The sequence below is a fragment of the Felis catus genome, chromosome C2, assembly GCF_018350175.1.
Source record: "Felis catus isolate Fca126 chromosome C2, F.catus_Fca126_mat1.0, whole genome shotgun sequence".
NCBI lineage: Eukaryota > Metazoa > Chordata > Mammalia > Carnivora > Felidae > Felis > Felis catus.
In genome coordinates, this window is record NC_058376.1 from 42,697,649 (window position 1) to 42,769,737 (window position 72,089).

A 72,089-nucleotide genomic window follows, 5' to 3' on the forward strand; every position below is an offset into this window, starting at 1 on the left:
CAGGATGATGGTGGTATGCTTCCAAGGAAGGTGTTACTGACTGAATTTAGATCACTGGTGATTAGTAACTTTACCTCCAGAAATGCATCCAGTGTAAACAGTGATTATGGTCAACTAAAGAATTTCAAGGATTTCAAAACGGTCACATTTCCTGGAGTAGGAAAACATTCACACATCATTGGAGGATCAGATCTAATAGCTCATCATGCTTGGAAGAATATAGAATTGGAAGAATTGTTAAGGCAGGAAATAAGGTGCGGAATCAACATGCAAGAGAAGAGTCTCTTGGTGATGATCTCTTTAGATACAATCCTAATGTAAAGAGGAGAAGATAGCTGAGGATTTTATAAAGAAGCCACAGACAAACATTTCCCATCAAGCATTTGTGTCCATTTCCTCTGGGATACATGAATAAAGTATATAGAAGAGATTTAAATTACAAATTTTTTCTGGCCTAAATTTGTTGAATAACATGCACAAAACTCTAAAAAAAAAAAAAAAAAAAAAAGTCCCCAAACAAGAGACTAGAGTGCTGTTCTCTCTCCTTGCTCTCACTCTTTATATCTAGCCTTCAGTCCTTGTCAGTTCTCCCGCTGACACTCCTCCATTCCACCCAGCTGTCTGGCCACCACCTCTTCTCTGGCTCTTTTAATTACTTTGACCCTCCTCCAGTTCGGCCTCACACTTCTATCTAAACACAGATTGATTGTCTCTCTTTCTTTGTAAACTCTTTGGTAGCTCCCGTCACCTCCCTGGAAAGTCCTGGTTCCTCTAACTTGTGCTAGTTCCTGCTGCTCTCCACAACCTGGTTTGTGCTTTCCACTTCCATCCACAAATTGCCAAAGTCAGAATTTTACTTCTTTACTCTTTACTCCCTCATGTTTTCTTTCCAAAGTTTCAAATGTATCTATTGACATGTATCTCCAGTACTCCTACATTGGTTCAGACACCCAACATTTCCCATTGGGACCAGTGCTCTCCTTGACATCATTCTCGCTTCTCTCCATTCAGCTGCCACAGTACATTCAAGAGGATCTTTCTTTTTCTTTTAATTTTTTAAATGTTTATTTATTTTTGAGAGAGAGAGGCAGAGTGAGAGCAGGGGAGGGGCAGAGAGAGAGGGAGACACAGAATCTAAAGCAGGCTCAGGCTGTATAAGCTGTCAGCACAGAGCCCGACGTGGGGCCTGAACTCATGAACCATGAGATCATGACCTGAACCAAAGTCGGACGCTCCACCAACTGAGCCACCCAGGTGGCCCTAAAGAAGATCTTTCTAAACTCTAAATCTCATTATGTCATTGCTTTGCTTAGGACCCCTCCTCAGAGGTTCCTAACAGCTCACCTACCAAAAGACCTGAAAATCTATCAAGGTCTATTTTTTTTTTTTTTTTACTAGACTGATTCCTGATTACATCTTCTCTTGCCTCACTTCCTCTCTGAAACTTTATTCCAACCACACTGAGTTATTTTCAATACCTAAGATTTGCTATGCTGTTTCTTGCGTCATTTTTGTATGTTTGCTGAATTTCCTCCCTGACACATCTTTCACTTCATCCTTTATTTGTGTACTTCTTGTGGCCTCAACATTGGATCAGGGTTTTTGTTTGTTTGTTTGTTTTGTTTTTGTTTTTTTTTCCAGGAAAACTTCCATGCTGCATCCCCAGTCCCTGTCGGTGTCTGCCTTTATGGTATAGCACTGTCAAATTTGGCTGTAATACAGAAAGGAAATGGCTGGAATATTTTCCATCATTAGACTGTGAATACTTGAATTTAGAAATTCCATCACATTTTCACTGACATTTTGAAATGGATATATGAAAGTATTCTAGAGAACGGGTTTTTACGCACGTTTTGGGGGCAAGCTCAGCTCCCTTTAATGAGGTCAAATTGATCTATCCTTCTTCTCCAGTTCTTGCTGTCACCACCCTGGTTCAAGATCTCATCATGGCATATCTGGAGTGTCACTATAGCCTTCTCCTCACTTTTTGGGAATCCATTTAAATGCCCTTTCAGAGTCTTTAACTATGCATTCAGTGATAATAAATATTTGGTTAAAGGCATTTCGTTTTTTAACCAAAAAAAATTTTTGAGTACCTACTCTGTACCAGTCACTCTTCTTGACGCTTGGGCTACATCAGTCGGAAACAAAATAGAAACGAAACAAAACGTAGTCTTGGGAACTTGCATTTATTTTATTACATTTTTGGTGATGACATTTGTTTTAACCACTGAAATGTATCTACAGCTCGAATTATATAGATGTAGTTGCATATTACAAGTGAAGAAAGCCATGACTCCTTATGCATTTGCAAATGTTGCATCCACTACCCTATATCGGTTATATATCACACAACAGTGTATTTATTACTGTGCAGTAAACCATCTCAGTCTCAGTGCCTCAAAAGAATACACTTGTGTTATTTCTCATGAGTCTGTGAGTCAGCTTGACAGTTCTGCTGATCTGGACCAGGCTAAGCTGCTCTCAGCTGGGTTAGCTCACACATCTGTGGAAATCTGGCGGATCAGCTAGAGGCTGCTTCATCTAAAATAGTCTTACTCATGTCTGGCTGTGTGCTGGTTGCTGGTTGGGGAGATGGAAATGACCAGGCCAGATATGTCTCACCATCTAGCTTGGGCTTGTTCACATTCTGGTTACAAGGTCCCAGGAGAGAGAACAGAATAGATCGGGCCTCTTGGAACCTTAGGTCAGAACTGGCACATGGACTCATCTGTTGGCCAGAACAAGTTATAAGACCAGTCCAGATTCAAGGGGTAGAGGAATGGGTTCTACCTTTGGAAGGATGAAACGGTCACATTGCAAAGTGGGTGAAGGATTGAGGACATTTTGGCAATCAATCTACAACAGTTTCCTTCTTTGCAGATTCAGTACGTGATAGAATGCTTAGAGAGGTTTTTGCTTGTCGGTCATTGTACACAATTAGCTTATTTCTGTATATGGTTCAGAACTTCCTGTGATACATAAAACTAAAATGTTAAACCCTTAAGTTTTTGTGAGCTTCTTGAGGACAAGGAACATACCTAATTCATCTCATCTTCTGTGGGACATAGCACAGCACATTGCACAGAATAGACTCTCAAAATATTTGCTGAATCAGTTATTCACGAAATCAGTCATATGAACCTGCAATAAAGAGTAGGAGAGTGCCATAGTGAGATGTCCCTTCACATATACTTGACTTAAATGGAACATGAAAACACTAATTCAAAGTACTTTCCCAATATTATTTGGCTAGCTAAAATACTTTCCTATTTGATGGGGGGAAAGAGCTGAAATCCATTATTTTTGACTCACCAACAGTCATGTGATACTTCTGAGAAGAGATAAGGATTGATTTCTTCAGATAGTTAAAGTGCTGGCAAACAACAACAACAACAACAACAAACAACAACAACAACAGCAACAACAACGGCAACAACAACAACCAGGAAGGGAAGCAGAGAGATCGGAGGTCCTGCCATATGCCACAGTGAAGTTAAACTGGGTAGAGCTAAAGCCCTACCATCCTGTGTTTGGGGGAAGTAGGAAGGTGTGGTTAAAAAAAAAAAAAAAAAGTCTATCAAACTCTTGCCTTAGTTGAGCCAAGCTAATGAGGTTAATAAAGAGTGAAATAAACCTTCCAGGGAAAGCATCTAAATTACTCCCAGGAGACCCTGTCTGGAGATAAGGTCCATGTAAAAGATAAAATACAGGTATATTATAAAGGCAAACTATCCTCATTCATAGTGTTTGAGAGAGATGTTACTGCTAGAAAGCTCTGATATTAATAACAGAGTTTTAATTTTTGTTTTTGTTTTTTTCATTTTCCCTCCAGGATGTCTTATATAACTATATGATGCTGAGAGAAGATGGGGACAAAAATAAAAGAAGAAGAAGAAAGTTCCTTAGCTTTAAGAATTTGCATTTTGGGGGTGCCCAGGTGACTAAGAGTTGGTTAAGCATCTAACTCTTGATTTTGGCTCAGGTTGTAATCTTACAGTCTGTGAGACTGAGCCCTGCATTGGGCTCTGTGCTGACAGCGTGGAGCCTGCTTGGGGTTTTCTGTCTCCTCTTTCTCTGCCCCTCTTCTCTTGTTCTCTCTCTCTCTCTCTCTCTCTCTCTCTCTCTCTCTCTCTCTCAAAATAAATAAACGTTAAAAAACCACAAAAAACCTTATTTAAAAAATTTGCTTTTTGCATTTGTAAATGTAATTCTGACAACTTTTAAGAGTTGGAAGGAAATGAGATAGATACATGTTTTTAAAAATGACTTTAGAAAAATTGGAAAGAGGAGTAATTTTTAGTTAGATTTTCATTTATTAAAGAATATTCTGTTTTCTTTAGGATAGACTATATTATTTCATATGATATTTACTTTTGAAAGGAAGTTTGGAATTGTTTAAGTGAAATTTGAATTTTAAGACTTTGTTTTAAATAAAACTAACACCAAAGTATACTCAAAAAGGAGAATAGAATCTCTGTTAAGGGTCATGTAGTGTAATTACTACAGAGTACTAATTTAATCACAATAGCCTGTAACATATATGGAATAAAGTAATAATATTGATGTAAACTATTATATTAAGAGAAAGTTCATCTTTTTTGAATAACATGGGCAGTCAGGTTTAAGTCTTACAACCCCAAATTTGTATTTTGCTCAAGCAATCCGGATCTTATTACATTAGGCAAACACTATTCAGGAGAACAGTGGATCATGTAAATACCTTTAATATTATTCATGAATTTTACTTCCACAGTAGGTTGGAAATATGCTACAGATATTCTCTTATGAATGACCTTATTTAACTTCTGATATTGCATTTCTGACTTTTCTCATAACAATTTAAAGAGGCTCTGATTTACCTTCCTGCTACAGATTTAGTGTTCTTTTGTCTCTACATTTTGCTTCAGTTTTCTGAACAGTTTCGCCTCTTTGTTTACCTTCCTTTTTTTTTCTTCATCCTTACAGGTCTCTTGGCACTAGTTCATATCAACAGTCAGGATTATAGGCCTATGTTAATAAGTTTGGCTTTAGACAACACACATGTTTTGTGTGTGTGTGTGTGTGTATGTGTGTGTGTGTGTGTGTGTGTGTGTGTGTGTGTGAATCAGCCTGTAATTTATGACTACTTCATAGAAATGAGACCAATGAATTCTTGTGCTACAGGACAGCTTTGATAAGCACACTGCTCCTGTCATGTGGCATCTTTTGGGTGTATTGTAATCTCAGAAGAATGAAAAGAAATATACAACATCAAAAACTAGACAAAACACCTTTGGTACTTCCATATAAACATATTTCTTAATCTCCATAAATAATTTTTCCACTTTAATAAAATAAGTTTGAGTTAAGCTGAGCATCCTTAGGAAATGGGGTCAGGAACGGGGTAAAGACCAAAAACAATTAATGAAATTTATTTCCCTTTATTGTTCAGTTACCTCCAATTACATTAACTCATGCTCTTTATTCATTCAGTTATTCAATAAATATTTATTGGGTACTGATAGAACAGCGAACAAAACAAAAGTGTTGATCTCTTGGAGTTTCTATTTTTAGTTGAGACAGGAAAGAATTAGAAAGTTGACTAGACTAGGTGCTAATAAATGCTAGAACAAAAAGTAAACCAGGAGAAAGGCACCCAATGACAGGTAGAATTTTAGGTATTTCGTTCGGTTGCATCATCACTGGCAGGTGATTTTTGACCCAAGCCCTATGTGAAATAAACAAGTGAATAGTGTGAATCTCTGAAGGAAAGAGTTTACCTCACAAAGATGCTTGCTGGGTGTGTTAAAGACAAGAGGAGAGGGCCAGTTCAACTGCAGGGAATGAGTGATGGGAAAGTGGGAGATGAGGTCAGGCAGGTGGGTGTGGGGGTTGGCGTAGACACTGTAGAGAGTGGTGGTGGGGGCAATCACGCTTAGCCCTCTGGGCCAAGGAAAAAGTTCAGGATTTTGCTGAATAACATGTGAAGTTATGGGAGGATTTTGAGTTGAGGAAAAATAAGCTCTACCGTGATTAAAAAAAAAAAAAAATCAAGTACCAGTTCTCTATATATTGTTCGGTAACATTAACTATATTTATATCGCTGTGCAACAGATCTCTAGCTCTTTTTCATCTTGCGCAATTGAAACCTTATACCCATTGAACGAAAACCCTCCATTTCCCCCTCCCCCCAGCCCTTGTCACCCACTGTTCTACTTTCTGTTTCTATGAGTTTGAATATTTTAGATACCTCATCTAAATGGAATCATACAGTATTTGTCATTTTGTGATTGATTTATTTCACTTTGACATGACTTTTATATTTTTGACTTGTTATGTTTTCTTTATATTATAGCTTCTATGTGGAGGGGATATATACACGAAGAGAGGGGCAAAGGTGGATGCAGAGGTTCAAGTTTTGAAGCCATTGCAGTAACTATAGGTAAGAGATGATGGTACCTTGAACATGACTGTACCAGTAGAGGTAGAGAGACTCTGGATAGATTTTTAAGGTAATGCTAATGAGATTTACTGATGTTTTGGACATGTGATGTGACAGAAAGAGGAAAGGCTATGAATTATTATATAGTGAATTGTTTGAATCATTTAATCACCAATCCTTTATTCATCATTGAGGATAATCTTTGTAAAATCTCTATAAATGCTGCATGGCTTCTATAAAAGTGTGCCGATGCCAAATCAGCTTAGTTGATGGCTTAGTGTTATTATTTGAACTTCAGTTGTTATATAGGTGTCCTAAATAGAGATGTGGATGGTATAAAACCTAAGGTGTGAGTATGTCAGGAGAAAGGATATGGGAAATCTGGCTGGGCCAGGCAATGATGGACATTTTCTGGTAGAGGAAAAGAATGTCTGATTTTGACAGTAAGTTGGCTCCACACCACCAAATATTTTAGAACATTATCGAGATGTTATATTGCAAACTGTCATCCTTTATAAGGACTACTCAGTGCTCTATGAGTGTGGGATGAGCTGTAGAAATTTGAAACTTAGCGAAACTTAAGACCTAGAGAAAACAGGAGGGGCAGAAGGGGAAGAATCATACTTTCCTTTCCATTTTTAGGTTAACATTGGAGACAAAAGAAAAAAACAATTCTATAAACAGATTTTTCTAAAGCTAAATGTGTAGAATACTAAAACATAGCCAATGAGGAATATCTCTACGTGTTCGAAAGTTACTGGTTATTGGCTTAAACTGTACAATGAAAATCCATTTATGGGCAGCCTGAGATTTATAAAAAATCTGGTTATGTGTGGCATGCCACATTTCTTATGAGACAATGAGAGGTGTAATGAAAGGACACATGGTCTCCTAGGCTGTGCTTCTCTGACTAAGATTGTGTTCTGTATTTTCTTGATTGACAAGAGGAGATGCCGTGGGTGTTGGGGAGCTGTGTGTTGGCCATGTGTACTTTTTTTTGACCGTTCTTAAAGCATGTCAGGCAGAATTTTGTAATTAGTTGAAAAGGCACCCAATTCAGTTTCACTTTGCTGAACCCAATCTTTAGGATTGACAGCATGCCCTTAATAGATTCCTTCAGTAGATAATTAGACCAGTTTAACGCAAGCACTGCATGAATTAACATTTGCACTTGGGTATGAATATTCAGGGCTACAGTGCTTTCTATGGTGTGAGTTGTTTTGCCAGGATTTGCGGGAGTGACTATTAGGTGCTTGTAATGTATTGATTAGTACAGAATGGCACCAATTAGAGGGTATGGAAACATCCCTGGAGTCAGAGATGATATGCTTATTGGTGGTACTTATGCTTTTTCCTGTAAACTCTAACCCAGACAACAGATTGCCTGCTTTAACTAGGCATGCGCTTCAGTTTTGATGTGAATTTTAAATTGCTATGCAGAAACCTATGAAGTTTCCTGGCCTTTCCTGGAATTATGCCATCTGTTCATTTCTCCACTCTCTATGAGATTTTTCAACTGTGAGATTAACCCAAAAGATCATATGCTCTAGATGTTATAAATAAATAATTGAATAAATAAATAAAAGAATCATTGGGCCACTGGAATTTGCTTTTTATAGTGATAAAAATTGCTTTGGCACAGATTGCTAGTGCATCAAATATTGGCTCAGAACTTTGTTTGCATTTATTTGGGAATTTCAAAGAACTTTACACTCTTTACAAAATCATCTGAGAAAATAAAAGCTTAAAGGTGCGTTCCTTTAGGGTAAACCTAGTCAGGGAACATGGAGGTGGAGGGGGGGAATTGGATAGCTGAGAATAATCAGGTTAATATCTCTGTATGATGATTTAAAAGGGAAATAAGATTTTAAAAACTTCAAAAATGAATTTTTTGAAAACCGAATGTGGTGATAAACATTGCATTCTGGAGCCAGAATGCCTGGCTATGAACCTAGCTCTACCAGTAGTTTACTAGCTGTGTGACCTTGGGTAAACTACCTAAACTTTCAGTTCCCTCATCTGTAAACAGCATGATAACAATAGTACCTACCTTAGGTTTGCTCTTCCTATTTTCTCATTAATATAGGTGCAGCACAGACACTTTGAAATGGTCTTTCCTAAAGTATATAAAACATTGAATGTAAACCTTAAAATATTTCAAACACTTCTTACAAGACGCAACAACTGTTCACAAAGTGAGGTCTGCATTTGACTGCCTTCCCTTCCCTAATCTACAAGTCCCCGGCCTCCTCCTCTGCTCTTCCCCACCATCCGACACTGAACATGCATTTTGAAGGTTAATGCCTGGTCTAGCTCACAGGTAATTTTCACGGCCTGGAAAGCAACCAGATGATTCTTAAGTGTACCGTCTCCATGATTTTCAGTACTCCAATCCTACATCTTTGGAGTGCTGCAAAGAAGCTTATATAAATCGTATGTGAACACCAGCTTCCAACCCGTGCCTTGTCCCACACTGGATTTTAGGACATTTGGATCATGATATGGAAAGAATGTTAAGAAGCGTCTGTTTGCCATAATTGAAAATGCCTCTGGGACTGAATCACAGTAGGAGTAGACCCATGCTGCTGTCAATAAAAGTGAAAGGGAAAATAAAGCCCCTCTTTAGAAAACTAAGTGGATTCCCTACCCAGCAGAAATTAGGAGTTGTATCACCCTGGGGTCATTTAGGAATAGCCTGAAGGCCACCTATTCTTTCTTTATGGATTTTCTAAGTGTTACATAAATAAAAGTTGCTTAAATCGAGTTGGTGAGAGGCCTCAGCTCTCAGAGTTCTAATGAACGCTAAATGCCAATGAGAGCACAGGTGTCCTTGCTCTTACATATTCCTCTAATGGCAGACTTCTTACACTTGGAAACACTGCTTCTGCAGAGGCAGAGACATGGGAGCTGGATGAGGCTATATTCCCAGTATGTCTAAGAAAACTGAGGGATGCTTTCAGACCCATACAAATGATGTTAAACCGAGCTTATCTGTGGCTTTTTAAAATTGAGATTAATCAAATACTGTATAATCATAACCTTTTACATTTTAATCGTATGGACAATGAATGCCAATGTCTTATATCTGCAAGGAAGTCATTCATTTTACTCACCATTCCGCACATTGATGAATCTAAAACTCCTGATTCCTCAGTAAAAATAATGTCATACTCTCCAAGTTATTTGTTGATTTAGAGAGATTTCTTTTTGAGGATTGAAGCAATTGATTTTATATAGGAAGTGCTTCCGTTGAGAGGAGTATTGTGAGAACACAGGGTGAATGCTTTGGAGCCCCCCCCCCCAGGGGTTTTCGGTGAGGAAAGCGGGTACTGTGTGTATGTGTGTTGCGGGGGGGGGGGCGGGGGCAGAGGGGCACTCTGAACTTGGTCTCAGATTGAGGATAGCCGTCCTGTGTGCATCCATGTCAGCATCCTGGAGGATGCCTTTTGTCAAAGCATGGGGAAAAACGATTTCCCGCAGCCAGATAAATAAGAATGAAGATTTGCTTTTCAAATATCAGATTAGATGAGAATGCCAGCATCATTCTGCTCCTAATTTTTTTTTTCTCTTTAGGCTTATATGTGCAAACAGAAAAAGAACAAACATTCCTCTTTCCCAAGGGTAAATCAGCTAGGATTTTCCTAGTTTCCTTCCTTTCTGACTTTAATTTTGCCACTTTACAAATTGAAGTTGTGAGAAAAAAAAAAAAAGCAAGATTAGCATTTTATGAATTTCCAGAATTTCCCATAATAATTAGGGTACTGCATATATTTCAATATATACAATATATTAGGATGTTGCAACATTGGAGGAGAAGGAAATATATTATTGAAATAAAGAGAAATATAAGATTCCATAATCAGCTGATTTAAAATTTAGGATTGGTAACTGCCTTACTTTTGGGGTCTAGGAAAAACTTACAGAATCTTGGTTGCTCTGCCTCCTTCATGAAAATGCCAAGTTAAGGAGTAATTATTTTTGTAGGAAACTTTAAAGTTATACATTTTGCCATGATACTGCACTATTTTCAGGGGATAATTTTCTTTGAAGAAATGACGGCCTTATGGTTAAATTCCGATGTCAAAAAAAATCTGAAAGTGTAGTCAACAAAAGGAATTTTACAAGTTGGAACAAATGAAGTCACCCATTTGTTTCTAACGAAAATTATGTGCATTCTCCTCCTGCAGCTCCAGTTTCATTCACACTAAATGTGAGAACAGATAGTGTAATTGACAGTTAAGTCTATTACTTAAGATGTCGCCTTTCATATGGGCGTGTGGGATGTGAGTTATGCATTAGAAGTTGTCATTATTGTTCTTAAGTGCCTTAAGTCAGATTCCCCAGCATCTGACATCGCTCTCATTTGGGCTTTTTATTTTTCTCTGCCATTTATTTCTCAAGGTGTGTACTCATTAGTAAGTTAAAGTTGTTTTTTTGTTTTGTTGTGTTTTGTTTTAATTTAAGGCAAATGTGTGTAGCTGAAAATAACTTTTCCAAAACTTATTTCTCAAAGTTTTTATGTCTGAAACTTTGACAAGTTTTATAAAGTATGAATGACCCGAGCTGAAGATTCTGTGAAAATGTTACAAAATAATATACTTATCTCCCCTCAAATTGCTTTATGTGTTTTCCTATAAAAGATGTAAATGTTGAAGCAGGTAATCCTTCCAGACTTGAGACCAGGAGTACTTTATTTATTTATTTATTTATTTATTTATTTATTTATTTATATATTTAGTAAGTAAGTATCCAAGTTAGTTCAATAATGATTTCAAGAGTAGAATCCAGTTATTCATCCCCTACATGTAACACCTAGTGCTCATCCCGAGACCAGGACTACCTTACATTACATGGAACTCAGCAGGGTCATGTGTCACAAACATGTTAAAGAGTGGGAAACCTGGTGGAGAACGTCGAATCTGAATGGCAAAAGAACATGATGTCAGACAAATATGCTTGTATATCAGGGCTGAAACTTACTGTCTAGGTAACCTTGGTCAATATACTTAGCCTTCATGAACCTCAGTTGCCTTCTCTGTAACATGGAGATAATAATACATGTGTACCTGTTTCCTAGGGTCGTTATGAAAGACTGGATGGAATGGCTTATGTCAACGTTTTGCATAGTGACTAGTTCATCGTGGGTTCTCAAAACATTGTAGTTAGTTCTTTCCTTCCTCCTAAGGAAAGGAATTTGTATAAGGCTACTGCTGGTGTTAGTACCCTCGATTCTCTAGCTTCTGTTTTCATTAATTTAAAACTAGTTATTTTTCTTTTCTTTTATGGTGAAATAGGAGAACCACTATAAATGGATGGTAACTTTGCTCTATGGTGGGTAGGAATACAAATGGGTTCAACCTTTTACATGATACTCCTGTAATATAAATGCATATTATATGTAATATAAATGTTATAAATGTTTATGTAGTATTGTTTATAATGCTGAGGAATTGGAAGCAAACTAAATGTATCTAATTAGGGGACTGGGTAAAGAATATTTAAGATATGCCCATAATGGAATATGTTGAAGCTATTAAAAATAATGTCACAGGGGCACCTGGGTGGTTTGGTTGGTTAATAAGTGTCCGACTTTGGTTCAGGTCATGATCTCACAGTTTGTGGGTTTGAGCCTCGCATCGGGCTCTGTGCCAACAGCTCAGAGCTTGGAGCCTACTTCAGATTCTGTGTCTCCCTCTCTCTTTGCCCCTACCCTGCTCATGCTCTGTCTTTCTCTGTCTCAAAAATAAATAAAACATTAAAAAATTAAAAAAAATGATGTTGCAGAAACTTATACATTCATATGGAAAGATGATCATTCTATATTATTAAGAGAAAGAAATATGTAACAAAACTGTATTAACCAAGTTAAAAGTATTTTCACAATTTAATATAAATAAATATCTAATTGGGGCACCTGGATGGCTCAGTCGGTTAAACATCTGACTTCGGCTCAGGTCATGATCTCACAGTTCGTGGGTTCGAGCCCTGCGTCGGGCTCTGTGCTGACAACTCAGAACCTGGAGCCTGCCTCAGATTCTGTGTCTCCCTTTATCTCTGCCCCTCTCCTATTTGCACTCTCTCTCTCTCAAAAATAAATAAACATTAGGAAAATTAAAAATAAATAAGTAAATAAATAAATATGTAATATATCAGTTGATATCTGTAGACGATGGTTGCTTTCTATTTTGTATATTTTCTTATTGTCTGTATATTGAAAAACAAGCAAGTATTGCTTGTGTTTGCCTACTTGGGAAAATGTCCATTATTTTAAAAATCATTTCATTAATATATAAAATTATTCAGGTAGCACATGCTATTTAAAAGTTCAAACAATGCAAAATATATAAAGTAAGAAATGCAAATTAATTCTACCACCCCTATGTGTTTCATTTATATGCCGTAAAAAACAATAAAATTTTTTCCTGTTAATAAAAATAATCAGACCCTTACTAATATAAGACGTCATCATGAGAGCAAGAAGTAGAAATAGAGCATAGTAGAGGCAGTTTACTGTCTAAATGGTTTGGTTGACAAAGCCAAGGTGTTCTGAGAACCGTGACTGTCATTGTTAACTTCTCCCTCTCTGATGCTGCCATTGGAACCTCATTTGAAGCCTTAAATGAATTCAGAATAAAAAACTTGTTGCATTGGCAAAGAGCTTTCCTAATATGCAGAACACACATGCCCACCCATTGTGTGAAATTGCACTGACAAGATTCTATTGGAAGCTTGCTGAGCCACAGTTAACTGTAATGTATGCCAGTCTACCTAGGTTGAACCGAGAGGTGCTGTATGGAAAGGGTGTGCAGGAGATTTGGCTAAATGCAGCCAGGAAATCACACCTGGTTTAAATATTCGTAATCACAATTAAGGTTGCTCTCTCTTAATTGACACAGAATCTCCTGAAAGGTGTCTGTTACATAATCCTCCTGAAGGGCAAATGCATCAAAGTACATGTGGTCGGGAGAAATGTTCATTTTTGGTCTTAGACTGCATTAAGCATAAATGGATCTCAAGGGATTTTAATCATGTAGGAACAGAAAATTATCCTTTTTAGCAGTTTTGGGAAGTAAGGCATCAGTCAGATATGTCATCATTAGTTTACCTCATCAGGATGTTATCACTATCAGTAAATGGTATTTTGCCGCATTGTATCCTATAAATTAAGTTTCCCTCTCTCTGAGCCATCTTTGTTTTGAGGAACATGAGATATCTGCAGTCTTCATAGGAAGCTGCCTACTAGAAGAGTCTTGTGTTAGGGGCTCTCCACACCTCAACGCGGGCCAGGGTGAGGGCCAGGGCACTGCTACAGTCACCAGGCTTGGGATTTGCTTTTCTACCTTGTGCACACTCCTTTGAATCTTACTTTTTGCATTTGTGAAATGTGGAGAATTTATTTGTAGGCACCAGGCACTTCACTAAGAACAGAAAACTAATGCAATGATATGGCCTGTATTCTTTTTTTTTTTTAAGTTTGTATATTTATTTTGAGAGAGAGAGAGAGCGAGAGAGCAAGAGAGTGAGAGAGAGAGAGAGAGAGAGAGAGAGAGCAGGCAGGAGGGGCAGAGGGAGAATCCCAAACAGACTCCACGCCATCAGCACAGAGCCTGATGCAGGGCTTGATCTCACAAACTGTGACATCATGGCCTAAGCCGAAATCAAGCGTCCAACACTTAACTGGCTGGGCCACCCAGGTGCCCCTGGTCTGTCTTCTTATGATCTATAACAATCAGAAGGTAGTATGAGACAGGGAATATAGGGATCATAAGTATATTTCCTTAGTTCATTCTTCAGGGTTGTGAATGAGAAGGGCTCAAGTAGTTCAAACATCAGTATTACAGACTCTATGCTTTTCCTGTGGAAGCTGTAAAGTAACCAACAATATAAGACAGCATGCTGTAAGGTTTCCATTGTTTCGGATATAAAGGCTTCTCGTGAATTTCATGATGCACCCAACATGCTTTCAGCTTGTAGCAGACATCTCAAGAAATGAGCTGTTGGGAAAATTAACTGCCTATAATCTTTTTTTTTTAAAGTTCATTTCTTCTCATTTTTTATCTTGGTAAATCACTAGAAAGTATTTAAGGTAAAATTGTTGAGTAAATGAACTCACACGTATAAAACCTCTCCTTTAAAAAAATCAAACACGGAAAATTGTTTCCTGTGACTTTATGTAAATCAAATCCTTTGAATCATAATCACTAATATGAAAAAAACTGGCTAATTGAATATGAGTAAGTTTTATGTTTCAATTCCTTAATATACTCTTTCCCACACCTTTGTAAACTTTTTCTTTAACATCTGAAATTCTGGGAAACTGCCCAAAATCTTGTAAGTATTTAGTAACTCACTCTCTGCCATGCTATCCATTTTCTCATTGCAAAACTGTATCTGTTGTATAGGTTAAGGTAAAACCAACCAACCAACAAACAAACAAACATGGAATGAAAAAAAAACCAAATTGCTTATCTAAATTTTTTTTTCCAACATTTTATTTGTTTTTGGAACAGAGAGAGACAGAGCATGAACGGGGAGGGGCAGAGAGAGGGAGACACAGAATCGGAAACAGGCTCCAGGCTCTGAGCCATCAGCCCAGAGCCCGACGCGGGGCTCGAACTACCGGACCGCGAGATCGTGACCTGGCTGAAGTCGGACGCTTAACCGACTGCGCCCCCCAGGCGCCCCCCAAATTGCTTATCTAGAAGCCCTCCCTAACATATAATATTTTCTATGATTAAAGCATATAATATCTGGATTTTTCATGAATCTTTACATTTTTAATCTGGATGTCTGGAGACGGCATTAGCTGCTCCCTAAGAGGGATTATACCACCAATGCAGGAGCCCAGATAAGTGAGAGCCCAGGTTTTAAAGCAGGGAATAGTTAAGTAGTTTAGAATTTTTTTCTTTAGCCCTAGAATTGAAAGCTGATAAAATGAGAGTGACTTTTTAGGACCTGATGAAACATAAAGATAAAACCTAAAATATAATTTAAATGAAATTATGCAAAACCTCAAGGATGTAGAACACCATGTATCTTTCCTTCTTGGGCCTCACTCTGCAGGGAGTAGGGGGTCTGCGCAGTTTGCAACGATAGCATTTGAAGTCATTGTGGCTTTTCCACCTTTTTATTCCAGCACCAGGATGCGCGAAGCTTTTTCAGCCTCGGAATATCTATAAACCAATCTGCGGGGAATGAACAAAAGCATAAAAGTGGAAGGAATAGGGAAGCTAATCAAAGGGTTTTTGAGTTTTTCTCAAACGCGTTTCTCTTTGGAATATACGTGGCTCTTTCTTTTCCCTGGTGGCGATCCCATTCTGGGATGATGGTGTGGTGACGCTGTTCATCCTGCCACTGCCACTTCTGCGGACTTCCGCCATCAGCCACAAGGCACAAAATTACTGCATGCTAATTCAGGCTCACACTTAGGTATGCTTCCTGTTAACTTCTCCTTTCAGGATGAAAGGCTAGCCTTTTGTTTACTAAAATGACATCTCTGTAATTTTGCCTTTCACTTCCTGAGGGAAGTTTCCTCTACTGACTAGTTTGAGGAAGAGAACCAAATAAACTATAGTGCTGGCATACTCGTGCTCTGTCAGGTGTCATCTCTTACTGAACAGTGGAAGATTCTTTCAATTTCATGGTGGTTTTGGGGGATTCCTGGCCCTTGACTTTTCTGAACAATTTTTTGTCCTGGTTTTAGTTCCTAGTCCATTTCCTTTGGTCAAAATCAGATTATTACAAAATTTCCCCTATTCCAACTGTGAAATTCAGGAACGATGTCCCACTAATGCTGGGATAGGTAATAATGAGCAGAGAGAAAATAGACTTTCAAATTATTTGATTTTTATCACATTTCTCCATAATTCAGACCTATTTCAAACATACAAAACATTTCTCTCTTTTTTAAAACTTTGGTATTTATTTTTAAGAGAGAGACAGAGTGCCAGTGGGGGAGGGGCAGAGAGAGAGGGAGACACAGAATCTGAAACAGGCTCCAGGCTCTGAGCTGTCAGCACAGAGCCCAACGCAAGGGTTGAACCCACGAACCGTGAGATCATGAGCCTAAGTCTGATGCTTAACTGAATAAGCCACCCAGGCACCCCAAACACCCAGAACATTTCAAAGAATGTTATATAAAATGTAGCCCTTTTGTTTTACTTGCTTTAAATTTAAAAAATGAAATAAAAGTTTATAGATAAAGTTGATACTACCTTGGGTACATTTCTCCTATCCATTTACTCTCCCTTCCTTTCTTGAGATAAATAAGCCCAAGTTAGTATTTATCATTCCGGATTTCTACACAGCAACTAAAACTGCATGTATTCGTAAACAATACATAGCACTATTCTGTGTATCTTCTAGATTTAAACAAATACATTATTTTATACATCATACAATAACTCACTCTTTTCATTCAATTCTGGTTCTGAAATCAGTCCATGATGGGGCGCCTGGGTGGTGCAGTAGGTTAAGCGTCCGACTTCAGCCAGGTCAGGATCTCGCGGTCCGGGAGTTCGAGCCCCGCGTCAGGCTCTGGGCTGATGGCTCAGAGCCTAGAGCCTGTTTCCGATTCTGTGTCTCCCTCTCTCTCTGCCCCTCCCCCGTTCATGCTCTGTATCTCTCTGTCCCAAAAATAAATAAACGTTGAAAAAAAAAAAAATGAAATCAGTCCATGATGATACACGTGATTCTAGTTCAATCTTTTTAACAGTTGTATAGCGCTTCATTGAATAAATATATCATGATTTACTTTATCATTTCTTTCTGGGAGACATTTAGGTTAAACAAAGTTGTAATCAGCATTTCAAGTACATACTTTTTCAGTCCCCTGGGAAAAAGTATCTCTAGGAACGGCTGAGCATTTTCATTTTAACTTTATAAGATATTGCTCAATTGTTCTCTAAAGTGGATATGCCAATTTATCCTCCCATCACTGGATGTAAGTTTTGTATGTCTCCACTTCCACAACAGATATTAGGCTTTTGAAATTTTTTTACCGAATTGGCAATTGTGAAATGACATCTCACTGACGTTTTTAGCTTGTGTTTTCCTGATTACTAGTGAGGTTATGCACCCATTTTATTTCTGTTGGCCATTTGGGTTCCTTCCTTTGTGAATTCTTATTCATTTTCTTTACTGCTTTTCTACCGAATAATTTGTATTTTTCTCTACATATGGTCTGGACCTGCATGAGTTACAAATATCTTTTCGCAGATTGAAGCTTTAAAGTAATTTTTTGTTTATGGTGTCTTTTGTTGACAGAAGTTTCTATTTTAATGAGTCAGATGTATCAGTCTTTTCATTTGTGGCTGGCACTTTTTGTATTTTCCTTAAGAAGAATTTCTATAAAATGTCATCTATGCCCATTTTTATTTTTTAAAAATTGAAATTAATAGACTTTATTTTTTTAATAGCAGTTTTAAGGTTCACAGCAAAATTGAGTGGGAAGTGCCCCAAGTTCCCCATAGGTACCCCTTGTCCTCACACACGTACAACCTCCCCGACTATTGACATCCTGCCCTAGGGTGGTCCATTTATTACAATCAATAAGTGGTGCAAACATTACAATTACGCAGGGTCCTTAGTTTACATTAGGGTTTGCTCTTCTTCTTTTCATTAGGGTTCACTTGGTGTTGTACATTTTATGGGTGACAAATATATAATAACATGTATCAATCAGTGTACTATCTGCAGAATAGTTTTCACCGCCTTAAAAATCCTCTGCACTCAGCCTATTCATACCTCCCTCCACTCTAATCCTGGCAACCACTGATCTTTTTACTGTCTCCATTGTTTTATCTTTTCCAGAAGGTTACCTAGTTAGAATCATTCAGTATGTCGCCTTTTCAGATTGGTTTCTTTCACTTAGTTACATGTGTCTTTTCATGGCTGGATAGCTCATGCCTTTTTAGCATGGATTAATATTCTGTTGTCTGGTTGTACTACAGTTTATTCATCCACTTACTGAAGGACATCTTAGTTGCTTTCAAGTTTTGGCAGTTATGAATAAATATGGATAGAGTTGCTACAAAAATCTATGTGCACATTTTCATGTGCATATAAGTTTTCAATTCATTTAGGTAAATACTGAGGAGTGTGTTTGCAGGATTATATGGTAAGAGGATGTTTACTTTTATCAGAAACCACAAAAATGTCTTCCAAAGGGGCTGTACCATTTTGCATTCCCACCAGTAGTGAATGTTGCTGCATGACCTCACAAGCATTCGGTGTTGTTAATGTTTTGGATTCTGGCCATTCGAACAGGTGTGTAATGGTATGTTGTTGTTTTCGTATGTAATTGCCTAATAACATATGCCATTGAACATCTTTTCATATGGTTACTTTTCATCTGTGTCTCTTCTTTTTTTTTTAATATATGAAATTTATTGTCAAATTGGTTTCCATACAACACCCAGTGCTCATCCCAAAAGGTGCCCTCCTCAATACCCATCACCCACCCTCTCCTCCCTCCCACCCCCCATGTGTCTCTTCTTTAGTGAGATGTCTGTTCAGGACTGTTGACCTTTTTTTAAAAAAAAATTTTTTTTTAAATATTTAGTTTTGAGAGAGAGAGAGAGAGAGAGAGAGAGAGAGAGAGAGACAGAGTGTGAGCAGGGGAAGGGCAGAGAGAGAGGGAGACACAGAATCTGAAGCAGGCTCTAGGCTCTGAGCCCTCAGCACAGAGCCCAATGGGGGGCTCAAACCCACGAACCGTGAGATCGTGACTTGAGCTGAAGTTGGAAACTTAACCGACTGAGCCACCCAGGCACCCCTGTTGACCATTTTTTAATTGGGTTGTTTTCTTGTTGTTGAGTTTTAAGAGTTCTTTGTATATTTTGTGTAGCAGTCTTTTATTAAATGTGTCTCTTGCAAATATTTTATAAATCCTCAAGAGTGTGTCACTATTAGAGAGAGAATAATGATTACCGCAAGAGAATATAAGCGATCAAGAATGCTCATGTTGGAGGGAGCTCAGGTAGATCAATGTTTCCCAGTATGCAAAGTATGGTAATTGCAGTCTTCAGATGACTCTACCAGTGTCACTTTGCCTGATCTTAGCCACATGAAGGACTCTGAGTGACAACCAACCAGTTCAGTCCAATCAGCCACTAGAACCATGACACCTAAGAACAATAGTATTATTGTATCACTGTTCGTTTTTAGCTCATTAATTATATTATGTTATATAACAAATTAACATTAAGAGAAGTTTGGTGAATGATATATAAAAGCTCTCTGTGCCATTTTTGCAACTTTAGCAAGTATCAGGTGATTTCAGATTAAAACCCCTGAAAATGAGACGCAATGTTGTTTTATGTCACTAAGATTGGAGTAGTTTATTTCACAGCAGTAGACAATCACATCACAACACTGAGGTAAAATATTGTCCCCTGAAGCTCATAGAGATGGGGGTGGAGATTGCACTTTTTTTTTTTTTTTTTTATTACTTTTTTTTTTTTTTTTCAACGTTTATTTATTTTTGGGACAGAGAGAGACAGAGCATGAACAGGGGAGGGGCAGAGAGAGAGGGAGACACAGATTCGGGAAACAGGCTCCAGGCTCTGAGCCATCAGCCCAGAGCCCGACGCGGGGCTCGAACTCACAGACCGCGAGATCGTGACCTGGCTGAAGTCGGACGCTTAACCGACTGCGCCACCCAGGCGCCCCGAGATTGCACTTTTTTAAATTAACTTTTAATTTGAAATCATCTTGCACTTACTAAAAGTTGCAAAAAGAGACAGCTTTTATATACTATTAACCCAACGTCCCCTGATGTTAATATCTTGCCTACTCATGACAAAATTAATGACTGCAAAAAATAAACATTTACAGAATAATATCATTAACTAACCTAGAGATTTCGAATTTTCCCAGGTGTACCACTAATGCCACTTTTCTAGTCCAAGATTTAATCCAGAATCCCACTTTACCTTAAGTTGTTACATTTTATTAGCCTTCTCAAATCTATTATAATTTTTCTGTCTTAGTTTGTCTTTTATGACCTTGACATTTTGAAGAGCAGGGACCCATTATTTTGTAGAATGTCACTTGATTTGGGTTTATCTGATGTTTCCTCATGATTAAATTCAACTTATGCATTTTTTGCCAAGAATATCACAGAAGTAATGTTATAACCTTCTCAGTGTATCATATCAGGAGGTATGGTATTAAGAATTCATGGTACCTAATGCAATTCCAATTTTTTTCACTTGCTTAAGGTAGGATCTGCCATGTTTCTCCACTGTATGATTATTTTTTCATTTGTAATTAGTAAATGTCTTGTGAGGAGGTATTTTGAATGTGCAAATATCCTGTTTCTTATCATATTTTTACCTACTAATTTTAACATCCATCTGCGACTCTTGCCTGTAATAACCATTACTGTGGTATTTGCCTAATAGTGATTTTCTATTCTCATCATTCCATCTGCATTTATAATTAGAATTTGACTATAATAAAAGCCATCCCTTCTCATTATATATTTACTCAATTACTTATTTATGTCACGATGGCATATGGATTAAAATCAAATATATCAGTTAGTTCATTGTTCAGATTTACTCAAATTTGGCCATTGAAATCCTTCAAGTTGTTCTTTAATGTGTTCTCATCATTTTCTAGTATCTCCTTCTTTTTGGTACAACAACATATTCCAGGATTGTCTGATATTTTTCCTACATCGGGCCTGGAATCCACTCACTACTCCTCTAGGAGCTCTGCTTTGTTTTTTTGTTTTTCGTTTTTTGTTTTTATTGGAGGAAAGTATTTAGAAACTAAAATATGGGTGCTAGATATTTATATTCCTACTGGAGCAGTATTGCTACTTAGACTTTCTCGGTGGACATACCTGAGCAATATACATACGTAAACTCACCTATGCATATAGGCGTATCTGTATTTTGTATTTATTTCTGTACCTATCTATTCATATTTATATTAAAACTGATAAGGCATTTGGATTCTAATCTACCACAGTGAGAAAACTCACTCTCATTTCCACAATACCTTTATATATAAAAATTGACTTTTGTTGGTTACCAAAGAGACACTCCCCCTTATAGCTTCCCTTTTCCTACTTCTAACTTCATCTACTTTCTTGGCATTTCAGATCTTATAAAGGTAAATTTGTCAATAGAGACAAATGGAAACTACCAGTTCTGTAGAGTTATGCAGTTAAATAGTGTACAGGGGATAGGGGTTGATAAGCAAACACAGGCATTTAATTAATGTTTTTAAGTAACTCCATTTTACTAGGCTAATTTCATATTGGCTTAAGAAAATCAATCATTTAATGGATTTTGTTGAGTGCAGTGCTAACACCCTTCATCAGGATTTACAATAAAAATAGCAAACTGAGACTGAGTATATCTGGTAATATATGTCAGACATGTCCCAGAAACTGAAAACAAACAAAATTAATATTATGAGTTATTTTAATTTTGTAAAGGATGTTGGAATACTCTTTCTGTGAATGATGCCATACAAAACTAGTTTGCACTGTTCTGGTTATATAGTGACAAGAATAAATGAATATCAAATAGATGTTTGTTTTTCAGTTATTTTAAGCTTAAAAAATGTTAGCTGTATCATTTGAATAATGTATGTACCTATTTTAACTAATAGTCTTATTTTTTTCAGCTACTTAGTTTAGAAATGATAATTTTAGCTTTAAAGCATGTTTTGATTTGCAAATTTGTTACCCAATCTCTTTGCTTATAAATAGATTTCTAAATATCCATAACTTTAGAAATAAAGTACTTGTATTATGTTCATGAAAGTCCTCATCAGTGAGTTGGATTATCTTGCATGATTTATTTTTTTAAATATAGAAACAACAGTTGCCATGGCAAGTGTGAGTTTTAGACTCAATATTCACACGAAGATTGTCTTAGGAAATGTCATCAAACATAAAGGGTGAATGTTGAACAAATTGTACCAGCTTTTTGCAGACTATCAAAGTATGCACAAGAGAACCGGAGACTTAAATTAGGGTAAGGAATTTAAATTTAATTCTGAGGAGTGATTTTCTTATGGTGAGAACTGTTAAGCCCTCAGATATTCACTTGAAGGCAAAGATTTAGAATTCTCTCAAGGTCTTTCTAAGCTAGTAAATTTATAATTCCAAGATGGTTTAGGTGTATCTCACTTTAATATAGAGTCATAGACTCAAGAGTCTCCCAGAGGTTCCATCCTAGCCTCAAGATTCTAAGAGTGCCATTTGTACTTAGAATTTGCATTTGAATGGGACCAAGGAGGCTATCTGGTTCCACCTGTCCACAGAGAAGTGATATCTATAGAAATGATGTGAGACAACTCTGGTATGCATACCTATGCATTAGTAGGTTTGGACCAGAGCTCCCTCTGGTATAGTGGAATAACAGTAACAGTAAGAGCTTTTGTGTAGTAGGCTACATTATGATTTCTTTTAGTGTATATTTTATTAGTGCAACAACACTATGAAGCAGAGAATGTACTATTTCTTCTACATCTTCAGGGAAACTGAGGAGCAGGGATTTTAGAGTACTCGCCTAAGGTCAAGAAGCAGAGGTAGGCCTTGACTGTTGATTGTTTGACATAACCATTGCTCTTTCCATTTAGCTGCTGCCTTTTGTTCACAAATATTTGGGGAAACAATGGAAATGGCAGACATAAATGAAGATTCCATGTGTGTGGACTCAGACAAAAATGTATTTGTTGGAGGAAGGAGGCATGTAGTTTCAGTGGCTGACCAGCACTTCTGAGAGTGTCCTCTGAAGAACGTTGTTCTAGGAGATGATGATAGGTGTTACGCTGTATTCGTTAGGACTTGATTCAGCCTTGAGCAACAGAAGAACAAGGTAACAGTGCTATATACAAAACTGAAGAATTATTTCTCTCTCACTTAAAGGAGTTGGAGGTAGGCCCTGTGTGGCCCATGTGGTGGCTCCACAATGATGAAGCAGCCAGGTTCGTGCTGTCTTGCAGCTTTTTCCTCTTTAATGAGCATTTTACAGGTTTAAATACTAAGGCTGAAACTATTACTCTGCCTTCTGGCCAGCCGAAAGAAGGAAGGGAGCGGTGCAAAGAAAGGTGTGCCCCTTGCCTTTAAGGCTATTTATAAGTTGTTATACATATCATTTCTCATCGGTTGCCTCATTGGTTAAAACTTAGTTTTGTGGCCAAGACTAGCAGCCAGGGAAGCAGGAAATATAACCTGTTGTCTAAGTATCAGTGTGCCCAGCTAAAACTGGATTGGGCTGCAGAAGGAGAAGAGAGGGATGGATATGGGAATTGGCTGTATCAATGACTGCTACACACACCCATAAAACTGGGCTCAGCTTTAAAGAAAATAAAAGGAATTTCGTGGTCAAACAAGCCTTAGATATGTTAATCAGATCTCTTTAACGCCAGGGGTAAGCAAAGATGCTAATGAACTTTGTGACAATCTAAGAGATATACCACGTAGAGTTCTCACACTTATTTGACCTTAGAACTCTTGCTCATGGAACATCAGTTGGGATTAATGGTCCACAGAGTATACTTTGAGGAAATGCTGCTCTAAACTGTTGACTCCAGGATGAGTAATTCTTCTCTGTTCACCGCTGCCAAGTACTGACTGAACAAAACCTTGTGCCTCCTCTGATTTACTTAACTTGATTTTATTCTACGTGTAAGTCAGGGATATGGTGAAGCATATATAATAAGCATGACTGTGGGGCAATTTGCAAATATAAAGGATTGTGGAAATGCCAAGTAATTGGACATTAAAGAGGAAATTCTTAAATTTCTCCCTAAAAACATGTCAAGCAATTTTAGGGCAGGTAATTTGGTGTTGTCTAATACGTCTGTTAAGGGAGAGGGTGCTTTTGAGTAGCACAATAATAATAGCTGCCACTTGTTCAGCACCCAGGGAACCTTGGATCCTGCCCCTAGGGGTACCCAGCTTGGACTGTGGATGCTCTCATGGCTCTGGACCAGGCACATCGAGTACATCTTTGATTTACCTGACAATCATGCTGTCTTTGCCCAATTCACTCACTCTCCCACTTTCTCTCTCCTCTAACATCCAATTTCTTCCCCCTTATCCTCACTTTCTGTATAATACCTATTTCCCACCTTACGGTGTACTTAGAGAAACTCAGAGGAACGTCCGTAGACTTCCCTTATCCACTCGCCTAGCAGCCTTTGTATCTGCATACTTTACTTTCTCACAAGCTACGGAGAAGAACTACACACATCTTATTCTAATGTCAATCTCTCCTTGGGCACTGGATTTTATCTCTTTTGCACAGTCAAGGGCATTGGCCCCATGATTTTTACCTCTATCTCCTATATCACCAAAATTTTTTTTTCCTTTCTACTAGGGTGTTTCATTAGCCAACAAACCTGCTCCCCTTATCCCCGTTTTTAAATAAGAGAGAGAGAGAAATATTTTCCTTTTGGTTTCATTTTTCTGCTCCGATTTGTTTTTTTCTTTTTTCTTTAATTTATTTTTTTTTTTAATTTTGTAAGCTTACACCCAAGTTAGTTAGCATATAGTGCAACAATGATCTCAGGAGTTAGATTCCTTAATGCCCCTTACCCATTTAGCCCATCCCCCCTCCCACTACCCCTTCAGTAACCCTCTGTTTGTTCTCCATATTTAAGAGTCTCTTAATTTTTTTTTTCCCCCTCCTTGTTTTTGTATTATTTTGGCTTCCCTTCCTTTATGTTCATCTGTTTTGTATCTTAAATTTCTCATATGAGTGAAGTCATATGATTTTTGTCTTTCTCTGACTAATTTCACTTAGCATAATACCCTCCAGTTCCATCCACATAGTTGCAAGTGGCAAGATTTCATTCTTTTTGATCATCAAGTAATACTCCATTGTGTGTGTGTGTATATATATATATACGTGTATATATATATATATGTGTGTATATATATATATATACACGTGTGTATATATATATATATATACGTATATATATATATATACACGTATATATATATATACGTATATATATATATACACGTATATATATATATACGTATATATATATATATATACACGTGTATATATATACGTATATATATATATATATACCACTTCTGTGTGTGTGTGTGTATATATATACGTATATATATATATATATATGTGTGTGTATATATATATATACGTGTATATATATACACACGTATATATACGTATATATATATATATATATACACACACACACATATATATATATATATATATACCACTTCTGTGTGTGTGTGTGTGTATATATATATATATATATATATATATATATATATATACCACTTCTTCATTATCCATTCATCAGTCAATGGACATTTGGGCTCTTTCCATACTTTGGCTATTGTTGCTAGTAATGCTATAAACATTGGGGTGCATGTGTCCCTTCGAAACAGCACACCTGTATCCCTTGGATAAATACCTACTAGTGCAATTGCTGGGTCATAAGGTAGTTCTATTTTCAATTTTTTGAGGAACCTCCCTACTGTTTTCCAGAGTGGCTGCACCAGCTTGCATTCTCACCAGCAGTGCAAAAGAGATCCTCTTTCTCCGCATCCTCACCAACATCTGTTGCTGCCTGAGTTGTTAATGTGTCTGCTACAGTTTGTAATAAACCTCTTGCTGCTTTCAAGTTTTCTCCTTTCTTCACATTTAGCCTGTCAAGTCAGGCTTTTGCTTCTACCAGTATGCTGCAACTGCTCTTGTCTGGGTCCCCAGTGATCATCATTTGCTAAAGCCACTGGCCAATTCCAGGCCTCATCCTTCTTGCTCAGCAGCATTTAGTGAAGTAGATTGCCCTCCATCACACACCACACACTTTCTTCATTTGGCATTTAGGACATTACTGTCTTCTGGTTTCGTTTCTATACCATTTTCTGATTGAAATTTTCTGATGGGGCATTTTCTGATTGAAAAATGTAGTACATTAGTCATACAACATACCAAGATGGAATCTCAATCTCAAGTCTTTGGGAATGTCTAGGAGGTTTCAAAAGCAAAAACAGGGTGAAAAAGTAGATTGCGTAGATTGTCTGAGTTAGTTTCTTTGGGTGTAATGTAGAAGGGTTTGGACTGTATGGTCTTGAAGTTATCTTGCAGTGCCCCAATTCTTAGCACTATATGATCTACAGTTAACCAGATAAAGAGACAAAACCCTGTGTTCTACTGTATCATCCATTCTAATAGCCTAGGTTAATCGCATAGCTCTTTTAAGCCTTAGCCATCAGATCTGTTACATGGGGAATCCTATCTTTTCTACCTTTCTAAAGAAAACCCAGTTATAAATATCAAAGTAAACAAAGGTTTGTATATGAATTTACTCAAGAATGCTGCAACACTGTGATAAGGAAGGAAATGAGTATGTTGTCTAAGAATCAAAGAGGCAAATTTAAAGCACAGTGGAATATTTTGATGTAAAAATTTCATGATGTAACATTCATTCCCTCTGCTAGTCTTTTCCATTACAGAAAAGGAAAAGTTCTTTTTCAGTTGCTCGGGCCAACCCAACCTTGGGATGGTACATTTCTTTTCTGTTCTGCCAATCACATTAGAAAATACTTGAATTTCTACCTTCAACATCTGTCTGTAGCCCAATAACTTCTTACCACTTTCCCCCAGCTTGTCACCATCTTTCTGATATGTACTAGCGTCATCTTTCACTAAGATTGTTGCAGTAGCACCCTGGACTCTGGCTTTTGTTCTTAGCTCAGGTAGTCTGTTCTTTGCACATGAGCTGCAGTGGGCCTGTTCCAGCGTTTAGAGATTATGTCACCTCTCACTCACGACCCTGATAAGCTTTCAAATTTCATTCAAAATAAAAGGCAATGTCCTCAAATGACCTACCCGGGCACATTCTGCTCTTCCTTAACTCTCCGAACTCATCTCCTGCTGAACTTTATGCAGTCTGTTTCTCTGCCATGAACACTTATTCCTCAAATTTCTACATAATTAATCCCCTCCCCCCCAAAATGTGTCATTTTCTTTTCTTTTTTATAAAGTTTATTTATTTATTATTTTTGAGAGAGAGAGAGAGAGAGAGAGAGAGAGAGTGAGTGGGGGAGGGGCAGAGAGAGAGAGGGAGAGAGAGAATGTCAAGCAGGCTCCACACTGTCAGCATGGAGCCCAGTGTGGAGCTTGAACTCATAAACCATGAGATCTTGACTTGAGCCAAAACCGAGAGTCGAACGCTTAACTGACTGAGCCCAGGGGCCCCTCAAATGTCATTTTCTCAATAAGGCCTACCTTGTCTTCCTTATTGAAAATTGCAATCCATTCACCACTGTGACTGTTTTAATCCCCTCCCTAGTTTTTATTTGTCTACACGATCATCACCCTCTAACATAATGTAGAATGTACATATTTATTGTATTTATTATTGTATTTAATACATTTATTACTTATTGTCTCCCTTTCCCAGCTGAATAATGCAGGGAATTTTGTCTTTTTCTTTTTGCACTTAATGTATCCCAGGCTCTCAAGAGAGTAGCTGGTCCACAGTTGGCATTTGATGTTTAAGTTTTGAATGATTGAGTTCTGAAGGCAATACTCTAAGTGGTATTATAACTGTTTTGTAGCTACATAAACTGAGGTGTGGAGAGGGCAAATAACTTCTCCAAAACCACACAGTGGGAAAACTGCATGGTCTGGATTCAGGTCACAATTTTGCATTGTGTCCTCTTCTGTATGGTGATTCTGATGGCTATGTTCAGATCCAGAGGATGAGAATGTTTCAAAGAAGGGAATTGTCAGTGGGCTCAAAAACTTTCAGGAATTCCAGAAAGAAGGAAGAGTAAGAAAAAAGGCTACAGTTCTTTGTAACTAAATGATAGTGACCTTTGTAAAAACTATTTCAGTAGCATTGGAGCCAAAAACAAAGATCAGTGGATGAGAGAGGGAATGGAAAGTAAGTTAAAGGGGAGGGGCACCTGGGTGGCTCAGTCAGTTAACTTTTCAACATCAGCTTAGGTCATGATCTCATGGTTTGTGAGTTCTAGCCCCGCATGGGGCTCTGTGCTGACAGCTCAGAGCCTGGAACCTGCTTCAGATTCTGCCTTCCTCTCTCTCTGCCCCTTCCCTACCCACACTGTGTCTCTGTCTCTTTGTCTCTCTCAAAAATAAACAAAAACACTAAAAAAAAAAAAAAAAAGGAGAGAGTGAATAATTATTACTCTTCAAAAATTTAGGGGATGAGGAGGAGAAAAGATTGTAGCTACCTGGAAACAAAAAGTTCTTTTTTCAAGGTGAGTAAGACTTGAGCAAATTCACAGGAAGAGGGAAAAGAGATTAAAGACAGGTAAAAATATCGGTGTAAGTATAGAGGTAAATAGAAGGAACTGCTTTCTAAGAAGAGCCAACTTAGTGGGTAATGTGACACATTGACATTAATGGAATTTCCTGGCCATGTTGTTGTGGCTGTGCTGTGGGTCATGGGGCCTTTAGTGAAGCAGGTATCAAATTATCCCTCCACTTCACTTTTCCTTGTCCCTTGAAAAAGAAACTGTTCGCATTTTCCTCAGAAGCTTTTCCAACTAGTTACTATTTTAATCAGTCCTGCTACCTCAGTTCCAAATACCACTGTCTGCTCTCTCTGAAGCATGTGACATTATCTACTATCTTTGTGGGAAAAGAGTAGCCAGTAGGCAAAGCTCTTTCAAATCATCTCCTCACTTCTGATCTCATTTGCATCATCACTGACTTTACCCCCTTTCCTCCCATCTCAATGGAAAGGCATCCCTGTGTTTTCCCTAAAGGTTAAAATGTAAGTCTGGAATCATCATCTGTCCTTAACGATTTTTTATAAATTTTTCCTTCATTCTGAAATTATTCAAGTTCTTTTTCTTTTTTTAAAGATTTTATTCTTTTGAGTAATCACTGTACCTAACATGGGGCTTGAACTTACAACCTCAAGATCAAGAGTCGAATGTTCCACTGACTAAGCCAGCCAGGCACCCCCATCAAGTTCTTTATCTGTACTTATAAACAAGATCTCCTGTGCATAAAGTGTTCCCTCTAGATATCAAAATTCTGAATTTTCAACCAGAATGTAATGATTTCCTTTACTCAACCAGCATGTATTTAACTTTGATCATCTGGAAATCGCATTTGGCATTGAGAAAATCTAAGATTAGTTTCTTCAGGCCTAGAGGCTGAGGAAGATAGAAACATAAACAGGTTATAATACCCTGTATCAAGTATAACAGTGCAGATTTTTCACAGTAAAATGGACATCTCTTACCATGAGATACTCTTTCTATAATTTATTCTTGAGTGACAGATTTTCTTTGTTCTCCTAAACTCATTTGAATTGGGTTTCTGTGGCTCAGAGACAAAGAATATTGATTAATAGACTCAAGTTATCTAACTCAGTAGTTGTCAGAGAAGGCTTCCAGGAAAGCTTTGTGGAAGAAGTAATGAGTAAAGTGAGTAATTATTAAATGAGTCAGAATTAGGCTCTAGCCAGAGGAAGGGGAAAAGATGGATATGAGGAGGCAGTCAGGGTAGAAGAAATAGCACTCCTCTGAAGGGAGACACAGCTTTGTGTGTGTATAGGAAAGTGTCAGTTGGACACTGGAAAGGGAAGTATGTGGCAGGAAATAGGTGAAAAGACTGGAGAAATGACCAGGGATCAGAACACAGAGTATCTCAGTAGGCCATGTGAGTGACTTTGGACATTCTGTAGGTAATGGGGAGTCAGGCAGGGGAGTCATGTGACCAAGTTTGGCTCCTTTGATGATGGATATACATGGGACAGGTCTTGAAACATATCATCTTCAATCTTGAACCCATTTTCTGATGGCCAGTTCCCCTTAAACTTCCCATTGCTTCATTTTTTTTTTCTTTTTAAATAGGAGAGCATTTGTGGCTTGCTGCTGCTTAAAGATGGTGACCTTTATTCTTCCTCCTCCTTGACATCTCACATCAGTATTTTAAATCATATTCATGGACGTTTTTGTTTTGCCATTGGAAGAGAAGAACAAAACTTGGGATGAGAAGCAAGTCTGAACAGAAGGATAGCGAAGCAGGAGAGAGGGCATTTGTGCCCAAAAGTTCCCTTGAACTGAGTTTGAGCCACATCTTGAAAGTGGAAGACATAACTCCAGTGATGGACTAGGACAAAAGGCCTTTCACCCAAGATGGTTGGGATCAGTAGTTGTTAGATGAGAAAGTTTTATAAAATATGGAGTAATAATCCTAAAAGAAGTGTATACATATGTAATTCTATTTTAACCTAAATACATATACTATAAGTAAAAACGATTTGCCCATCTTTTGATTTGGGGCCAATATCCAATTAGCTGCACTAACTAGAAATTTTTGTCTTGTTTTTCTTTAAACCACAGCCTCAATTTTTCACATTTAAGTTTCTTTAAAATTTTTTTAAATGTTTACTTATTTTTAAGAGGCGGGGGGAGCACGAGTGGGGGGAGAGGCAGAGAGAGAGGGAGACACAGAATCCAAAGCAGGCTCCAGACTCCCAGCTATCAGCACTCTGTCGAGCCCAACACGGGGCTTGAACTCACAAACTGTGACATCATGACCCGAGCTGTAGTCTGGCGCTTAACGGACTAAGCCACCCAGGCATCCCACATTTAAGTTTCTTTAAACTGATGTAAAAATTAAATTAATTGTGGAACAACTTGAGGTGGTGACAGAACTCTTTTGTATTTTGACCACTTTAACATCAGTATCCTGGTTGTGTTATTGTATTACAGTTTTTCCAGATGTTACTACGGGGAAGATTGCTAAAGGGTACATTGGATCTCTCTGTATTATTTCTTAAAATTGCACGTGAGGATATAATTATCTCAAGCTTTATTAAAAAAAAAAGTATTTATTGAGCCCCTGTTATATGTCAGGCACTATTGTAGATACAGAAGATATTGCGGTAAATGAAACAAAAATCTCCGCACTCATAGAGTATACGTTCTAATGGAGGAGAAATTCTAACAGTGAGTCCAAATTTGCCCAGTGTTCTGCCTTGGCATGGAGCACAGTGCCATTCTGGAGGTTGTAAACATGGAAGCCATACTGTCACTTAGACATAGTGTCCTTGATATGGTCATTGACAAGGCATGTTCTCGTGACAGATGGAGAAGTTGCTCCAACTTACTTTGCAGGCAGCAGATGTGAGTGAGTGGGAGCCCAATCAAGAGAAAAAAGTCATAGGTGGTGCAACATAATGACTAGTCAACTTACCGGTTTCTGGGTATATTAAAAAATGAAAGCTTTGTGGAGGAAGCAGGATCTGCTGCTGTCAGATGGAAGGCTATTGAAAAATTGACATTTGGGCTATATTTTCTGCCTTGGTTAAGAGCATCATCTACTTTGTCCCTCATACAGAGAAATAATTTTTAATATATTTTTTAAAATTTATTTTGAGAGACACACAGAGAGAGTGCAAGTGGGGAAGGTGCAAAGAGAGAGGAGGGCATAGGGCCCAAAGCAGGCTCTGTCTTGACAGCAGAGAGCCTGATGTGGGACTTGAACTCACCGTGAGATCATGACCTCATGAACCATGAAATCATGACCTGAGCTGAAGTTGGGCACTTAACTGACTGAGCCATGCAGGCCTCCCCACCTCATGCAGAGAAATCTGCTAACATATAGTGTAGCTAACATACAGTGCAGTCTTGGCTTTGGGAGTAGAGTCCCGTGATTCATCATTTACATACAACACCCAGTGCTCATCCCAACAAGTGCCCTCCTCAATGCCCATCTCCCATTTTCCCCACCCCTGACAACCTCCCACCCCCATCAACCCTGAGTTTGTTCTCTGTATGTTTCAGAGACTCTTATGGGTTTGCCTCCCTCTGTGTTTGTGGCTTATTCCTTCCCTTCCCCTCTGGTCTTCTGTTAAGTTTCTCAAATTCCTCATATGAGTGAAAACCTGATATCTTACTTGCCTCTTCTCCTTATTAACACTCTATATCTAATCTGTCCACCTGGAATCTTCACCTCCTCACTTTCCCTATACTTCCAGTACAAGTTAGATCATTATAGTCTTAGTGTCTTCATTCCTCAGTATCTATTCAGTAGTTTCATTTGTTATCCCAAATCTCACCACCATCATGATTCATGATTTATACCCTTCTCCAACTTACCGTTTAAAAATAAAAATCTGACCATGTCATACTCCTGCCTAAGGTTAGCCTCAGGTCCAAAATCGTTAAACTGGCTGACAAAATACCTCAGTACATAACCCTATCAAATATTTCCGAACCCTATTCTAAGCAGTTCACACCACACACCCTGTCCTATTCATCACTGACTTCCTCATCATTTCCTAAATACCCTCCTTGTTTTTGCATATGCTTTCCCTACCATCTGGGTTTCTACCCTGGCATTCTGCCCAAACTCCAACTCGTGATTTAACATCTGTCCTAACATAACCTCTTTTCTGGAACTTTCCCTAAAATCCTTACATCTCAAAGTCAAGGAAAGGATTCTGTCTTTTACCACCATAGCAGGTTTTATATACCTGCATTATAGCATCTGTCTCATTGACTTACAGTTTTTTTCTTGCAGAATCTCTCTCCACTACAAGTCCTGCTACTAAGTAATATAGGAAGGATTGGGAAATACTTCTGAAAAGTAGATTAATTCCTGTAATTGTCTTGGGAAGGAATTTTGCTCCTTGCTCATTTCTCCATTTGTGTGTATGCATTCTTGATCCTAGAGTATTTGGATGTTCAAGTTTCTCTTGGAGGCAAAACAAGATCAAACCCAGCAGCAGCCTGCCTCCCCCCTGCTCCCCAGCTCCTAGATGACTGAGCCCATCAGCAGTGCCCAGAATATGCCTTCTTGTCACCCAGAAATGATTTGCTTGAAAAAAATCATCACTATCTGTCTTCTTCATGTGTTCCATCTACTGACCTTGTGCTAAGGACAGTAGCTGTTATCCCAACCATGTCCGCATTTGAACCTTTGATTCAGGGAGATTTGTGTTAATTCAGGTATCACTGAACTATGAACTCTGTTTCAGAGATCATCAGTTTTTTAAAGATTACTCATACAGAGGACACTATGTATTATTGCGCTTGAGATCTCTGTAAATTTGGTTGTCGTCTATATAGTGCCTTGAGGCTCTTTAATATCAAAGAAATATATATGCTCTAATTTATCCACATCCTTACTACATCTACCAAGTAGATGCTATATTGTCATGCTGATATATTCAAAACATTGCAGAGCCACACAGACCTTTACACTACTCTGCAAAATAATTATCAGAGCTTCTTGCCTTTGCCAGTGCTTCTGTAATGATACATGGATAGCAGTGGATATCAAGGTCCAGAGAAGGACAGTTAGAGTGCCCTGAGACATACTCTGTGTTTTTATTAACACCTTAACTCACCCATCTCACTTTTTTTTCAGATCTCGTACTAGGTTATTATTACTGTGGTCATACACCATAATCACACGCACACACGCACACACAGAGACACAGACACCTATACAGGGTGATGGTACGTATATTTCTATTGTTCTCTTGAAGACCCTTAGTATTATGCATGTTGTTTCACACTTGAAACATTTAACAACACTAAACTGAAAGCAGAAGAAGCAGGGGAGGGAACAGAAGGTGACACATGCAGAGGGGGAGGAAGAGTGGGAAGGAAATGTGTAGCAGGAAGAGGCAAGGCATATGGGAAGACGGCGTACGTTAAATTCATAGAAAATAGCAAGTCAATATCTGATTGACAACATGCATTTGTCGTGTGTCTCATGGCACTTCAACTTAAGAGGTGCTGTTGATGAGACAGGTTAACTGTCTCACGGTGGCAGAGATCCCTATGTCTGCAGCAGCCGTTGATATAAAACTACAGACCTGGAAGTGTTCTCCAAACACTGGAGCATAGCGTTGGCTTCCTTTCACTTATTTTATTCTTTCCATTCACATTTGAGAGGAAATCCCATCTTTTTTTTTTTTTGTCCCAGGATCCCTGGAGGGCAGATTTATTCACCTACAGTTTCTAGAAGCCATCTGATTATAATCACCATGGGTAAGTCCCAAGTTCTCTCCCTCAACCAGCATTAAAAGCGGTTCAGGGAGCCAACAGCCTGAGCTCACTCAGCTGCTCCTTCCGTGGCACTTTCAGTGGGTTTTGTGCTTCTTGGACGCCAGACATGCCCAAGCACACAGTGGAAAGAAGGACTTTGAAGTTGCACAGACCTGAATTGCAATTCTAGCTCTGAAATAATGTGACCTTGGGAAAATTACTTAACTTGTTCAAGTCTCTGTGTCCTCAATAAGATTATTGTAAGGACTGACTGTACCAGCATTAATAACCTGGCATACCAAATCCTATAAATGGAACTTTATTTTTTCTTTGTATCTACCTCAGCTGTTCACTATTTGGGAATCTCAACTTGGACAGAAACAGACTCCTTAAGATTCTGACATCTCTAGACACGTCTGCCGACTTGGGAAGTCTCTGCCAGCCATAATTAGCAGTGGTGACACCTTGGGGAGGAGGCTGTCCCCAGTGGAATTGGTGGCTTCACTGATAACGGTAACTTCAGGAATAGCCATCACAAGGAGTTCCAGTGGGGAAGGGAAAAAAACAAAGGGTTATTGCTGAAGGAACTGTGTTGATAACTAAATACGTAGGCATTTAGTTGGAGGAAAGTCTAAAGCCAGTCTGGAGATATAGTGTCAGGACAAAACAATTACTGTTTGGTGTCCTTATTAATGCCTGGGTTTACCCAAGTCTAAAAGAAGCCAAGAGGCTCCTGCTGCATAACAGGATTACTGGTCCTGGTCAATTTTGCCCTCCCTACTGCCTTACTCCAGGATGATTTTATGTGGATTGCTAATGACTTCACACTATAACACTCTGAAAGAACACAAAAGGATTTTCAAATCTTCTTTTGGTTCCCTCATCCAGAAAGTCAGCTGTAACCTTGGTCAGAAAATCTTTGCTAAATATCTGTGTTTTCTCTTATCATGTGGCTAGTGTCTTTAGGAATCACTAAGGTTTTGGAGCAAAACATTCTAAATATAACCCTAGGAAGACATATCTAAATTCTTTCTGAAAAATGGAATTGTGGGAGGTAGGCCTGAATGATGGACAAGATTTGAGCATGTAGTGAAGAAGGAACAGGCCATTCTCAGATGAGAAATGAACAGACTTGTGCCACCGGGGATGGTCCTGGCTAATTCAAAAAGTTTAAACACCAGGTAGTGAGGTTTCAGGGGAAATGAAGGAGGCAGGAGGAATCTCTGTGAGAAGGTGTCAGCACCCATAAACTTTTCAGCCCCTCGTACCTGACACAATTAGGCAATATGTATTTTTTTTTACTTTTTTTAAGATTTTATTTAAAAAAATGATTCCAAGTAATCTCTACATGCAACATGGGACTCAAACATATACCCCTGAGATCAAGAGTCGCAAGCTCTACCAACTGAGTCAGCCAGGCACCCCAGCAATACATGTTTTTGAGCGCTAAGCAATTTACTTCATTCCTGGCAAGAAATCAGAAAACCTTTAAGTCTTCAGATTATTTCCTGTCAATGCTTTAACAGTGACCCCTCATGTGAGAAGTGCAAAGACCCTAGATGACACTGTGGACTGTGAAACTATATTTTTTTTCTGTTAATAATGGGGGGCATGCTATCCTGGGAGCCCCTCTCAGGTTGGTGATATGGTGGCTCAGAATGCCCAGGTTGGAAACCGGGGACTTGACAGATTTCTTTCATCTAAGAGTTATGTATTTATTTTTTGTACTTGACACCGCTTTGAAGGTATCAAGAAGGAGCAAAAACAGCACCTTGCAAGGACAGTGAGATATCAATTACTTTTAATTACTCCCCAGCTCTCTCCCTTAATTACCTACTATGTTAGCTGGGATTTATTGCAGAGTAATAATAGTGATGCTTTGCATTTACATAGTCCCTTTCTCCAAGGAGTTCAGTGTACTTATAGATATGACTTTGCTATTAATCCCCAAATTTAAAATGTTACAAAAACATTTCCATGAATAAGGAAGTTATAAAGGAACTATATTCCCATTTTTCAGGTCGGACATATTCTAGAGATAGTTCACAGTAACAGCCAAATTTGAGGGATCCCAATAATAACCTTTCCCCTCTATATTTTACCTGTTTTGTTTATTATACACGGTTCTTATGTTTACTCATTAAACATAACTGGCACCTGGGTGGCTCAGTCAGTTGAGCATCTGACTCTTGATTTCCGCTCAGGTCATGATCTCACAGTTTGTGAGATTTGAGCCCTGCATCAGACTCTGAGCTGACAGCTTGGGATTCTCTCTGTCTCTCTGTCTCTCTCTCTTTCTCCGCCCTCCCCTGCTTGCACACTCTCTCTCTCTCTCAAAATAAGTAAATATTAAAAAAAAATACTTTCCAAAATATATAAAATGAAAATATCACAAGAGATTAAATAATAACAATCCTACCAGGAGTGCAGTACTTTGCACATTCCAAGATTCAAGTAATGGATCCCCAACTTAGGGGTTTTTTTAGTATGAAAATTCTTGCACAGTAGCAAAATATTATGAATGTGCCAAAAAGATGGAATTTGCATTTTTAGGTCCGTTGATTGGAAAATATGCAATTAGAAAATTTACTATGAATTACGCTGGAATATTTTTTATTCCATCCATTATCCTAAAAAAAAAAAAAAAAAACAACAAAAAAAAACCATGAGCTAAGTGAGGGTAGCTCTCATTAACCTCATTCTATAAATGCAGAATGATATTCTGTCCAGTCTACATTCCATGCATTTGCATCCTTATCGTTTCAGATCTTGTGACCCTATTGCTTTTCATAGGTCTGCCTCCCAGCCTTGAGAACAACTGGTTTAAGTTTTAAAACCATTGTTGTCAGGAACAGTTGCCATATACAGAATAATTCTGTTGAACTTAAAAGAAAGAACTGAAGAACATTCATTCAACATTTGAGAGCTCCTCAATAGTTGGTGAGCTACCCTTTAGGGTTAAACCTACTTAAACATTAAAACAATGGAATTTACATGCTTCAGAGGGTTTCTTTCCCCTTATCTTGTCTGTTAGAATTAATAAGTTAGAAGCATTCTGCTCACAATGGAGGCTTGATTGCATGCCTTTTGCTAAGGATCTGAGACGTGAGGAGACTGCAGTCTGAGATACTTACAGAGTAAGCACCTTTTGGACCTGAAACTGTCTTGCAGAGTTTCTGTCTTTATATCCTTTTGTTTGTATTTAAACACACTCTATTGCTTATAATAGACTAAAAATTATAAGGTCTTTATGCCCAGGCTGGAGATGGTAATGGAAACTAAGTGCGTTTTTTTCTGATTTATCCTATTAGAGTAGTAAATCATGGCACGCAAGATCAAAAAGCATTAGGATTATCTTCTTTTAGAATTTTTATTTAGTAGTCTTCACCTCTGGTTATTATAGATAATCCTAGAAAACAAGTGAAGTTTGGAAATAGGCAATGGGATTTTGATTAGGAGGCATTTATTCCTAATTCTTGTTTAGATTTTACCTTACATTGCTTTGAGAAGCAATTAGAATTGCCATAACCAACAAAACTAAATTTATGTAGCACCTATCTTTTAAGGAAAGTAAGAGGTTGGAAGGAACATTTTGTTTTGGGTAGCATATTGAAAAGAAATTCGTAAATCAGTGATTGCCTCTGAATCAGTTACTTGATTATATTAATTATCTGTTATGCCTCGGTTCTCCATTTACAGAACGAGGTTAATTATAGCTACCCTCACTTATCCCAGAGGATTTTTTTAGGTGAATGGATGGAATAATAAATATACCACTATGTCTAAAGTGAGATATTCAAAATACAAATTATAACACTATAACACTGTCTTAGTACAGGAATGTACTACAGAAAGGATTTTTTTTTAAACTGAGAATATGTACTATAAAAGAAAGATCCTCAGAATTGGATGAAAAAAAAATGTAGATGGAGAGGGTAGGGGTGAAAAAGGATAACAGGGAAGGGAGGAGATAAGATTATTTCATCAAGAAAAAGAATTTAAGCTCTCTGCTGTATCATTTAATTGGAGAGAAATTCTGATGTCGGGCTTGGGCTCCGAGAATGACAGGGCATGGTAGATGAGGAGGGGACTTAGATCTCCGTGCCCGGGGAATTCTGAAGGGCAGGGAATAGAACAGCCATTACTAGGATCTAAAGTGGACATGTCTGAAGCTGAAGTTATGGGCTGCCTCCATAAACCAGCTTCTGCTCAGTTTTTTCTCCTCAGTTGTTCATTGAGATGGCAATTCTACTCTAAACCCAGAAGTGGAAATTTTAGCCACTGTTCTCTTTTCTCTCTCCTCATCCTCCACGCCCAAGAAGCCTTAAGATGCCATTAAAATTTTTTTCGCGGCATTATCACTTCCAGTTCTGTCTGCCTTTTCACGCAGCGTGGACAGTGGGTTCCTGCTGCTCTCGTTTTGTACCAGTTCTCCAGGTCCCAGAACACAATCACTCCTCTTAAATGAATACTTTCACGACGTACACCGTCTCTTCATAAATCTTTGGTGAATCCTCATCTGCAGCTGAATGCAGGTCAAACCCTTCGGTCTACTCTCCTTGAAATTGCCAAAATCTTATCCAAACTCACCGTTTATACTCTTACCAGACTGATCTCCCACCATCTCCCTTAATATTCGATGCATTGTCCTGACTCCGAGGCTATATTGCAGCTGTTCCTCTCAACTTGGAACTTTTTCTACTCTCTAACATTTTTTTTCTAATTCAGTCAGTCCTTCACGGTACCCCTCAAATTCCAACATTGGTGTGCTGGAGCCTGAAACAAGTGTATTCAACTCTGTGTTCAGGGACATCTCCTTAGTAGTTTGGAACAGGTGGTGGTGGGAATTTTCGCACAATAGCAAATGGCGAACAGTAAAAATCAGGATCCACTACTCCACCAGAACCAGTTTTAAACCAGTACGCCATTGCTAATACCTCTAAATCTTTGATTGTTCACACTCACTTACCTTTTGTATCACTCGTTTGGACGCTTCTTTATGTGCTAAGATAACTATTTTTATTTTTTATCTTTACTTTTTTTTAAAGTTTATTTGTGAGAGAGAGGAAGCACAAGAAAGGGAGGGGGAGAGAGAGAGGGAGACACAGAATCCGAAGCAGGCTCCAGGATCTGGGCTGTCAGCACAGAGCCCAACATGGGGCTCTAACCCATGAGCCATGAGATCATGACGTGAGCCGAACTCGGACACTTAACCGACTGAGCCACCCAGGTGCCCCATAAGATAACTACTTTTAAATAATTGTTTATAACTTGATTTCCCAACCTGTCTTCTGAAGTTCATTGGCCAAGTCCCATATTTTCTTGTGCATCCTTCTCAGTTTGTACTGAGTGAAAGTACTCAGTAAAGTACTTACTGAGTGAAAAATGAGGCATTATTATGATAAGGTTTTGGGGGTAATAGTGGGATTCGTGGGGTCTGGAGCCAATGACCAAGAAAGAATTCCTGAAGATGTCTTTGGTGCAAAAAGGTGATTTTATTAAATCACGGGACAGGACCCGTGGGCAAAAAGAGCATGGGACCATGAGGAATGACTGGTTATAACTATGGAGCTGGGGGAGGTAAAGTCCAGGGGAAGTTTCCAGTGAGATTTTCATGTGCTAAAGAAGACTTGCAGGACACTGGAGGCCTAGCTATTGTCAAGCTAAGGTTGTTTTTCCCTTTAGCAAAGAATTAGCATTAAGACAGAAGGGAGCTCCTGCTCTTCCTGCCTCAAGTATTTGTCAATGGGCTGCAGATTATAAGGAGATTTAATTTTATCTGCTATTTCCTTCTGCCTTTGTTTCCCACATCACTATACAACTCTTCTTGTCCTCTGTGCCTCTGGAGATTGTTGCCTTTACAAATTCAGAAAATGTCTCATTAATTTTTTCTTTTCTATCCATCTAGTGCCTACTATGATGTCTCAGTTAGCACATGTATTCAAAACCTTTTTTGAAGAACCTCTGCATGCTCATGGTGGATGCTAAACAAATACTGATTTTTATATGACAGTACAGAGCCATTAAGGGCTTTTTGATTTTTACATTTTATCCAAAACATAAACTAAGAGAGGCGCCTGGGTGGCTTAGTCACTTAAGTGCCTGACTCCATTGTGGCTCAGGTCATGATCTCACAATCTTGAGATCGACCCCCCACCACCTGCCCCCACAATGGACTCTATGCTGGGGTGTGGAGCCTCCTTAAGATTCTCTCTTCCTTTCCCTCTGCACCTCCCCTGCTCGCTCTCTCTCTCAAACAAACCAAAAACCAAACCAAACCAAAAAAAAAAAAAAAAAAAGCCATATACATAAACCAAGTTGAATGTAAACCAAGTTGAATGTATAACTTTATGTAATAATCACATAATTTTAACTTAGCCAATACTTTGATGTTGACTAGAATTTTAAGTGTCCCACAGAAATCATTAGAATGTCTGGTAGATGAATAAGGGTTCCAACTAGCTAAAACATATTGAATGTTTACTATGTGCCAAACACTATGCTAAGATTTTTATATACATTTTCTCAATTAATCCAAGTGTCATCTTTCTGAGTGGAGGTACCATTAATGTGTTCATTTCACAAGTGAGGAAATTGACGCTGGCATAGTTATATGACTACACCCAATAGCACATTAAGTGATGGGGTGACTCCAAGGTATTCTGATCAGAGAACACTCGTTTTAAGCAGCATGTGCCTTGATTCCACATAAGAACAGCTCTACAGTGTAGGACTGTATTACATGGTCAGTGTTTGCCCATACGAAGTCAGGAAAATTCTGAATGTTAAACTGAACTTTTTGAGTCAGTCTCTTAATAATGCTTCTTTTAATTAGTGAAGTTTTATTTTCAGTCTGTTCTATCCATTTTAAATTAAAAAAAAATGTTGTTGGTTAAGACATCATTTAGGAGCCTCTAAAAGCAATTCTTTATGGGAGGGTTTATTTTGTGCCTTAATGTTACTCCAGATGGTCTGGGAATTAAAAGGGGGTAGGGGAAGATATGATACCTTTCCTCAAAGATCTGATAAACTAGTTGAGAAATGGCAATTAGCATGCATGGAACAATTAGAAAATGATTAGGTAGTAATCTCTATGGTACTAACTGATAGAATTTAAAAATTAAGAGGTATCAGTAAAGGCAAAAAAAAAAATGGTAACAGTTTTAAAGGAGTGGGAGTGGAAGCTTGAAGGTTGTTTTTGGAGAGAGGCAGGTGAGAGGATATAGTAAAGAGGAGAAAAACAATAAATGAATGTGCTGAGGCAGAAAATGAACATGATATGTTTGGAGACTCATTTTTGAGGCTTGGAAATCTGACTACGAGCTTTAATTCCATCAACTCTCAACATGTTTGTACAATTCATAGAACTTTAAGGTCATGACTTATTTTGTCTAGAAGAAACAATTGCCTTGCTGACAAGGAAAGTTAAATTAAATGCAGTGTTTACATTTTTATCTTGTTGGATCATAGGCACCCAGCTAGTCACAGTATCCTTTTTTCTCTCTTTGCTCCTTAATCTTTTAATGGCGTCTGGGAACGGAGAGCACTTGGAGCCTTTGACTGAGAAACTGTGCTGCAGGCTTAAGAACTATCATTTTTTAATCTTTTTTTGGGGGAGTGGTGGTGATTGGGTTTTGGGGTGATGGTAGGGTTCGGAGCTGATGGCCAAGAAAGAATTCCTAAAGATGTCTTTAGGGTGAAAAGGTGATTTTATTAAAGCATGGGGACAGGACCGGTGGGCAGAAAGAGGTGCACTGGGGTTGTGCAGAGTGACTGCTTATATGCTGTGGAGCTTTGGGGGAGGTAAAGTCAAGAGGAAATTTCTTAAAGGGATTTCCGTATGCTAAAGAGGATTTACAGGTTACTGGAGGCCTAGCTAGTGCTAAGCTAAGGCTGTTTTTCCCTGTAGCAATGCATTATCATTAAGATAGTAGGAAGTTCCTGATTAAGCTATTGATGAGATATTTATAAACAGAGGGAGACTATAAGTTTAACCATTTATTTTCTGTCCTTTCCTTTGTTCTTGGGCAGCCAGGAGTGCCTGGGGAATATCACACTTATCCCACCTTGGGGAGGGGGATGTTGTGCTAGCTTGTGCTTGGCCCTCAGCTTGCCTTTTGGTCCCTCATCAGGGCACACTCAGTTTATTACCTCGAAGTCTGTGATCTCACACGAGAGAGACTGTCATTGTCTCCAGAGTGTCTTTAGTCATTTCCCCGTGTGATTCAGCATGTGCCTGATTGCTCTTTTGCTCTTCTCCTGCTTGTTTTGTTTTGTTCCTAGACAGGACTCCCAAGTTCACTCTCAGATTTGGTTAAATGAGGAAAGTGCTTCTCTATCTCGCCCGTGCAGTCCTTTCTCTGCTTCTGGCACATTGTTGGATAAAGAAATGTCCTAATCTAATTTATAGCGACAGGCTTTTGTAAAAGTCTTCTTCTCTGGGGCCAATATAGGAGCACATGCCCTGATCTGGAAGAATTTGCGTTCTTGTCTGGATACTACCCAAATGACATGCTTGTGCAGAGGCATCCTGCCTCCTTCCCTCTTGACCTTCTTTCCTGCAATCTTTTCAGATCAGCAGGTTGCCTTTCTTATTAGCCCTGTGAGAGACTGGGAAGAGAGCACAGTGATAATCTTCCACCCTCCTCCTCATTCATGAGCATTTCTTTTCCTTTTCTGGTGCATTTTAATTCCTCTAGTAACCCAGCCATAACCATAACCAGTACTCTTTCCTAGGTGTCTGCTTTCCTATCTTTCATCTTTTGCTTGGGGGATAACTGTTTGGTCAAACTGTTGCTGGATTCCATTTCAAGTTCTCAATACTGAATCTGGGTCTATAATAAATTTGAGGTAAAGAAATTTCATCATGAGAGATAAATCCATTCAACTCATAACAATCTCTTAGCTTTATTCAGGGGTTAACATTAGATGTTTCACCTATATGCTAGCTGTAGGTGTATTTTGTTCCAAGTAGGGCTTGCCAGTTCTAGCTCATTGCAGCTAGATGTTAGGATGTATTTCCTTAGATCTGAAACTTGAATCACCCCAAGAAGGCTCATGGCAAAATAGGCTGTTGCTGGCTTACTCACGCCTTCAGAACTCCTACCCAGACAATCATTTGCAAAATCTCTGGGAAATTAATTACAGGAGAGTTCCAACTTTGTAAAGACCCATGATCTCCATTTCTGTGTGTTACAGAAACTAATACAAGGGACATACAGGGATTGGAAGAGAGGGGTGTGTGGACGACCAATTTTGTTGTCCTCAGCAGCCCAATTCAAAATCCTTGAAAACTCATTAAGAGACCATATTGGGTAATTATACTAGAATTCTTCTCCCTTGGGGATAGCCTAACAGTGAGTTGGGTTTGTCAAAGTTTCTGCTAAGTTTCACCCTTTATTGTCTTCTTTTCTTATACTTAAGGGATGGTCAAAAGTGTGTGTTGTCACTGATGCATACGGGCACATGTACCCCAATGTTTATAGCAGTACTTTCAACAATAGCCAAATTATGGAAAGACCCTAAATGTCCATCAACTGATAAATGGATAAGGATGTGGTTTATATATACAATGGAATACTACTTGGCAATGAGAAAGAATGAAATCTGGTCATTTGCAGCAACATGGATGGAACTGGAGGGTATTACACTGAGTGAAATAAGTCAGGCAGAGAAAGACAGATACCATATGTTTTCACTGATATGTGGATCTTGGAAAACTTAACAGAAGACCATGGGGAAGGGGAAGGGGAAATAAAAGTTATAAACAGAGAGGGAGGAAGGCAAATCATAAGAGTCTCCTAAATACGGAGAACAAACTGAGGGTTTATGGGGGGTGGGGGAGAGGGAAAAGTGGGTGATGGGCATTGGGGAGGGCACTTGTTGGGATGAGCACTGGGTGTTGTATTGAAGCCAATTTGACAATAAATTATATTAAAAAATAAAGTATGTTAAAAAATGAAAAAATAATTATATTGTAAAACTATTCAAAAGCTGTTAAAACAACTAGTAAAACATCTCAAACTAAAAAAAAAAATTGTGTTCTGTTTCTACATTATTTCTAGACCAACATTAGAGAATAAACAGGACAGAGGGACCTCTTGGGGACTATAAAAATGTGTTTGTGTGAGTAGGGTGTAGTTAGTTGATGGCCCTAAGAGATGTGCTGGTGTTTTAAAATGCGCCTGAGATTTGTTTTAATCACGTATAGTAAGACACATAGACACAGAAATGACTGTCACGAAGGAAGAGGTTTTTATACACCAATTTCTAGAAACATGAATCATAGCATGCCGTGCTGGGCTACAGGGGGAACCACCAGGGTTAGTCACACACAGAAGGAAGAGAAGGTGATGGCAGCAAGAATCAGTCCTCCAAGAGCCCTGGTTCTTTTTATTGGATGAAGGTATCTAGAAAGTAAAATCTGAGAGCTAGATATTCTTTTCCTTTCTTGAATTGTCTTGCTTTGTTACATTGACTAAGATTTCTACAAGAGTGGTAGGGAATGGGTGAGGTAGTTAAGGTAAGCAGGTTTAAGATTAGCTAGTTTGAATAATTTTGGTGGGCTCTGGGAAATAGGGCTGTCACTAGTTGTCTGGTCCCTGGCTCTAGGGTAGATGGATAAATGGCCCTGAATATAAGAGCTAGATAAAGGAAGTAGTTGTGGGGTCTGGGGTTTAGATTGATTGGTTTGCATATGAAAAGCATGCTCCCAGGCAAGTTGTTTGCTATCTCTAGGAAATTAGCTAACCTTGAAAAGAACAGTCTCTGCTATTGTCATGCAAGATATCAAAGCATCAGAGTAAAAAGAACTGTTCAATATAGTTGGTAATGTTTAAAAAACAACACCAACAAAACAACCTGATTTGTAGCACTTGCTGAATTCCATAGGTGCTTGAGCAAGGCTATTACTTAATGTGATCTGCTTCTGAGGACAACTTCTCTGACATGGCTATGCAGAAGAGCTTTGGTAAAGGAGAAATTAGAATTAAGATGATATGATAGGGGTGATGATGGCATTCAGTGTAATCACCTGAGGCTCACCTTGGTGCTGGGAATGGATTTCCATCATGATCAATTTAGCATTTTCCTCCCTGTGTATGATGACTCACTTTTATCCCCTGTGCAGTTAGTGCATTTACAGTGATGAAATGTTGCCCAAATTGGATTAGAGAATTGAACATGGAATTAGAATTTTTCTTAAGAATTTGAGGTAGGGGCGCCTAGGTGGCTCAGTTGGTTAAGCGTCCGACTTCGGTTCAGGTCATGATCTCGTGGTTTGTGAGTTTGAGCCCCATGTTGGGCTTTCTGCTGACAGCTCAGAGCCTGGAGCTTTCTTTGGGTTCTGTGTCTCTCCCTTTCTCTGCCCCTCCCATGTTCATGCTCTGTCTCTCTCTCTCAATAATAAATAAACGTTTAAAAAAAAAAAAGAATTTGAGGTAATAAAGAATAGTTTTTGGAAAATTTTATTTCACCAGCTTTAAGTAAGACAATAAAACAAAAATTCTCTTCTGAACTATCTTTAAGCCATGAAATTTAGAATTAAAAAAATAAAAACTTACCTCTAATAATTCGTTTCATGTTTTAAAATACATGTGTAAGTGGAAACCTTAATATTTTCACAAACTCATGAATACCTCTTATACATGTTTCTTTAAAAAAATTAATGTAGGGGCGCCTGGGTGGCTCAGTCGTTTAAGCATCTAACTTGATTTCAGCTCAGGTCATGATCTCAGCTCAGGTCATGATCTCACTGTTCATGACTTTGAACCCCTGTTTGAGCCCAGCACTGACAACGTGGAGCCTGCTTGGGATTCTCTGTCTCTCTCTCTCCCTCTGCCCCTCCTTCGCTCACCTGCTCTCTCCTCTCTCAAAAATAAATAACATTGTTAAAAGATAAATTCAGGGGCGCCTGGGTGGCTCAGTCGGTTAATCGTCCAACTTCAGCTCAGGTCACGATCTCGAGGTCTGTGAGTTCGAGCCCCACATCGGGCTCTGGGCTGATGGCTCAGAGCCTGGAGCCTGCTTCCGATTCTGTGTCTCCCTCTCTCTCTGCCCCTCCCCTGTTCATGCTCTGTCTCTCTCTGTCTCAAAAATAAATAAAACCTTAAAAAAAAAATTAAAAAAAAATAAATTCATTAATGTAGAAGAAAAATAGAGAGGTTGTCTCATAAAAATAATATTTTCCTAATGTTTGTAGATAATTCTCCATAGCTTTCTTATGTTTCTATACATCTCTTGGGCAGAGATACTAATTGCCTTTCTTCTATCTTTTCCAGAATACCTGTGCAGAAAATAGACTTGGAAGATAGAGATAGTGTCCCTACTGGAGCAAAAGTCGGTCAGGCTTATTATCTATTGTAAAAATTTGAGTTCTCTGAGCTTAGAGTTCCTTTCAGGAATGTGGCCCACTGTGTTTACAGGCATTCCCCTGGCCTCTTTGTGTCACCCTGTGGGAATTAAGGCTCAAGGAATCAGTGCACATGTCGACTCTCTGCTTATTACTATTGTGTGAAAAATTGTCCTGTGCCTCTGACCCAGGGATCCCATGTCGGCTACCAGCCTTCATGAAACTGTGGCAGATTGATTTGTTAGCTTGCACACAGGGTATAATCTCAGACCTTCCACAGTTTTTGACACCTAGAGAAACTTGTGCACGTTTGTATCAGGGTACATTATAAGAATATTCAGAACAGAACTTGTAATATCCCCAAACTGGAAATAAACCAACGTCTGTCAACATTGGAGTAGATAAATACATTTTATACATTTATAGGATGAAATTGTACAGTGTATACACATGTGAACAATCTACAGTGCTATGAAGCAATGTGGATTAAGTATATAAACATATTGGTGAAAATAAGAAGCAAGTCACAAAATAATACATCCTGATCAAAACAGACACAAGTAAACTATATTTTTAGAGACAAATACATTTGGTGATAATGGTATAAAGAAAATGAGGAGATATTATAGTAAAATTCATGGTAGTGGTTACCCCCACGTAGGGCTGAGGGGTGTATTAAAGAAGAACCTCATGGGGGTTATCTATAGGGTTGTCAGCATTCTATGTCTGATCTAAGTGGTAGATACATGGATGTTTGCTTTGTATTTATTCACCACACTGTGCATTTGTGTTTACTGTCCTTTTTGTGAGTATGGCCTTTTACAATCAGAGTGATTAAAATTAATTTAGAAACAATTCCTTAATCTATTATTCTTTGGATGATGTAACCCAACATATCTGTTCCCTGTAAAGAATGTAAACAGAAAAAAAAAAGGGAACTTTATATTGAAGATTAAGAGCCTTTATATTCAATAACCACCAAGTTTTTAATGCTTCGTTGAATAAGATTCCTTGAAAATATTACTCTTAGAAATATGCCAGACTATTAAAACGGAAATCAAAGTTGGTTTTGAGATTGATTCTTGTGTGCTTCTTTTCTGAGAGTGAGTACTATGAGCACATACATAACGAGCACATCTCTTTGAAGTGCTTTGCAGAATGCAATAGGGCGATATTACTTATTTTCAAGAATATGCCAACAGAATCACTCCATAACATCTTTTTGTTTATCTACTATTTGAGGAAAAAATGGTCCATTAACAAAATAGGTACTTGGAATTATTGATGCTATATCCATGTGTTATGCTTTTGAAAGAACATAAGATATATGGTCATTTTATAAAATACATATAGTGGTTAAGAAAAATGTTATTTTTCCACTCTTTTATGTTCATTTCTGTGTATTAAATATTAATCTTTCTTTCATCTGCCAATGTATGCATGTCTAATGTATGCATCATCCTCTTTGCTGATCAAAGTATTCCTCTCTATTTATTAAAAGAAAATACAGGAAATGTACTGTTCCCAATCTTAAATATTCTTAAAGGAAAAAAAAAAGTTTCTCCTGCTTCATCAATAAGATTTAAAAGAGAATAATAGAAGTAATAATTAAGTTAAGTGTTGGGCTTCAACTCAGGTCATGATCGCGTGGTTTGTGATTTGAGCCCTACATTAGGGTCTCTGCTGTCAGCTCAGAGCCTGCTTCGGATCCTCTCTCCCACTCTCTCTCTGCCCTTGTTCCACTCTCTTGCACTCTCTCTCTCTCTCTCTCTCTCTCTCTCTCTCTCTCTCTCAAAAATAAATAAACATTAGAAGAATATGGAATGGTTAGTATGTTGAGTGGCTGAAACATTACAGCTTTCTTCATGCTTTAAACAGCTTGAAATTCTTTGATCTTATAGCCACTGACAATTATATTACACTTTCAGAGGTCAGTTGTAAAAGATGCTCTAGGGATGAGGAAATGAATGCCAAGCTAAAGAAGGGACTTGGACAAGGCCACAGAATTAACTGTAAGATTCAACACCAAGAAGTCAAGGTTCAAACACAAGTTTGAAGCTCTTTCCTCAACTGATCACAAGCTCACCAAAGCCATCAATACTTGAGGCAATTCTTCTACGACACCTGCTCCCTTCTTCCTTAAGCCCCAATCTGTCTCCTTACACTTTTCCACCAAGTTGAATTCACAACTCTCTAATTTTAGGCTCAATTCCTTCCCTGCAATAGGGTGTGCATGAGGAAGAGAGAAGAATGAAAGATTTCTGCAGCCCTGTGGGTTGATTTTTCATTAGCATAAATCTAAGCAGGCAGGACAACAGAGGACTCAGCAGCAGATGGCTGGTAAGATCCCCTCTTGTTCAATATATTCAGAAATGGAATTAATTTTTAATACCACATATTAACCATCTTCTAATACATAGGTAATCTCCTTGCAGTACCTTCCAGTGAGCACAGATGCTGCTGATGGAATAAACGGAAGTCAGCCTGATCTAATAGAAGGTGTTTTTCCACCTTTTCCTGGGATAGCCATTTTAGTCTGAATTTTACTGGCGTGTACTTATGAGACACTCAGTAACTGTTAGGTCTATTCGGGTATGGCTGAGTGAATGGATCATGGCATAGTAGGGAAAGCACTGGACTGGAAGTCAGAGAAATTGAGATCAGGTTCTCAACTTTTTTGGGAACAAATGGTGTGAGTAAAAAGAAATCATTGCCTGTTTTGGTTTCAGTTTATTCATTTGTGTAAACAAACAAGCAGATAAATGAATCTGATGATTTCTGAGATACTGTTAGCTAGCTTGTGTTTCTCAGACACTGTGAATGGTAAATACTACTCATTATCTTCAACTACTTCAAGTAAAAAGAGAATAGCTATGTTTTTAATTTCATGTTTTAAATAGAGTATATTATATTCTTTAATCTCCAAAGGCCAGTTACCTGACATTTTTATTCCATAGAATAATAAAAGGTACAATTTATAGAACTTGTAATGTGTTTCAGGTACTATATTAACTACTTTACTAATTTACTTTACTTTTCACTTAATTTTTTATGAATTAGTTATTTTTTTAAAGTTTATTTTTTTTGAGAGAAAGAACAATTTGGGGAGGAGCAGAGAGAGAGAGGGGGAGAGAGAGAATCCCAAGCAGGCTCCGAACCCAATGTGGGGTTCCATCTCACGAATGTGAGATCATGGCCTGAGCCAATATCAAGAGTCAGATGCTTAACCAACTGAACCACCCAGGCACCCCTATGAATTAGTTATTATTATCATAATTTTATAGAGGATGGAACTCAGGCTTTGGGAATTTGAGTAACTTGGCCAAGGTCTGGAAGCTGCTCCTGACTGGTAAGACATGACTTCAACTCATTTCTGTCTTACTCCAGAGTCTGTGCTCATAATCACTGCACCTGAGTGGAGCCTGGTACTATAAAATCGTCAAGGGGAATCACTGGGTCAAGATAAGAGGGTTTAAATTGTTTTATTTCAAAGGTAATATACGGTTATATTCTTGATATGCAAAATTAAAACAACACATTGCAAAATATGAAATTTCCTCCTTAACCACCCTTCCACTCCCAGTCTCCTCCCCAACGGCATAATTGCTCTCTGTAGTGTCGTGTATGGAGGGGTGCTATTTTAGTGACTGAAAGGAAACATGAGGAGAGTGGGGAGCCTAGAGGTAATACAATGTTCTGGTTCTCGATCTGGGTGCTTAGGTTCCCCAGATGTATTTATTTTGTGAAAATATTCCAGGCCTTTATGATTTGTATACTTTTCTGTGTGGGTGGAACATTTCAGTTAAGAGCATATCAGGAAAAGGACATGATACTGTACTGTTAATTGTCCCAGAGTCTTCCTTTGGGGAATTCATGGAAAAAAACCTTATAAAAAATGGGTTGCAAAAACAATTCTCTCTCTTTGTTCCTTGAGGATTAATCCTACGTTGTAATTTCTTGGATCTGCTTTGGTTATATCATTTGTTGGGAACCTCCTACATAATTGGCATGCTCTATATAATTTGTTTCTCCGTGTGAGGCTGCCCACATTCTTAGAAGAATGCCTGATTCAAATTGTGCTTCCTTTTTAATCCCAGTTGAATTCAAATCATGAATTTTCACAATGAGTTGTGTAAGGGGAAACACCTCGTCCCTGCTTACCTGGTTTCCATGAAAAGGATTCCGCCTAAAAACGTCTTATCCATCTCCACGAAATTCTGAGTGGTAACTTTTGGTATGTGGAGCTTAGCGCCTTTCACTTAGGAGGCTGACAGGCCTGTGGAGAGCATCTGTCCGCAGTTGCTCTTGGCCATGGAAATATTCATAGTTTTTTCCCCACCCACACCCATTCTTCATCTCGGGGCATATGGAAGCCTAAATTTCCTGGTAGGGCCATTTTATTAGTTCTGGCCACCGGGTTGAGGTTGAAAGTTGTGTGACTCATTTTGGGAGCAGAGCATGTGATTGCTAGGAAGACAAAGGAGTTTTCAGAAGCCTGTCTTCTCTTTCTGCAGTGGCAACCAGCAAAGTTTGAGAGGGTGATTGTCTTTTCAGTCTGGGTCCCGGAGACAGGACTGGAATATAGAGCAGAGTCTCAGCTGCCCTCGGAGGGATGTGTTAAATGAGCAAGAAATATGCCTTTGTGGCTTCAAGCTATTGAGACTTGGGAATCATTTGATACCTGCAGTGTAACCCAGGCTCTTCTAAGCTTCCGCCAGGACTTAAACTTAGTGGTTGAGGCTATGCCCATGGGCATGAGGAAAATGATTCAGTACTGCCTGTTTCTGAGGGTAAACATAGTTCTCAGAAATTCCCTTCATTTAAAGGCTGCATTCTCCAATATCAATGCAATACGTGATAAAGACTTTTCTTTTTAAGTCGCTCATTTATCTTGCCCTTTTGCCAAAGCAGTTGGTTTAGAACTTACATAGGGAAGAGGAACATTATATACTGGACGTCCTCCCTTATAATTCCATCCGGTTACTGAAAGGAGCCCAATGACCTAGAAAAAAACTGAAGAGGTAGGTGGTAATGAGGTCATGCCTAGCCCTATGGATAATGTTAAAGATTTTGTCTTTAATGTGAAGTCCAATAGGAAGTCACAGAAAGTTTTAAGCAGACACCTGGAAAGATAGGATTTGCAGTTTTCAAAGAACAGCCTGACTGGTGGATAGAGAATGCATTAGAGGGGTATGAAAATATGTAAAGGAGATTCTGGTGGAGATTTAATGATGAGCAGATTACAAGCTATGGATCTTTATTGAGTTAAAGGAAGTTCACCATGATATACTTATTCATTCATTTCACAAGTAATTATTAAGCACCCATCATGTGCTTAGGACTATATTAGGCTTCTTTTCACAGGGTAAAGATCACTGTAAAGGAAATAAAAGCTTCAGTGTTTTTCTTCACAAGGTGATGATACTTCAGTTTATATTGCTGTGTAAGAAATCCCTTCAAAGCTTAAGACCAGGCAAGTGCACATCGCAGACAGTCCTAACAAAAGATGGTGGTTGCTCAAATGAAACAGATTATGCCATGCTTAAAATAATGAAATACACGTTTCCTTTCCTTCTATGATCTGGCTTCCTTTGGGAATACATTTTAGAGTATTTAGAGGAATGGAAGTATGGCATAGCCTTCAGGCAACTGTTCAGAATTAGTATAGTAGTGGTATTCTCTTGTCTCTGTATCTCTCTCTGTCTCTGTCTCTCACTCACTCTGTCTCTCTCTCTTTCCCCCTCCCCCCTCCCCCCCAACACACATGTTTGGATAAGAAATCAAAGGAGTTTTGAATTTTATTTCCTGGTCATAAGGTTAAGTGCACAGATTCTGTATATACTTGAAAGTCAGCTGATAGCTCTTCTGACATTTAGTTATTAATGAGGACCACATCACACTCTTCCAAGAGTGTCTGCAGTTCACCCTGTGTCACCTCTGGTCCAAACCCCTCTTTGAAACAAGTTATCTCTGTCCAGAGCCCTGCTGTGTTCCAAGGTACCCTAACCACAGCCTTCCTTGCATCACAAGGAACTCTTACACCACAGGGAGTCCTCTGTCACAAGAAGCCCATGACCACAGAAAAAGAAAAACATAAAACAGCTTTCAGAGAAGGAGTCCCCTAACTACCGAGGAAGTCAGTTTTCATAAAGGAATCCCTGACCACTTATTCAATCTGGGAATTAGGTCTATAAAAATACCAATTAAAAGGGACCAAATGGCTTGTGGAAGTGAGGTACAGCTGGGTGCTCCCTCTCATTTCTACTGCTGCATGAAGATTAGCAGTAAGGGGGGGGGGGCTGTGTGGCTCAGTCAGTTAAGCTTCTGACTCTTGATTTTGGCTCAGGTCGTGATCTCAGGGTTCATGAGCTTGAGCCCCACGTCAGGCTCTGTGCTGATAGCACGGAGCCTGCTTGGGATTCTCTCTCTCTCTCTCTCTCTCTCTCTCTCTCTCTCTCTCTCTCTTCCTCTGTTGGTGCACACACTGTGTCTCAAAATAAATAAATAAACCTAAAAAAAAAAGATTAGCAGTAGAAGGAGAATGTTCTTTTCCAACAGCACATACATCTGATTCAAAGGCCACATGATCTTCGATGGATATGTGCCTGATGTGATTTTGTGCAAAAGGCCAAGATTTTCCTAGCAAGACAAGTTGGGTTTACTCCAACACTCGGATGGACAATTGATGCACTGAAGTTCTACATCACAGAACACAGACACAGTGATTTTAGACTGGAAAGATTTCAAAGGGTAGTTTCCTGATCTTTCATTGTAGCAATTAAAAACAATTCTTAATTAAGATATTCCTAAAATATTTCCTTTTGAGCCATGTAAATTCCTGGGCATTTCTGATATTAACTAGATATACAATTAGGAGAAGTTATGAGTAATCTCATTTGATAGTGCAGAGTCTGAGTTCATAAAGGGTGACTTTTGTTTTGGGGGTAGCTTTTTAAATAATCAAATAGTGGAAACTATTGTATATTGAAGCTGTTCCTACTATAAAAGGGAGAAGATGCAGAAACCCCCCAGATAATCTATATAATGATCTTCTTCTCTAAAAGAAGCATATGGCTCACACAGAAGTGTTAACTAAATTATTAAATTTCACATTAAAATGAAGGGAGTGTGAACTCATCCCTGCTTTGCTGCTTTGCCTCTTCACAATTATCTGCTGGCCAATAGATGGTGCTCTGATCTTGATTCTGGTGGAGATTTAATGATGAGCAGATTATAAGCTATGGATCTTTATTGAGTTAAAGGAAGTTCACCATGATATACTTATTCATTCATTTCACAAGTAATTATTAAGCACCCATCATGTGCTTAGGACTGTATTAGGCTTCTTTTCACAGGGTAAAGATCACTGTAAAGGAAATAAAAGCTTCAGTGTTTTTCTTCACAAGGTGATGATACTTCAGTTTATATTGCTGTGTAAGAAATCCCTTCAAAGCTTAATGGCTTACAATAACAACAATTTATTACTTCTCACCATTTGGTCTGTTGGCTAGGTGCTTTCTCCGCTGATTTCTTCTGGTTCAGTCACTCACGCAGTTACGTTCAGCTGGAGAATCTCTTGGGCTAGCAGGTCTGAGATGGTCTAACTCACCTGTTTGGCAGTCAGTGCTGGTTACCCTCCAGGGCACGTATGTCTGCCTCCATAGGCCAGACCTACTTTCTTTTTTCTTTTTCTTCTTTAAAAAAAAAATTTTTTTAACGTTTATTTATTTTTGAGAGAGAGAGACAGAGTGTGAGGGGGGGGAGGGTCAGAGAGAGAGGGGGACACAGAATCGGAAGCAGGCTCCAGCCTCCGAGCCGTCAGCCTAGAGCCCGACTCGGGGCTCGAACTCACGGACCGTGAGATCGTGACCTGAGCCGAAGTCGGACGCTTAACCGACTGAGCCACCCAGGCGCCCCCAGACCTACTTTCTTATTACATGGCAGCCTCAGAACAGTGTTCCATGTGGGTGAAGCCAGAGCTATAAAGCTTAATAAGACATATCTAGTCTTGTAAGTCACATCGTGTCACTTTTGCCACCTTCCACTGGTCAAAGCAAGTCCAAGACCAGCCTAGTTTCAAGAGGTACAGGAATAAACTCTAACTCTTGATAGAAGGATACTAAATCACATTGCAAAGGGACTTGCATCCTGGAATGGGAGGACTTTGTGGTCATATGTTTTGATCTACAAACAAGAACAAAAAATGAACAAACAAAACAAAACGAACAGAAGTAGAGAAATGAACAATAGTGGAATAGAAATGCTTAGATCCTGTAGTCTCCTTGTAGAAATATTACTGGAGAAGCCTGGACATACAATTTTTAAAAAAGGAAAGTGATATGTTCTTAAGACAAACTGTCTATTAGGCTAAAGAGGCCATTGCTTTGGTGGAGAGCAAAGGGTTATATGGATGTGGATTGTATATCACATATGCTGTGTGGATATCTTTATTGTTAGTCTTTTCAGTTATTCCTAGATACTTCATTTTCTTTACCAGTTGTCTAGCCTTGTAAGAGTGTGTTCACTCCTAACTGGTACTTCTCCAGAGGGCAGGACGGAGATAATGAAGTGAGATAGAATGCAATAACCGAACCGCACTGGCAAGGTGGTGTGAGGTAGTTTCAGTATTCGGTGGTATTATACCCGATCAGATAATTCGCCTTTCAACAACAGAGTTCAATAAGTACAGAAATATATTTTAGAAGTTAGAGCTATTCTTGGTTATTGATTCGTTTATTAAATCTCTACTGTGTCAATACTTTTACGTATGTTATCTTTAAATGTTGTAACAATCCTGAAAAGTGTCAGTTTCTGTTTTACACATGAGAAAACTGAAGACCAGGGAAGATGGGTGAATTTCACATAGTCAGATAGTAAGTGAAGGGCAGAATTTATACTTTCAGGTACCTATTCAATATCCATTCTCCTCCTCTCTTTGTGCAATGGAACCCCAGTTTCACTGGAGATTGCAATGTGGCCGGCCAAAACTACATTTTATAAGCTTCTTTACATAGCCAATGGGAACTGTTTGATAAAGTGTATCTGGAAGTTGTTTCGTAGAACTTCTGGGAAACTGCCTTAAAAAGGAGGCTGATTTGGTTGATATGCACATTTTTGCCATTATTCCTTCCTGCTGCCTGGAACAGGACAGGATGCCTAGAGGCCCAGCATCCATAATATAAGCATAAGCACAAGCACGTAGCCAGACTGTTAGATGGTGTAGCAGAGACCTGGAAGAAGCATGGGCTCCTCAAGAAATTATGAACCTGCTTTATCATGAGAGGAAAATAAAACTCTCATCTTGCTTAAGCCAGAGTTATTTCCTATAAAGGCAGCTATACTCAATCCTAACAGTTAGAGACCATCAAAACACATTGCTTTATTTCAATTCTTTATTTAAAAATAAAATTTATGGGGCGCCTGGGTGGCTCAGTCGGTTGAGCGGCTGACTTCCGCTCAGGTCATGATCTCTCAGTTCGTGAGTTCGAGCCCCGCGTCGGGCTCTGTGCTGACAGCTCAGAGCCTGGAGCCTGTTTCGGATTCTGTGTCTCCCCCTCTCTCTGACCCTCCCCCGTTCATGCTCTGTCTCTATCTCAAAAATAAATAAACGTTAAAAAAAAATAAAAAAATAAAAATAAAAATAAAATTTAGAAAGTTAGTGTCATGAAAGTAATTAATAATGCAGATTTAAGAATGTCCACAATCACTAGCCTCTACTTCTGCAGAAAGTGAGGAAGAATCTTATTTATGTTGGCATGTTGGATCTCCTTGATTCTTAGCCCCTGCAAACTGTATTTTCAAAGCTTGCTTCCTTGTTCTCCAATTTTAGTGACTCTGTGGCTTCCAAAGGATACTTATCCTGCTTCGCGTCTGAGCATGAGTCCCTTGCCTTTGCTTGAAGTCTGTGACACTGACTTCTGTAGTGATTTGACCTTTGTATCCCACATCCTAAAGCAGTGCATCTCTAAATTTCAGCTGCGTGAGAATCACAGGGCATATTGCTAAATAAATAAATAAAATAAAAATGAGATTTCAGATCTACCATACAGATTTTGAATCTGTTGTTTTGTGGCAGGGCCCAGGAATTTTCATTTTTAACAAATACTTCAGACGGTTCTTAGGTATGTGATTCACAAGATGCCCTTTGGGAAACCCTGCTAAACCTTTCCTCTTAACCAGTGCCTCAGGCTGTTATCTGATCCAAACTTGCAATTTTTGCTGTGGAGGTGGGTGGGAGTGTATTTTGGTGTCTTTAACAGTTAGAGATTGAGCAAAGATGCATATATAAGAATAAAAAAACCTGGCTTACATAAGATAGGGGTTATATTTTCCTCTCATATAAGTGCTGCTATGGTATGAATATTAAAGCTGATTTATAAAATTGAGTAAGCTAGGTCAGGGTAATATGGCTTATTTATTTATTTATTTTTACTTATAGAAATTTTCTGGTAAGTATTAAATCTGTACTAATTGCCGTGGCTGGCACAAATTGTACCAGATGGATAGGTAAGTCTCCTACTTTTGCAGAGTTCCAAGTTGCCTTTCCTATTCTTAATTATTAAAGATTAATTTCATTTTGCAGAACATTCACAGAGAACTGCCAATCCTTGCCTCAAAGGACATCATTTAAACTTTAGAAGATCAAAATTTTAATAAAAGTTTGAAATTGTTGCCAGTACTTTTAGAGCATCTACCAAATGATTTCAATTAATGGTGCCTATTAAAGGCAACGATTATGAGAAGGTAACACCTAGACCACATTCGGACAGGAAATATGTGTCTGTCTCCACACTGGCAACGTAGGCCATCTTCTGCTTTCATAGATGTGTTCCTGAAGAGTGCAACAACATGGAATGTGAAAAATTAAAATAATCAACCTATATGTTTTTAAATTTTTTTTTCAACGTTTATTTACTTTTGGGACAGAGAGAGACAGAGCATGAACGGGGGACGGGCAGAGAGAGAGGGAGACACAGAATCGGAAACAGGCTCCAGGCTCTGAGCCATCAGCCCAGAGCCCGACGCGGGGCTCGAACTCACGGACCGCGAGATCGTGACCTGGCTGAAGTCGGATGCTTAACCGATTGCGCCACCCAGGCGCCCCTCAACCTGTATGTTTTAAGGCAGAACCACACATTTTACAAAATCTATCATTTCACCTGACTACTCAATTATATATTACTAGTATTTCAGACATGCTCTTACATTCTTTAATTTATTCTTTTCCTTCAGTCAGGCTTCAGTTAAATTAATATCTTTTGTAATACTGCTATGAGTATTGTTGCTGTTACTGCTACTACTGCTACTCCTCTCTCTCGAGAGGGGGAGAGAGAGAGAGAGAGAGAGAGAGAGAGAGAGAGGGAAACTCTCTCTCTCTCTCCCTCTCTCAACTTTTCCTGCCACTACTGAAATATCCTCTCACTGTAATGTCGATATTGCGGGTGTGCTGTGAATTTCATCCTTTTAATAACACCTCTCTCTGCTCCTATATAGATCGGTTGAAATCTAGGCCCAATGCAGTAACTTGTTGTGAAATCTCTGTTCTCCGTCATCCTGAGGATTTTCTTTATTTTTCTTTCAGGTTGGGTCCTATTCTCCCAGCTCTCTGTTATTTCTTTTCTTAGTTCCTTCCGTGTTTTGGTGGAACCCAATTTCTGGTAGTGTCCTGGAAAAAGGTTGCATGATGGATAAATTATTTGAGGCCTTGCGTGTTTGAAACTGTCTTTATTATTATATCATCACTCTCAATTGCCAGTTTGGCTGGGTGTGGAATTCTAGGTTGAATGCTCCAATTCTTTTTTTTTTTTTTTTTTTAATTTTTTTTCAACGTTTTTTATTTATTTTTGGGACAGAGAGAGACAGAGCATGAACGGGGGAGGGGCAGAGAGAGAGGGAGACACAGAATCGGAAACAGGCTCCAGGCTCGGAGCCATCAGCCCAGAGCCTGACGCGGGGCTCGAACTCCCGGACCGCGAGATCGTGACCTGCCTGAAGTCGGACACTTAACCGACTGCGCCACCCAGGCGCCCCTGAATGCTCCAATTCTGATTGCAGGGCTCCCCTCTCCTCTAGCTTCCATTTTAGTATTACGAAGTCCAATGCCACTCTCATTTTTTATCATTGTATGAACTAGGATTTTTTTGCTCCTAAAACTTTTAAAATCGTTTTGTTGTCCCCGGAGATCGGAAACATCATGTAATGTATCTTGGTCTAAGTCTATTTTATCTACCATGTCAGACCTTTGGTGAAAATTTTCAATCTGTTGCTTCTTTTTTTCAGTTCTGTGAATTTGTCCTGAATTGTTAAGTTGATTATTATTTTTCCCTGTATTTTTCTTTCTGGAATACCTTTTCATGTTAGATTTTATGGATTGACTTCTAATTTTTGAAAAATGTTTCTGTCCTGTTTTTCATCTTTTTGCCCTTTTGCTACACTTTCTGCCGTGTTTTCTCAGTTTTATCTTACAACTCTTACATTGTATATTTAATGACTGCTGTTACACTTTTATTTTCTGAGAGCTGTTTTTTTTGTGTTCTGAATGGTTTCTATCTTCTATTTTTTTCCCCAATAGCATGGCACAAACAGTCAGCTATCCAATATAGATTTGTATTCTTTCCTTAAAATAAAATTGCTGATGGAAAGTGACTGCTCAGTCAGGGACCACATTTCTGATCTCCCTTTGCATCATGCTATTGGGAATTGAACAAAAATAGCATACGTTCTTTTAAGACACAGAGTTAGGAAGTATGTTTCCTGTGCCATTTCTTTCATCATTTGTCACATGAATAGATAGAACTCTAATGACCAAAGGGATGGAGAAGTCATAAATGGGGAGGGAGCCAGGGAGTGGGAGTAACTATGTGGAACAGAGCCCTTCCCCCCATCCCATTAGTAGCTGGACTTTCTATAGGTAAGAACAAATGCCTATGATGTTAAGCTATTTTGAGATGCCACAATGTCTCCATTATAACAGTTAGTATTACCTTAATTAATATATCATTCCTTTTTCGATTGGCTGATGTAATAACTTCTTTTTTTTCCTCTGAGAAAATCAATTGTATTTTTAATTTCATTTTTCAGCTTCCAGTAAAGTCTTTTTTTCCCTCAGGTTGCATTTATGGGTGTCTAGTTTGGCCACTTTCTGTCATTTAGATTCTTGCCTCAAATATCTTTATTGGCCATTCATATTTAAGAAGAGGGCAACAAAAAACCCACTTTTTTTAAAATATGAAATTTCTTGTCAAATTGGTTTCCTTACAACACCCACTGCTCATCCCAACAGGTACCCTCCTCAATGCCCATCACCCACGTTCCCCTCCCTCCCACCCCTCATCAACCCTCAGTTTATTCTCAGTTTTAAGAGTCTCTTATGGTTTGCCTCCCTCCATCTCTAACTTTTATTTCCCCCTTCCCCTCCCCCATGGTCTTCTGTTAAGTTTCTCAGGATCCACATAAGAGTGAAAACATATGGTATCTGTCTTTCTCTGTATGACTTATTTCACTTAGCATAACACTCTTCAGTTCCATCCACGTTGCTACAAAAGACCATATTTCATTCTTTCTCACTGATCCCATTCACAATTGCACCAAGAATCATAAAATACCTAGGAATAAACCTAACCAAAGATGTAAAAGATCTGTATGCTGAAAACTATAGAAAGCTTATGAAGGAAATTGAAGAAGATACTAAGAAATGGAAAAACATTCCCTGCTCATGGATTGGAAGAATAAATATTGTTAAAGTGTCAATATTACCCAAAACGATCTACACATTCAATGCAATCCCAATCAAAATTGCACCAGCATTCTTCTTGAAACTAGAACAAGCAATCCTAAAATTTGTATGGAACCACAAAAGACCCTGAATAGCTAAAGTGATATTGAAGAAGAAGACCAAAGCAGGAGGCATCACAATCCCAGACTTTAGCTTCTACTACAAAGCTGTAATCATCAAGACATCATGGTATGGGAACAAAAACAGACACATAGAACAATGGAATAGAATAGAGACTCCAGAATTGGACCCAGAAAATTATGACCAACTAATCCTTGACAAAGGAGGAAAGAATATCCAGTGGAAAAAAGACAGTCTCTTTAACAAACGGTGCTGGGAGAACTGGACAGCAACATACAGAAGAATGAAAAAATCCACTTTGGAAGCGATGTGCATGTGTGGGGCACAGGGACTATAGGCTTCAGAGTAGAATAATTTGACTAGAATGTTTCTTTGGGAACTCCTTTCTGAGAGTATTTTTAAGGCTTTCTTTTGGGCTTGCACGATTGCCCAGGAAAGGTGCTTCTGACCTCCTGCCTGGAGGGTATAGTCTCCACAGCTGGCATTCTGAGAAGTGGGTTCAGGGGGAGACGGTGGGTAAGGAGAATGCTGAAGTCTCAACATGGAGTTGAGTATGGCAACTTTCATTTAATTCCCGCTTTTTTATTATGGTACCTCTGCCTGTAGCTCTGCCTAGTCGCCCTTTAGTAGAGACAACCTCAGTTATACTCTCTCTGAAGAGTAACTTCAAGTTTGCCAGAAAGGGAGAGGGTTGGCTGTCCAGCTTCACAAAGTTGGTGAGGGTCCAAGAGGTCTCTTTGTTTCTCAGAAATGACTTTGAAACAATCCTGCAGTTTTTATCATCACTTTTACTCCCAGGTCTTCCAGAGGTACTTGGTCTGCTAAATCTTGGGTCTTTGGGGGATTCTGTCGCATATATTGGGTTGTTTCTCAGCTTTTCCTATTGCTGGCTTAGAATTCAGTTTTCTCAGATTTGCCAAGTAATTTGCCACTCATCCAGCTGCATTCTAGCTTCCAAAACTCTGTGGTTTTTGTCTCCTTTCCAAATACTCTTTGTCCATGCGACTTTATGCCTTCATATATATATAAATACAGCTTATTGGGCTTTAGGAAGACAGAAGAGGTCTGTAAGTGCATTAATTTACCATCTTTATCTGGAAACTTAAAAAAAAAACAACTTTAAATGAAAGCCAACTCAATTTCATAATTTCCAAAATGGCAGGACATCTAGAATCTTTCTTTCCCTCTCTCCTAAATTGTTCAGTGACTCCAGAAGATTACTCATAGAGGCAGATCTCCCTTTCACTTGCCCCCCACCAGGAGAATTGGAAATTGACTGATTCAGTAGCGGGACTCATTTTTCTGCTGCCGTTGTTTCTGTAGCTGCTGTATGGTGTTGCTCTTGTAAATTGGTTTGGCAGAGCTCACCGCTGCTCTTATGCTTTGCTGGTCCAGTTCCTTGCAAGGGTCCTCTGATGGAGGTTAACCTCACTCCTTCAGCCAAGGGAGGTCCATATTTTCTCTTAAAGTTGAATCTTTTTGGTTTGTACTCACATGCTCAGCTATGGTTTCCAGAGTGTGGCCCTAATCGACTAGAATGAACATCCAGCTTCAGCTACATGTTGTGCCAGAACCAAGCCTCACTGAATAAGCCCGGGTCACCAATTCAGATTCCTTTTCCCTGACAATAAGTGCTTCTTATAGGACCCTAGAGTCTTTTTCTGCCAACACCATGCTAGTGATTGTAAGTCTGTACACTGCCTGAGAACTTCCAGCCCCTGACAGGGAAAGCACGGATTTTTCTAATTAGCAGCATTTTTGTGAGATTTGGAAGGTGTGAGAGAGAGAACCAAAAAGCCATTATTACTCCTGTTGGCAATCATGGTAAGATATGTGGGCTTCAGCTGATGTGAGGTCAGGGGCCTCTAGAAGTATCCTGTGACTGACCTCAGTGCTAGAGGAAAGTCTGACTACTGGCAGCATTTTCCAGTGGGTACTATAAACTTTCAAATCTCTGAGAGGTAATGGTAGACCCTGAATGCTACTGGCTGAATTTCCTGACCTCTCGATTCCTCTGGTGATTCTGACAGTTTGGTAAGCACCTAACTCCTTGTATTAATTCTCTTTCTGCTTGAAATACTAGAGTGACAGGATTAGGACTGCTCTTGTACCCATCTTCATTGTACCCGTGTTTCACGTTTTTCTCAGAGCTTTGAGTGCCTCTTGCCTACACTGAGAGGAACATGGTAACTACCAAACGAAAGCTCCTTTGGTGGGATGTGCTGTGTGGGCTGGAAATTAAGCTTCACTGAACCAGGCACGTTGCTCCACACAGATGTGTGAGGATAATTCAAGAGTCAAATGTAAATTGTGCGAGGACTGCCTTTATTTTCCAAAGGGGAACAGATACAGAAAAAAATTAACTTCGGTTAGTAAATAATTAAATGAAAACGTTTACATTTGATCCAGAAATCAAACTCACACTGGTAGGCACTGTATAAATGATAAGCAACCAGAGCTATAATTCAGTGGATCCCAGCCTATCTAATTTAATTTAAATCTGTTATTGTCCATGCTGTCGTCCTATGGAAGAACTAGAAAACATTTGTTGCCCTCTTTTACCCTGCTTTATAATAAAGGAACTTAATTATTGGACTTTTTAAATTTGTTATGGGAAGATTATCTTTTACATTTAACATACTAATAAATATCTTAGTGACTGAAGCATTATTTTCAATTCTACTTATGTCTGTCTCACTGGAAGTTTAGGCCAAAAATCTCTGCAAGAATATGTAATTCTAGGAGTATAACCTTGTCACATCAGGTTTCTTTAAAATATATACAAATTTTAGGGGCGTCTGCGTGGCTCTGTCGGTTAGGCATCCGGCTTCGGCTCAGGTCATGATCTCGTGGTCCGTGAGTTCGAGCCCCGCGTCGGGCTGTGTGCTGACAGCTCAGAGCCTGGAACCTGCTTGGGATTCTGTCTCCCTCTCTCTCTGCCCCTCCCCCTCTCATGCTCTTTCTCTCTCTGTCTCAAAAATAAACATTAAAAATAAGTAAATAATATATATACATATATATATAAATTTTAAAATTCACTGTGTTTTGGAAGATGTCCACCAAGGAAAGATAATAGAACTTTTCAGAATAGTCTTTTCAAAGTAAAGTATACAGAATAGTATTTATTTACAATTATTTTCATCGGACATGTTGGTAGATTGTTAAAGGATCCTCTGATTGACCAAAATCAAATATGGAGTATGTAGGTATGTAAGTATCAAGTATGAAGTAGTATGAAGTTTGAAGTATGTAGGTCAGTTGTTGTTCAGAACTTGTAACGTATTTTCCTATAGAAATATGTTATTTTGTTTATGTAATATTTATACCCTGCCTACTGCAGAAAATGATTTGAAGGAGCGTATGTAATTGAGTGTAATGTAAAATAAGAAACATTTAAAATTGAAAGGAACAGAGAAACACATGTCTCTAGGTACCCAAGATTTTTTTTAAAAGCAGGCAGGTTGGTATAAATAAAAGATAAATTAGGGGCGCCTGGGTGGCGCAGTCGGTTAAGTGTCCGACTTCAGCCAGGTCACGATCTCGCGGTCCGTGAGTTCGAGCCCCGCGTCGGGCTCTGGGCTGATGGCTCAGAGCCTGGAGCCTGTTTCCGATTCTGTGTCTCCCTCTCTCTCTGCCCCTCCCCCGTTCATGCTCTGTCTCTCTCTGTCCCAAAAATAAATAAAACATTGAAAAAAAAATTAAAAAAAAAAATAAATAAAAGATAAATTAATATCACATATATCCACCTCCCCATCTTTGTGCTCGTGTGAATTTAAATCTTAGTATCCATATCTATGAAATGGATATAAATGGTAACCTGGCCCATGAATGTGTTCCATGACAAAGTCTTAATGAAAGACTCCCTCTCCTTTAGATCTCCTTTGAATTGTCTCTAGGATCCCTGGCTCGCAATGAATGAGGGCAATTCTGTAAAGTGCTGCCTGCACAACAGCAATCTGTCTACTCCTATTTTTGCTGGACCTGCTGGACCAGCTTTAACCTCTGCCTGTGCTTGTGCTGAGATCCTCTGATGCGCTGACCTCCATGCCACTCACAGAACCTGTTTGTGCTGCTGTCCACCTCCTTTACCCCACTGACTTATTAATCTTCTTTTCCACTGGCCGGGAAATCACCTTAACTTGCTATTTTCAACTCTAACGCTGTTACATCCTAGGTAATGCTGACTTCCTCTAATATTGCACCTTTATATTTTCAGAGGACAGAACTTTTGGCAGGTCAGGTAAGGGATGATTAAGGCTGCTTCGACCTTTATGTGGTATTACTGGTTCTTCTGGAATCTCTACCTGCTGCCCCATCTGGACCATTCTTAACTCAGTGGATTTTTCTCTAGTTTAAAGAGTTCTATGTAGTCTAATACAATTTTAGGGAAACTTCCAGGCTTTCATACAATATCTTATTTCATTGGAACATAAGTACACCGTCTTTCCCTTGGATCACTGGATCTCAACCAAATGCAGGAATTCAGCCTTACATTCATTTCCATGTCTGCTAATGATGATGAGCTTTCTAGAGGACAAAGTAAACCACGAGGGGGCAGTGTTGCCTAATCTTGCTTTCCAGACTAATAGTCTTGGGGAATACAGCCCCAAATCTTTCGTTCAACTCAAGTTTAGATAAATTGCGAAGCCTACATAAGATAACTTAATAGTTGTGACTACTGCTTCTTAAATGCCTTCTAAGTGCCAAGTATTTTATATATTATTTCATTTAATTCTCATGTATCCCAAATAACATGTGGGTTTCTCTGCCCAGTGAGATTTAGATGGCATTGTTTCAAACAATTAGTAATTCCATCACTCCAAACCATAAATTCTGTTAATTTCTCTGTGTTAAATGTCCGTGGTTCCCTCTGCCTATGGCTCCTGAAAGCGTCCACACTGCCTCTATTTGCGCAAATCAGTTTAGTTTTTCTGTAAGTTTCCATAGGACATCCATTCCATTCACACTGCGTCTTTTAGGATCCACAAGAAGGGCTCAGTTTATTGTCTTTTTTTCCCCTTCAGGCTCTATACCCTTCCTCTAACTCTCTCAAAGGACCAATCAAATCCCTCTCTTTCTCTCATAATGACTCAGTGGATGTGTTCATCACTTGAGCTTTTCTGCCATCCAAGTTACTTATTCTCAAACAACGGGAGAGAGAGAAATCTGAAAGTGAAATCTTGATGAAACAGTTTGTATGTGTGAACTCTTTGTCAATGGAGTATTTATAAGTTAGGCACTTTGAGCATATGCAAAAAGGCTCCTATACTAATCAGTGTTTCATAGGATTGTTCTTCAGTAGTTACACTGTAGTGTGGGTTAATTATGAACCAGGTCCTAAAAAAGTTTAGTACACCGAGAAGATATCAAAAATATCTCAAATGAATATTAATGTTTTGAAACGTCCATGTAATTGAAATCAATTTAAATGTAAAAATAATTTGAAGAATGCTAATGCAGTGACAGAGTCTCCCACGGATAAATATGTCAAAACACATTAGAATCTCTTTGAGGCTATGGCAGAAACCTGTATTGTGAGTGGGCTCCTGGGTAGACAGATTTTACTTCATTTTTGCTCCATTAAGCTTACTTTTTGGAGGGGGTTTCATATTTAAATCTTTAGCCAGAAGATTTTTGCCTTGGCCTTATGGATTTTCCTTGGAAATGATATCTCTACTATTATTATAACTTCATTTAAAGTTGACTGACTTTTGGTTTAGGAATCATAAACTTCAATTTTAAAGTGATTTGTAATTTTAAAAACATGTTGGTGGGAAAAAATATTGCATGATTTCACTCCTATGAAATATCTAAAATAATCAGACTTAGAGAAATGGAGAGTAGCATAGTGGGTGCCCAGGACTGGGGGTGGGGTGCAGGGGAAATGGGAAGTTGCATGTATGTAAAGTTTTGATTTTGTGAAATGACTAAGTTCTAGAGATCTGCTGTCCAGCATTGTGCCTATACATAGCAATACTTACTTCACACTTTAAAAAATTGTTAAGAGGGCAGATTTTACATTAACTGTTCTTATCACAAAACAAAATAAAATCCAAACCAAACCAAAACAAAATAAAACAAAAAAAGGAGCATGGGGAAACTTTAGGAGGTGATGGATATGTTTATTATCTTCACTGTGGTGATGGTTTGTGGGCATATTTGTCCAAATTCATCAAATTGTTTATATTAATCACGTTGTCTTTTTACATACTAGTTATAGCTCAGTAAAGCTGTTTAAAAGAGAAATATGTATGGTAAAAAATATGTTGATATATTTTCTTTTCTTTTTTTTAATACGAGATATGGTTGACATATAGCATTATATTAGTTTCAGGAACACAACATGATGATTTGATAATTGTGTGTGTTCCCGGATGATCACTACAATAAATTTAGTTAACATTCATCACCACATAGTTACATTTTTTCCTCATGATGGGAACTTTTTTTTTTCCCCCACTTATTGAGATATAGTTGACATACAAAGCTATATTAGTTTCAGGTGTACAACATAGTGATGTGACATTCGTATACATTGTGAAATGGTCCCCACCATAAGTCTAGTTACCATCTCTGATCCTCCAATGTTAATGCAGTGTTATTGATTATATCCCCCATGCTGTACATTACATCCTCATGACTTATTTTATAACCACAATTTTGTACTTAACCCTCACCCATTTTGCTGCCTCTCCCCCCAACCACCCTCCCTTGTGACAACTCCCACTCTGTTCTCTTTATCAGTGTGCCTGGGGTTAATTTTGTTTCGTTTGTTTGTTTTGTTTTTTAGATTCCGCATATAAGTGAAATTATGCAGCATGTGTCTTTCTCTGTTTGACTTATTTCACTTAACTTAGTATCTTCAAAGTCCATCCATATTGTTGCAAATGTAAGATTCCATTCTTTTTTATGACTGAAATCATTCCATTGTGTATATACATATATCACATCTTTATCCGTTCATCCATCAATGGACACTTAGATTTCCTTGTCTTAGCTATAATAAATAATGCTGCAGTGAACATCGGGATACATAGATCTTTTTGAGTTAGTGGGGGTTTTTTTTGTTTTGTTTTGTTTTTCAGATAGATACTCAGAAGTGGAATTGCTAGATCATATGGTAACTCTATTTTTTAATTTTTTGAGACACTGTTTTCCAAAGTGGCTGCACCAATTTGCATTCCCACTAGCAGTGCATGAGCTTTGTCTTTTGTCCACATCCCACCAATACTTGTTATTTCTTATCTTTTGGATAATAGTCATTCTGACAGGTGTAAGGTAATTTCTCATTGTGGATTTGATTTGTATTTCTGTGATGATTAGTTGTGTTGAGCACCTTTTCACATGTCTGTTGGCCATCTTGTGTCTTCTTTAGAAAAATGTCTGTTTAAGTCCTCTGTCCATTTTTAAATCAGATTATTATTATTATTTTTGTTATTGAGTTGTATACATTTTAGATAGTAGCCCCTTATTGAATATATGATTTGCAAATAACTTCTGTTTTCAGTATGTTGCTTTTTCATTTTGTTGGTGGGTTCCTTTGCTGTGCAGAAGCAGCTTTGTAGTTTGATGTAGTCCCATTTGTTTGTTTTTCCTTTTGTTGCCCTTGCCTTTGGAGTTTGATCCAAAAAAAATTGCTAAGACCAATGTTAAGGAGATTACTACCTATGTTTTCTTCTAGGAAATTTATGATTTAAGTCTTATGATCAAGTCTTTTATCCATTTTGAGTTGATTTTTGTATATGGTGTAAGATAGTGGTCTGGTTTCATTCTTTTGCATGTAAGTTAGCTGTCCAGTTTTCCCATCTCCATTTATTGAAGAAGCTCTCCTCACCTCATTGTATGTTCTTGCCTCCTTTGTCATAAGTTAATTGTTTATTGGTGGGTTTTTTTCTGGGCTCTTTATTTTGTTCTGTTGATCAATGTATCTGTGTTTATGCCAACACCATACTGTATGATTAATATAGGTTTGTAGTAGAGTTTGAAATCAGGGAGGATGATACCTCCACCTTTGTTGTTCTTTCTCAAGATTGTTTTGTCTCCTCAGAGTCTTTTGTGGTTCCATACAAATTTTAGGATTATTTGTTCTAGTTTTGTGAAAAATGCCATTGGAATTTTGATAAGTATTGCACCGAATCTGTAGATTGTTTTGGGTAGAATGGACATTTAAACAATATTAATTCTTTCAATCCATATGCATGGAATATCTTTCTACTTATTTGTATCTTTTTCAATTTATCTTATTACTGTCTTAAATTTTTTTTTTTTTTTTTTTTTTTTTTTTTTTTTTTTTTTTTTTTTTTTTTAGAGAGAGAAAGGGAGAGAGAGAGAGGGAGAGAGAGAATGAGTAGGGAGTGGTAGGGAGAGAGGGAGCAAGAATCTTAAGCAGGCTCCATGCTTAGTATGGAGATTGGTGCTGGGCTCTGTCTCATGACCCTGAGATCATGACCTGAAACAAAATCAAGTCAGGTGCTTAATGGACTGAGCCACTCAGGTGCCCCTAGTGTCTTACAGTTTTCAGTGTCCAGGTCTTTCATCTTCCTGGTTAAATTTATTTGGAGGTATTTTGCTCTTTCTGATGCAATTCTCAATTAGATTGCTTTCTTGATTTCTCTTTCTGATAGTTCAGCATCAGTGTATAGAAACTAACAGGTTTCTGTATATCAATTTTGTATTCCATAACTACTGAATTTTTGTATTAGTTCTAATTGTTTTTGTTATTGTTCTTGTTTTGTTTGTTTGGTGGAGTCTTTAGAGATTTCTATGTATAATATTGTCATCTGCAAATAGTGAAAATCTTCCTTTTTGATTTCTATGCTTTTTATTTGTTTTTCTTGCCTAATTTCCATGGTGAGGACTTTTGATACTATGTTGAATAAAAGTAGGAATAGTGGGCATTTTTGTCTTGTTCCTGGTCTTACAGGAAAAGCTTTCGTGCTTTTGATCATTGAGTATTATATTAGTTGTGAGTTTGTCATAAATGGCCTTTATGATATTGAATTACATACCCACTTTGTTGAGAATTTTTGTCCTAAATGTCAAATTTTTTTAAAATGCTTTTTCTGCATTTATTGAGATAATCATATGATTTTTATCTTTAATTTTGTTAATGTGGTGTATCACATTGACTGATTTGTGAATTTTGAACCATTCTTGCATCCCTGGAATAAATCTCAATTGATCATGGTGTATGATCCTTTGAATGTGTCATTGAATTTGGTTTGCTAAACTTTTGTTGATGATTCTTGCATCTATGTTCATCAAGGGTATTGACCTGTAATTTGCTGTTTTTGTAATGTCCTTGTCTGGTTTCAGTATTAGTGTAATGCTGGCCTTGTGAAATGTGTTTGGAAACTCTCCTTCCTCATCAATTTTTTGAAAGAATTTGAGAGGGATAGGTATTAAATCTTCTTTAAATGTTCAGTAGAATTCACCAGTAAAGCCTTCTGGTCTGTGACTTTTGTTTGTTGGGAGGTTTTTGAATACTAATTCAATCTCCTTACTAATAATCAGTCTATTCACATTTTCTGTTTCCTCATTATTCAGTCTTGGAAGATTGTATATTTCTATGAGTTTATCCATTTCTTCTAGTTTGTTCAATTTGTTGGCATATACTTGTTTATAATAGTCTCTTAATGACCTTTTTCTGTGGTATCAGTTGCAAATTGCAAATTCTTTTTCATTTTTGACTTTATATGAGCTCTTTTTTTTTTCTTGTTGAGTCTAGGTAAATGTTTGTCAGTTTTGTTTATACTTTCAAAGAATCAGCTCTTAGTATTATTGATCTTTTCTATTTTTCTTTTTTAGTCTTTATTTTATTTATTTCCACTTTTATCTTTAGTATTATTCTTATTTTTTCTACTAACTTTGGGCTTCTTTTATTCTTTTTGTAATTCCTTTATATGTAAATTTAAATGGTTTATTTAAGATATCTCTTTTTTTTTTTGAGGTAGGCCTGTATTGCTATGCACTTCCCTCTTAGAACCCCTGCATCCCATAGATTTTGATATTTTGTATTTCTGTTCTCATTTGTCTCTAGTTTTTTTTTTTAATTTACCTTTGATTTCTTCTATGAATCATTATTTGTCTCAGTAAACCATGTATTTGTAGTTTTTCCCAGTTTTCTTCTCATAATTGATTTTTAGTTTTGTAGCATTTTAGTCAGAAAAAATACTTGATATGATTTCAGTATTCTTGAACTTATTGAGTCTATTTTTTTAGTGACCTAACATGTGATCTGTCCTGCAGAATATTCTGCGTCCACTTGAGAAGAATGTGTACTCTCTACTTTTGGATGGAGTGTTCTGCATATGTTAAGTCCATCTGGTCTAATGTGTCACTTAAGGCCAATATTCCCTTACTGATTTTCTATCTGGATGATCTATTCACTGATGTAAGTGGGGTGTTAAAATCCCCTACTATTATTCCATTGCTGTTAATTTCTCCCTTCAAGTCTGTTACTATTTGTTTTTCATATTTTGATGATTCTATGTTGCGTGCATATATATTTATAAATGTTATATCTTCTTGCTGGATTGATCCCTATGTCATTGTGTAGTGCCTGTCTTTGTCTTTTATTACATTCTTTGTATTAAAGTCTATTTTATTTGATATGAGTATAGCTACACTAGCTTTCTTTTCATTTTTATTTGCACCTCTTCTTTATCCGTTCATTGGTCATGAACACTTGGGCTGTTTCCATAATCTGTCTATTGTAGATAATACTGCTGTAAACATCAGGGCACACATATAACTTTGAATTAGTATTTTTGTATTCTTTGGGTAAATTCCTAGTACTGCAATTGGTGGATCGTAAAGAGGTTCTATTTTTAACTTTTTGAGGAATCTCCATACTATATTCCAGAGTGGCTGCACCAGTTTGCATTCCCACCAACAGTGTAAGAGAGTTCCTCTTTCTCTGTATCCTTGACAACTCCTGTTGTTTCTTGTATTGTTGATTTTAGTCATTCTGACAGGTGTGAGGTGATATCTCATTTTAATTTTGATTTGCATTTTTTTGATGATCAGTAATGTTGAGCATCTTTTCATGTGTCCATTGGTCATCTGTATATCTTCTTTGGAAAAATGTCTGTTCATGTTCTATTCACATTAAAATGTTTGTTTATTTTTGAGAGAGACTGATTGCATGAGCAGGGAAGGCACAGAGAGAGAGGGAGACACAGTATCTGAAACAGGCTCCAGGCTCTGAGCTGTCAGCACAGAGCCCACCGCGGGGCTCGAACACATGCACTGTGAGGTCATGACCCGAGCCGAAGTTAGATGCTTTACCAACTGAGCCACTCAAATGCCCCTATGCCCATTTTTTAATTGGACTGAATTCATACTCCATTTTTAATTGGAATGATTTTTATTCGGGTTTTGGGTGTTGAGTTGTATAAGTTCTTTATATATTTTGGATTCTAATCAGATATGTCATTTGCAAATATCTTCTCCCATT

At 38.3% G+C, this 72,089-nt stretch overlaps 1 long non-coding RNA gene across 1 annotated transcript; it reads left to right on the forward strand.

Moving 5' to 3' along the window:
- Positions 1-1,179: 1,179 nt before the first annotated feature.
- LOC123379923 lies at positions 1,180-36,663 on the forward strand. The gene is made up of 4 exons (XR_006584976.1): positions 1,180-3,940; positions 6,338-6,424; positions 34,366-34,430; positions 34,773-36,663. It is a non-coding gene; the product is annotated as an uncharacterized LOC123379923 (long non-coding RNA).
- The last annotated feature ends 35,426 nt before the right edge of the window (positions 36,664-72,089 follow it).